This window comes from Megalobrama amblycephala, linkage group LG1 (genome assembly GCF_018812025.1).
Source record: "Megalobrama amblycephala isolate DHTTF-2021 linkage group LG1, ASM1881202v1, whole genome shotgun sequence".
NCBI lineage: Eukaryota > Metazoa > Chordata > Actinopteri > Cypriniformes > Xenocyprididae > Megalobrama > Megalobrama amblycephala.
The window spans coordinates 5,214,344-5,286,432 of NC_063044.1; the positions used below are offsets into that span (position 1 = coordinate 5,214,344).

Sequence of the window (72,089 nt, forward strand, 5' to 3'; positions counted from 1 at the left end):
ATTGGCAACAAGTGATCCCGGTGCAGAGTTCTCACACCTCCTGTTCCTGTCTTTGGCTTCACCCTGTACACAGGCAGATTCTGCAACTTCTCCAGGACAAGGTAAGGTACTGAGTTCCATCGATCTTGTAACTTTTGTTTCCCAGTTGTTGCAAGATTCTTGACCAGCACACAATCTCCTTTTTCAAGCACTCTAAACTTCACTCTCTGATCATAGTCTTTTGTTCCTTTGCTGTGTCTTCTGCGCATTTTGCAAAGACAACTTCTATGCATGTCTTAAATCCTCTTTCATCCTCTCCACATACATTTGATGATTTGTTCCTCTCTTTCCATCTGCAGGATTTCCAAAGTGCACATCTATCGGGAGGCGAGCTTCTCTTCCAAACATGAGATAGTAAGGAGAGTATCCTGTTACCTCACTTTTAGTACAGTTATATACATGTACTAACTGACTCACACTCTGGCTCCACCTTTCTTTCTTAGCAGTATCCAGCGTACCCAACATGGATAGAAGAGTGCGGTTGAAGCGTTCCGGTTGGGGATCTCCTTGAGGATGGTAGGGTGACGTTCTCGTCTTTCGGATCCCCAGGATTCCAAGTAACTCTTTGATTAGTCTGCTCTCAAAATCACGGCCCTGGTCAGAATGAATTCTGGCAGGCAAACCGTAATGTACGAAGAACTTCTCCACTAAGATCTTTGCAACCGTTAACGCCTTCTGATCTCTTGCAGGGTACGCTTGCGCATAACGGGTAAAGTGGTCAGTCACTACAAGAACATTGGCAACCCCCTTTGAATCTGGTTCAATTGACAGAAAGTCAATGCAAACAAGGTCCATTGGCCCACTACTGGTAATATGATTCAGGTAGGCTGATTTTTGTGGCAGAGTTTTCCTCGCAATACATCTTCCACAATTCTTCACATATTTCTCCACTTCCCTAGTCATATGCGGCCAATAGAATCTGTCTTTACACAATTCAGTGGTTCGCTCAATCCCTAGGTGACCTGACTCATCGTGAAGAGAATTCAAGACCTCCTTTCTGTATTTGTCAGGCAAGACTAACTGCTCTTTCTCTTTTCCAATAGAGTTCTTTGTTACTCTGTACAAGAGATGATGACGAATGGCCAACTTCTTACCCTGTTGCCTCAATAATGTTTCCAAAACATTAGAACTCTTTGAAGCATTGAGAAGTTTCCCTTTCTCCACATCTAGGATCACTGGACCAATGACGGGATCTTGCTCTTGCGCTAACCTCAAATCAGAGTTAGACAATGGAGGTTGAGTGTCTGTACCCAAGTGTATCGGGCAAGCATACAAATCAGGAATACTTTCAGAATCGACACCCAGCTGGTCTACCAATCTGACACTCGTCTCATCCGACAGGTAAGTACTAGTAGCACGTGTACAGATAGCTTTTACTCCCGATCTAGGAATATCTATCCATTCTGTGGTCCGACCAGTATCCAAAGGATAACGTGACAGTACATCAGCATCCGTATTCTGACTACCAGGTTTATACTGGAGGCTGAAATCATAAGTGGCTAAGGCAGCCAACCACCTATGTCCAGTAGCATTGAGCTTTGCACTTGATAGAACATATGTAAGGGGGTTGTTGTCCGTCCTTACTGTGAATTTTGTTCCATACAGGTAGTCATGGAATTTATCAACGACAGCCCATTTCAGAGCCAGGAACTCCAACTGATGAATGGGATATCGTTGCTCAGCTGTACTCAACTTCCTGCTGGCGAATGCAATTGGTCTCAACCCCTCAGGGTACTCCTGATTTAACACAGCACCCAGACCTTGTAAGCTGGCGTCCACATGCAATATATACTGCTTAGATGGATCTGCATACGCTAGTACTGGTGCATGGGTAAGACAATGGATAATGGTATGGAAGGCCTCCGTACACTCCTCAGTCCACCGCTCCCCAAAGGGTTCCAGCTCTTGGTAATATTTGCCTTTAGTTGCCACTTTCTGTTTACTCCTCACTGGCGCATACCCTTTGGTCAGTTCAGTTAATGGCCGTACTATCTTTGAGTAATTCTTAATGAATCTGCGATAGAATCCACAGAATCCAAGAAACGATCTCAATGACTTTAGATCATGAGGTATCTTCCATTCATTTACAGCCTTCACCTTTTCCGGGTCTGGGGTTATGCCCTCTGCAGACACAATATGTCCCACATACTTGACAGCTGGCTGGCAAAATTGACACTTGTCAACAGACACTTTGAGCCCGAACTCTTCCAATCGATCCAGCACTTTCATCAACCTTTCTTCATGCTCCTCTAACGTTCTTCCAAAGACAATTAGATCATCTAGATACACTATAACTTGTAGCAAGTGCATATCTCCAACTGCCCTCTCCATCAACCGTTGAAACGTTGCTGGAGCTCCAGATATTCCTTGCGGCATCCGCTCGAATTGGTAGAATCCAAGAGGACAAATGAATGCCGTCTTTTCCTTATCTTCAGCAGCCATTTCAATTTGATAGTAACCACTCCTTAAGTCCAAGACGGAGAACCACTTGCTCCCCGACAAACAATCCAGAGCGTCTTCTATCCTGGGAGTTGTATATTGATCTGGTACGGTTCTGGAATTCAGAGTTCTATAATCAATGCACATTCTAATAGCACCACTCTTCTTACGAGCTATGACTATGGGTGACGCATAGGGACTCCTTGATTCCTTTATTATACCGGCAGCCAGCAAATCCTTCAGATGACGGCGCACATCATCGATGTCTGCTGGGGCAATACGCCTAGACCTCTCCCTAAAAGGCGTGCAATCATTCAGCCTGATAGTATGAGTCACATCTTTTGCTTTTCCCACATCCCATTCTGATATAGAAAACACATTTCCTCGCTCAGACAGCTTCTTTCTTAATCTTTCCTCCCAATTAGGCGGTATTGGAGAATCGCCAAAGTTAAAGATATTCGGATCTAACTTCCTGACGGTCTGATCCCCATGCGTGACTGTAACAGTGTCAGTATGGAAAACATTTGCCATCACAGTCCCTGGAGGAATGCTTATATCTTTTGCAGTCTCATTGCACACAAGCAATTTGAAGCTATCCACGTCTATATCAGATGAATACAGGACAGACGATGGGACAAATACCCCAGCAGGTAATAGGTTCTCATCAGTGGCTTCCACTAGGAGAATATCTTCTCTCGCCTGTTCCTTGAGTTTGACTTTACACTCAGCATACTTTTCACCCTTCTGAGGTATGGTTAAGGATCCAGGTCCCATCCATTTAACATTTCCTTCCACTGAGTCAGTCACTTGGTCCTTCCATTGCATATGCTGGACACAAGGCATAGAAACAGTTGACTGAATCCTTAGGGAATGTGCAGCATCCGAAACTCCTGACTCCTGGCCAAGTGAAATCAGTCTTCGAAAAAAACTTGCATTGGTTCCAATGATTACAGGAACCTGTTGAGGACCTTGTGGTTCTGGACACACCAATGCTAAGACAGGTACCGTTTCTTTCACTCCAGTAAGTGACTCGGGAAATGACACATCCACTAGAATGTATCCCTTATATGGATAGTTACAGGCACTTAGTCCCCAGATAGACAATCCTGTCAAAGGTTGAATGGGAATCTGTGGTAAGTACTTGGCATGCCACTGGTCAAAAACAATGGTAACTTGAGATCCACTGTCCAGTAAAGCACTGCATGGACATCCATTCAATTCTACTGAAATTGTTGAGACCGGTCCCACTAGACCCATAGGCACACATTCCTTCTCAATGACATCAGTTAGTCCCTTCTTGGAGAAACAATCTGGACCACGAGAAGCAGCAGGATCTTCCTTCGCTCTGTTCCCTTCTGTTTTAGCCCTTCGGAGGGATCTCACCAGTTTTTGTATGACTTTGCCAGTATTCTCTGATGCTCTGCACTTAGTGGCTATATGTCCGTCTTCCCCGCAACGGTAACAGAAAAAATCCTCCTTAGGCTTCATTGGTTTCTCATTATGTCGCGAAGGCATTGCTCTGTAGTCCTGCCTATTTTTAATTTGAACAGGCTTAGCAGTTGAACTGATACTCATCACCTCCAACTGTTTATTCAACTTGTGAATTTGTTTCTTTAACTCTTTCACTTCAGACTCTCCATGAGTATCCACTCTTTGCTTTTCCAGCTTTTCTTTAGGACCTATCCTCATGGATGCGACAGGAACTTTAGCTGAATCATCTCTCATCTTGGCTTTTAGCTCCTGAAGTTCAGCTCGGAGTTGCTTAACTACATCCGATTCCAGATTATCATCAGTCTTCAGATTTATTGATTTAACTGACGTTCCGATTCTACGACGTGCAAGTTCATTCTCTTCAGCTGTCTTTAACTCATTCAATAATTCCAAGAAAGTCGGAGGTTGGTCTTTCCGTTCTCTTAGCCTCAGCTGTAATAACATCAGGTCTGAGTCAAAAGCAGCACCCCTGATTAGCTGTTCAATTCTCGCTTTATCCATCATCTGAGACATCAAACCGCCTTTTTGCACCACCTTTGTCAACGACTTCTCTATTCGTCTCAGGAAGTCAGACAGAGATTCTCTAGGGAATTGTCTCAGTAACCTGAAAGCAAAGTAAAGGTCTTCCCCTGATTCAGAGGTTCCAAATGTATTTTCTAGAGCCTCAATATACTGTGAAGCACTAGCCTCAGGACTTGAAAACCTTACCGCCTTCACAATGTCAAGAGCAGGGCCTTTCAAACTCTCCATTATCCGTCGCCGCTTTTCTCTTTCTGAACACTCGCATTCAGCTGTCATTAATCTGGCCTGTTCCATCCAGTTCTCAAGATTCTCTTCTCCCGACGGGGTGGGAATAGTACCAGAAAACATACGCAATCGCCTATACGCATTAGAGTCTCCAGAGGGCTTTGTTTTTTCCAGAAGGTCCCCAACTGCACGTATAATGGACTCGGGTGAACCAGCACTGGAACTAGATAAATGGAATAAAGATTCCAAGTCAATCATGGATTTTCCTTCCTCATGCAGAAATTTTGCCAATTTCTCAGAAAACCCGGATGCAGGAACATCAACAGATGCTACAATGACCCTCCACGTCTCTTCCCCCTCGGCTCTCTGCAGTTCAGCTGGAATGCGGGTAGGATCTATTACTTCACGGCATTCACACAATATCGACACAGTATCTGGGCTTTGTCCCTTTTTAGAGTCTCTAACTCTCACTCTGCCTACAGCTTTTATAGTTTCGACAGCCTCTTCAATACATGCCACATCAGTTGTTGCAGGTACTCCCATTAACATGATAGCATGGCTTTCCTCAATTACAGCTTCCTTGCACCAGTTTGAAAGTTCAACAGACAAAAGTGAATCACTCTTGAACGCCATTTTGAATCTTGGAAAGAGTAGTCAGTAAGTCCCCTTTATATTCTATTGAACACTTAATCTTAATATTCAGGATTTCAGGGAGAGAATAATGATCCCGGACGAGCCCCCAAATTGTGTAGCGCCCCCTATGCCCTGAATGTAACCAGGGCAGCGCACCGGGTTCTTAAAGTGTCTCTCGACTATGCACTAATGCTACCCTCCCCCTACTAAGCTAAGAAATGTCACTGTATAATGACTCCAATCAACACAAATAGGTAAGTATAACAAAATTAACCTTTAGATTTATTTATACACAGTAAAATAAAATAAATAAACGTGTAAATATATGTTTAAATGTCAAATGTTCAATAAACTTCAAATTAAACCATACACTTGTCTTCTGTCTTTCTTTTCCTTTGAGGAAAATATGCAATCACTTCAAATAATCAATTATGTTAGATCAACACTTCCTTAATATCTCAAATAAACAAATAACATCAATACAAAATATTCGTTTCAAAACCAATAGTTGAAACAATTATAACTTCTGAGTGGCCACTCACATAGGCGCGCACACACACACCTCACAAGTCCCAACCCCTCCCCGTTGCAGGCCTGGACGTTGCTAGCGATCGTTGGGGCCGTGAAACAACAAATGGCCACTTCACTCTATTGAGCAAATAAAATGAAATAATAGCACCTGAATTCCTATTGACGCAGCATTCGTCTCAGACTCCTCCGAAACTCGAACACGAGCGCTCTCTCTCGCTCTCTCTTTCACATGACGAAGTTGCGCTGATCATGTCCCACGGCGCCAGAGGTATTCTAAATCACTCGGAGATTTAGAATGCTATCTGGGTCTTTGTTGATCCAGCAAAACTCATACATTTAAGCAAGATAAACGTTAATGGCAGTCCAGTGTACCTGAATGTCCGTTTATCCAACGTATTCTCACACTAACGACTGAACTCAACACTACAAAAGAAAACCTGCTTATACTCATGCAGAGTAACGCGCATACACTTTCCTCAATGTCCTTAAACTCTCAGATATGAAGAAATGTAAGTTTCAACAACTCATCCAGCGTTTACATGTACATTTCTTCTCCGCCATCCGAACAACACTCTCATGCGTCCCTCTCTCCTCTTCTCTTCTCCCTCTAGTCCAATCAGAATCGCACTCTCACATGTGAGGGCGGGAACAAATAAAACAACAACCTATCAGCAACAAATAATACTAACTTGCTAGGCAAAAGCACATTTTCGCAAGTGCATTACATACAAACTTTAAGTATCACCGTAATTCTTAAAGAAACAGTGCTTTAAAATGTAGTTCACAACTGAAACACATAATATCACATGTACATAAGCATAAATGATGCACTCCCATCTAATGTATTCCAAATTAACCCTTCTCATGAATTAAATATTATTTACTCAATAATAACTTGTTTATTTTACCTAGCATTAACCCATTCTGTTATTAACCCAACATAATAATAACCCTACCTGGGTTACATACATGTATAGGTAAAATCGAACTCCGAGCCTCCTGTACCCATTCTGTGACGACAAACAACTTCACTGTGCAAAGGATCATGGGGGTCCGAAGTGTCCATCAGTTATACCCTTCGAAATCCTTCATTCCGAAGGGCCCTTTAAAGTGGCCAGTTTTGAACACTTCGGTTTGGAACGACCCTTCAATATGGCGGCCATGATTGTTTTCACTCCGAAGTGCCCTTCGGAGGGCGATATATCCCATTTGTAACGCACCGAGAGTTTGTTGCCGTTTGTTGGATGCTCAGACGACCAAACAAACGCCGATTAAACATGTTCAGTCTGGTAAAAACAGACTCCAACCAACGCCAACACCTATCCAACAAACTCCAACAGATGAGTTTGTTGGCGTTTGTCTGTGCGGTGTGAACTGAAACAGCTGAAAACTTTGGCGGGTTGGCGGGTGTTAATGTCAAGCCCTGATTGTTACTAAGCCTGCCCTGGGTACACCAAAACTACCCACATTTTTCTTGTCCGCTGCCCTCACAGATTCCTGCAGTTAAGCTTGGATGTACATTTACATTCCAATAAAGGTTATTGATGACATTTTGAGGAGGTGGAGTGCACAATAGACCCCTGTGACGCGGCCTAAGCTTTTGTCCTTAATGGCATTTTTTTTCCTTACATTACTTTTACTTTTATACTTTAAGTAGTTTTGAAACCAGTACTTTTACACTTTTACTTGAGTAAAAAGCTTGAGTTGATACTTTAACTTTTACAGAAGTATTTTTAAACCCTAGTATCTATACTTCTACTTGAGTATTGAATGTGAATACTTTTGACACCAGTGGTTGGGGGGCCTCCAGGAACGTGGTTGGGAACCACTGTCCTACATAAAATTTCATCCATTTAAGCATGTTTTGGAGACATTTAAATTGGTCATGACATTAAAAAATCTAATTTGCCTTGATCTTTTGACATATAAGAAGCAAAGGGAATTATCTATTGAGGAGTATGTTCACCAGTTTTGTGAGTTATCTTTTCAAGTTCCATTTGATGATGTGGCTTTAAAGGACATTTTCCGTTTTGGACTAAATGAGCCCATAAGATCCTGGTTTCCTGAAGGGAAATTTAATTGTAGTCTAAGACACTTTATGGACTTTATGGACTTTATGGACTATCAATCATTGCAAAGTTCTATGCCTTTCACCTTGATTATCACGCCCCCGATACTCTCTGCACTTCCAAACCCAGTAATTCCCTCACCAGAACCTGTTTACGTGATGGCTGCATCGGAGTCTGTTCCTGTATTTGCAGACATTCCTGAGCCTCATCATGTCTCAGCAGATCTTCCAGAGCCTTGTCACGCCTCAGCAGATCTTCCAGAGCCTCGTCACGCCTCAGCAGATCTTCCAGAGCCTTGTCACATCTCAGATCTTCCTGACCCTCAGCCGAGATGGCTGCCACGCCTGAGCCCTCAGAGATTCCAGCGTTGGCCATTATGGCCACTGCCATTTGGTGTGTGTGGGCTGCGCACACATCAACTCCAGTCCCAGAGCCTGCTCTAGTGCATGAATCGACGCCTGAGCCTGTTCCAGTCCATGAATCCACTCCAGAGCCCACTCCAGTCCATGAATCTGCTCCTGAGCTTGCTGGATCTATGAGTCCATTCCTTAGTCCACCTCTGTCCATGAGTCCAGTTCAGAGTTTGTCGCAGTCCTAGAATCCAGCCTTGTGGTGATCCCTGAGTTTCCTGTCTGCCAACCACAGAGGTTGTTCCTGTCAGCTTGCCGCTACATGACCAGAGAGGATGTTCCAGTCAGAGCCCTGGAGGTCTTTTCTGAACTCCCAAGCCCATCTGAGCTGCAGTGGTGGTCATCTGCTCCACCGTGGGGGTCTTCAAGCCCATCTGAGCTGCAGTGGTGGTCATCTGCTCCACTGTGGGGGTCTTCAAGCCAATCTGAGCTGCAATGGTGGTCATCTGCTCCGCTGTGGGAGTCTTCAAGCCCATCTGAACTGCTTTGGTGGTCATCTGCTCCGCCATGGGGGTCTTCAAGCTCGTCTGAGCTGCTTTGGTGGACGTCTGCTCCACCATGGGGGTCTTCAAGTCTGTTGCCCTTGTCGTCTGTCCAGCCTTCTTCACCCTGGTCGTCTGCCCTGCTTCAGTTTCCAGGCCGTATTCCTCTCCACGGACCTGGCCCTTCATCCTGCCCCCTGTTCCGCCTCCGCTCCACCTCCCTCCTGGACTGTTTATGAGTGTATGGAAGCCACTCAAGACCATTCAAGTAAAAATTGGTTTGACAGCCTGACTCCAGATTTGATCAGATGATTTTTCAGAACCTGTGCTACAGCTGTTCCAAATTAATAACATTTTGAATATAATTGCATATGGTTCTGCCTGTCAGTGGCAACAGGATCAGAAAAAGAATAAGAAAACTAAAAGATAAAACAGATGCCTGCAACTTTGGTACTTGGCCTCTAGCAAGTCAGTTCAATGCTATAAAGTAAACACTTATTTTAAAAGAGATTTGCTTAAAGGGTTAGTTCACCCAAAAATGAAAATTCTGTCATTTATTACTTACCCTCATGCCATTCCACACCTGTAAAACCTTATTTACTGATGACCGATTTCAAAACACAGGAATATTCGGAACAAAATGAATGAATCAGTGTATCGAATCATGATTCAGATCGCGTGTCAAACTGCCAACGGCTGAAATCACGTGACTTTGGCGCTCCGAACAGCAGATTCGATACACTGATTCATTTATGCTCCAAAGCTTCCTGAAGCAGTGTTTTGAAATCGGTCATCACTAAATAAGTCATTATTTTGTTTTTTTGGCGCTCCAAAAATATTCTCATCACTTTATAATATTAATATTGAACCACTGTACTCACATGAACTGATTTAAATATGTTTTTAGTACATTAATGGATCTTGAGAGAGGAAATGTCATTGCTCCCTATGAAGGCCTCACGGAGCCATCGGATTTCAACTAAAATATGTTAATTTGTGTTCTGAAGATTAGGGTGAGTAATAAATGACTGAACTTTCATTTTTGGGTGAACTAACCCCTTAAATTCAGCTTTTACTTTTTTTTTTTTTTTTTTAAAAAGGAAAAAAGAGAATAAATTCCTATAAATATTTTATGCTTTGTGGATGAGGAAGGAGTCAATGAATACTTTGTCTACAGTCAAAGGGATTCAAAGTCTCCTGTATTATGTTCATCAGCTCCTGTTGCTTTCCATGTTTTTTAATTATTTTTTTTTTATGCAGAAATCTCCATGTCTTCATCCAGGGCTTAAGATCTATAATTCAGGCCCAGTTTCACAGACAGGACTTAGATTAAGCCAGGATTAGGCCTTAGTTCAATAAGGACATTTAAGTAGCTTTTATAAATGTGCCCTAGGAAAAAAAAAAAAAGAAAGAAAAATTGCTGGTGTGCATCTTAAGAAAAAAAGATGAGCTTTTAGTTAAAACAACTCAAACATGCATTTTAGTCTGCGATTAGCCTTATGTCTTGTCTGTGAAAATGGGGGAAAGATTATTTGGTCGATTACAAGGGGATTTAACATATTCGAGGTTCATTGGTATCTAACATAAAAAAAAAAATATTAAAAATAAAAAAAAACTCTGCCCTAAGAGGTTGAGCTGTGAAACAGACAAATGAAATAGCAGAATGTTATGTCAACAACATCCTTATCGGATCTTAAAGGTGTTACGACACAGCAAATATTAATTCTCTGATATTTAGCTTGCTCTGATCTATATATAGCTGAACTGTGATGCTGATTCATCCAGCTCATGTTTAGTTTGAAACTGTTCAGCTCATCTGATAATGCAATGCCTCTGAAGGCCTTTAGTGTTTGTGGTTTCACAAACACAAGCACAAATTCTTCCTATCTATCATTACACCCTCTCTGAACAAAAATATATTTCCATAAATTTATGATCAGTATATTAATTGGTTTACATTTTTTTCATATATTTTTCAATATATAGCTGCTTTTCATATATTTGAATATATTTAACAATATATTGTCACATATTTTTCAATATATGAAAAGCAGCAATTCCTTGTGTATTATTCAATATATTGCAATATATTAACACATTATATTATTTCATATATTTTTTCAATATATTTAAACTATTTAATATATTGATCATAAATATATGGAAATATATATTTTTAAAAAAATATATATTTTTGTTCTGTAAGGGCAGTCTGTCAGTAAACAATTAAAATTTGTGTAATGAGACTAGAACAAGTACATTCAAAAATATAGCTGCAAGCAGCAATATGGGGCTGTGACGAGCAGGGCGGGCGAGAGCCGTGAGGGAACGGCGCGAGGCCGGTGACGCGAGTGATAATGAGCGTCACCTGCGAGGCGTGCCGGCCTCGAGTCTCTCACGGAGGAGCTCCGGAGGCATAAAAGGAGGAGCACATCAGTGAAGGACGAGAGAGGACCAGGCCTGGACTTTACGTTATGTTTTATTATGTTTGTGTGGCCGGCAGACGTCCGCGAGGGTCTGCCGGCATTACTTTCGTTTTGTTTGTTTATTTTGAGATTAAAGTTTTGCTCAATGTTCGCCGGTTCCCGCCTCCTTCTTCCCATATCTACTAACCTCGTTACATTGGTGCCGAAACCCGGGAGGAAGGAGGGACATGCTGTCGAAGAGCCCTCGCTGCTGAGGGGATCGCGGTGCTGCGGAGTTCGGGCAGCGCGGGAGTGTGTGTAGACCACGAGAGGCTGCCCGAGGCGGTGGTGCTGGAGCCTTGTGAAAGGTGGGACGGAGACCCGGATGCCGTGCTCCTGGGACGAGGTGGGTGGCTGCCGTCCTGGACCTGGAGGGAGCGGAGGAGTCGCCGCCGTCTGCCGTGGGCCGGAGCCTGCTGCCGTCCGCCATGAAGGGGAGGAGCAGGGGACGGGGGACTCGCTGCCGGCTGCCCTCAGTCGGAGGAGCCATCGCCGGCCGCCAGGAGGCGGTCGAGGATCGGGCCGTCCACCGAGCGTCCAGTGCCACCGCATGGCACCGCGAGGAAGAGCCTCCCGGCTGGCTGAGGACCGGGCGGCAGTGTGTCTGGGAACCGGACCAAGAATTTTTTTTTTTTTTTTCACTTGCTTCCGTCTCCTTTCTCTCGTCTCGTCTGTCCTTACCCCCAGGTGCTGCAGCCGCCGAGACAGGCCCCGGGGGGGAGTAAGCGCAGTCGCGGGAGTACCCCCCGGCCTGCGAGGGGCGTTGGGGGTATGTGACGAGCAGGGCGGGCGAGAGCCGTGAGGGAACGGCGCGAGGCCGGTGACGCGAGTGATAATGAGCGTCACCTGCGAGGCGTGCCGGCCTCGAGTCTCTCACGGAGGAGCTCCGGAGGCATAAAGGAGGAGCGACATCAGTGAAGGACGAGAGAGGACCAGGCCTGGACTTTACGTTATCCGGCAGACGTCCGCGAGGGTCTGCCGGCATTACTTTCGTTTTGTTTGTTTATTTTGAGATTAAAGTTTTGCTCAATGTTCGCCGGTTCCCGCCTCCTTCTTCCCATATCTACTAACCTCGTTACAGGGGCCATATTATGTAGCAGAAATAGAACATGCATGAAAAACTGCTGGTTCAGAAGTACAGGTGAGAATTAACTCAAAATGAACAGACGTTCATATAAGAATGAACACAGAATGAACAAAACTAAACTAAATGGCACAACATTACACACAATTTGCCCCAAACGGGACTCAAACCCTTAGTCTCTGGGAGAGGTGCCAGTTGCTCATCTCGTTGCAGCACTGGACAGATGAGTGTTCACACTCATGCCAAAGTGCAGTAGTTAATGTGAGAATGAACTCAAAATGAGCAGAAGTTCAGATGAGAATTAACACAGAATGAACAAAAACACATTTATGTATAATCCATGAGGAATAAAGATTACAATGCTTACCAGGATAATAAAGGAATTGAAATGACAACAATTCACACAATTTTATAAAGTTGTCCCGCACAAGACTCGAACCCACAGCCTCTGGGTTAGGCGCCTGTCACTCATCTTGCATTGCGGCACTGGGAAGATGCCGTACTGTTCACCCAGACGCTGAAGTTCAGTAGTTATTTGAGAATGAACTCAAAATGAAGAAATTTTTATTAAAAAAATGCACCGCATGTTATATTTAATAAGTTCAGCTTAGATCATTCTCAGAAAGATTCAATGTCTGGAACAGAAGCAACTTTTACAAAATGACCATTTAGTATGCTAAGCTAACTAGCATAAGAACACAAACACAGGCAGGGTCAACTTTGGAGAGATATTTCACAGGAACAACAGTGAATATCCAAAATCCGTTCAGTCATTTCTGTGCAGCTCGGCCCAAAGATCTAAACCAATTTTGGATTTTTTTTTTTTATTTGCTTCTATATTGTTTGATGTCCCATTGGTGATCAGTATTTGTTTTAATTGGGCTCTTGACCCTTGACTTTTTAACATTAGTTTTTCTTTTCCTGCTTTAACTGTTTCGGATACACATTTGATATGGCAAAAAATATGAGAGCACATACTTTAAGAGTATGAAATAAATAAAGTTTGTATAAGAAATAAAGGATTGTAATAGGCTAAGTGAAGATGATGTGATCTAGAGAGATCTATTAATGTTTAAAGTCCCTGTAAAGTCATTTTAAAGTATGTGTTCTGAGTTTGTCACACCGCAGAAAAATGTGTTATTAACCACCCAGCCAAATTTGAATGATTCTAAAATCTGCAAGTAAATGAAATAAGTTATCAAAATCTAAAAAAAAATAGGCAGCGCTCTCTGTTCTCAAACACTGGGGGCGTGTCCGCTGTCGGCGCTGAAACCACGCCCACTCGCGAGAGCTGCAGCCTCAACTGACCAAACATACTGATGGATATAAAAAGAATAATTTAGAGGGTTGCAAATTTTAGTAGAGTTACTGTGGACTACCTACTAATTATAACATAAGCAAACTCGGCAACTTACACTCATTGGTGGGCACGTACTGCCGACTGTTGTCAAGTCGACAAATGACGGTGCCGCGAGACGGGAGGATGAAGGCCGGGACGGGAGAGACTCTGTCCGGCTCCATATATCATCGGTTATCGGTGGGACGGTAGGAAGGCCGAGGCGGGAGGGGGGCCGAGGTCTGTTCAGCGGATTATCTGCGAATAGGGTTGCCAACTTCTGGAAAGGAAAATAAGGGACAATCGTGGTTCTGTGGTGTGTGACTGACTTAACAGTGCATGGAGTAAACGGTGAAGTAGGTTAATAAATTAAAATAATATGAAAATCAATACCAGTTTACAAAATCAGTCACCATGAATGAACTGTTTTTGCACAGCTAAAATAACTGGAGATGCCTGACACTGTAATCCTTGAACATTCAAGCTTAAAATGGACATGCCTGCTATGTTAAAAATAAGGTAGAAAGATAATAAAAATGCGATTATTTCCGACCACTTGTTTGTTTTAGGTTTAATTCAGGTTTCAGAAGAATTGGCTAGGTAGTGCTGTCACAAACTTGGGTCCTAGAACTACTGAAACCGCAGTCTCCAGTATTGCAGGAATATAATATTGCAGAAAGCAGCAATAGTGTCCAAAAGTTTAGAGATGCTTAACCCATGAGCAGTGGGTGCAGGAGCATGTTCAGTTTCTGTCCAGTGAATGACTGAATATTTTCAGTCATTACAACCTCTCAAATAAAAATGTAATTTAGGCAAGACGCAATGGTGTAATATGACTTTTCATAGAAGAACATAATCCATGTTGTCATATTACTGTTCATTTATTTGACTTTTTTTAGTTTATTCAAACCATGCAGTTGCTCACATTGTTTGCTGAAGCAATTTAGTATGTCATTCATTATTTATCAGGTTGAAACTATCATACATATATATAATTGGATAGGAAGAACTGAACTGTTCATTTATTCAAAATTTTCAGGTATGAATTAAATGGGCTGGTCTTGGGCTTTAAACTGGCGCTGCATACAGACAATCACTTTTCTTTAAAATGAACGTCTCTTCCAATGTTATAACTCAGTTTTTTGAGAGTGCAAATCTTCTCAGCATCTTCCAGCTGTCTTTGTTCATCTCATCTGATAATGCAACTCTTGTGAAGGCCTGTGGACAACTGGACAAACTGAGCTCTTCTCTGCCTAAAATGAGTAGTACGGGCCTTATGTATATTTCAAAATCATACCCTCAAAATAAAGAAAAAAAGTTAGTTCTGTGAACTTAAAGTGAGAGTAGATTTCCCACACAAATAAAGTTCATTTAAGAACTATGAAGACTAGAATAAGTGCATTTGAACAAATAATATTTTTGTTGAACAAGCCTAATCAATTGAATTTCTCAATTATTTACTGAAATTAATCTTTCATTTTGTGACAAAATGTTAAAGGATGAACACTTAAGAAGACACTCACCATTGCACAGGTTTTAGCAGCTATTGCTCATTTCATAAAGTGTCATGGTGTTAGTAAAGACACTCACAACAAAACCACAAGCTTCTCTACTGCAAAATGAAAACCACAAAAACTCCAACATCACTCTTCTTAACTCTTCTTAATCTCCAGCATGATTAAGATGTAAAATACTAAGTATACAGCAGAGGTGTAAAGTACTTGAGTAATTTTACTTGATTACTGTACTTAAGTATTATTTTTGGGGATTTTTACTTTACTATTTAAAAATCAATACTTTTACTTTTACTTGATTACATTTTTTGAGAAAAAGGAGTACTTTTTACTCCTTACAATTTTATTTACAGTCAAAAAGTACTTATTTTTTGGAGATCACTTCATTCTATTTTCCTTTGCTATTACCAAACCAACTGAATTGTGCTGATGACCAGTTTAATTTAAAGGTTATTTATTCAATGAGATTCATTTTCACATTCCATGAAATTGGTCAGACATGTTCATTGGTCCTTTGGAAGTGACGTCATGTTGCATCAATTACCACAATGCACAGCACCTTGACATCAAAGAATATACACTAACAAGAAGCGACACTCAACAGAATGTTCCATTGCAACACCTGCGCCAGCAGCGGCCTCGCATTTCCGCCATTTTGGGGTGAAGGCGATTTGGCAGTCCACTAGTTTCTATGGCAATATCAGCTGCTTTGTTAAAAAAAAAAAAAAAAAAAAAAAAAAAAAAACTTTTTCACAAAACCTTTTTGCTCTCAGTCAGTTTGGATTAAAATTCTTTAAAAGATCTAGTATTAGTATTAGACTTATAAACACTGAATTAATACCGACATATGAAATTAAATTATGACATGCATCAGAAAAATTGAGAATGTTGGACAATAAATATATGAATATAATAGCTTGATTTTGCAGTGTTGTCTAATGTCCATTGAAGCAAAAGTGTCCAAATGTGGGAATAATGCGATAACGGACACAGCAATGCATCATGTATTATAAGATCATTATGTTTGTAGAGTGATCCATTAAAACGTACAATATAGCTTATTTCAATTCAGACCTAGATATTATTACTAATACTCCACTAGGTCTGAAATATACTGATCGCTGTAAATATGATGATCTTAAATGTATTAATTATTAATTTACTATTAATAAATGTGTAAAGTTTCATAAAATGGAAATACTCAATAAAGTAGGCTAACTACGTTACCTCAGATGGTTGAATGGTTGGATTCCACAGCTGGTAAAATAAAGCATATATAAGACAATACAACATTTACTGTGGGAGCCATACAATTTACTGGTGACTTAATTTAAAAAACTGTTCTACTGCGCTTCTGATTTGGCAGTGAAATTCGCTGATTTTCGGTGCGTAAGATGTGAAGGATTCAATGCTCCAGTTAGTATTTTTTACCCCATAATGGCGGCCGCGCTACCGGAGCGCCTTCTAGTGACTGTTGCCTAAAAAGTATCAGAGTGTCGCCTCTTGGGTTCTATACTCTTTGTTGACCTGGAAATTATAACAGTCAGTGGAAGAAAATGGAGGAAGTCAAAAATCAGCCACAGAATCAAGAGCACCCGTGGCCAACAGTTTCATCTGATGATGGAGACTTTTTCGCTTCTTTGAAACAGACAACACATGAAGCCAGCAAAGAGTTGGATGGATATCTGGCCTGTGTTTCAGACACCAGTGTTTCAGGCACTGCAGGATTGATTTTTAGGCCCAAAAGAGCTAGGCTTGACACTCACAATTTTGAAAATCAGCTTCTGCTTAAGTTAAATCCGAGGTTTTGCAACTTTTTGAGTAGCATGTTGCATACTGGCATTAATCATACAATTAATCAAACAGTTCTAAAGGAGGATAAAACTTTGTATGTGGTTCATTCACTTCATGTTTTTAGAGATTAAAAGCTTAAAGGTGCCCTAGAACCCCTTTTCAAAAGATGTAATATAAGTCTAAGGTCTCCCCTGAACGTGTCTGTGAAGTTTCAGCTCAAAATACCCCATAGATTTTTTTTAATTAATTTTTTTAACTGCCTATTTTGAGCCATTATTACATATGCACCGATTAAGCATGTGTCCCCTTTAAATCTCCCGCTCCCCCGCTCCCGCGAGCTCTCAACTGCCTTAAACAGCAAACACAAAGTTCAAACAGCTAATATAACCCTCAAAATGGATCTTTACAAAGTCTTCATCATGCAGCATGTCTAATCGCGTGAGTACAGTATTTATTTGGATGTTTGCATTTGATTCTGAATGAATTTAAGGCTATGCTCCGTGGCTAATGGCTAATGCTACACTGTTGGAGAGATTTATAAAGAATGGAGTTGTGTTTATGAATTATACAGACTGCAAGTGTTTAAAAATGAAAATAGCGACAGCTCTCTTGTCTCCGTGAATACAGTAATAAACGATGGTGACTTTAACCACATTTAACAGTACATTAGCAACATGCTAACGAAACATTTAGAAAGACAATTTTTTCACTATTGTCCTTGCTTGCTTACCTAGTCTGATTATTCAGCTCTGCACATCCAGACGTTTTGCCCTTGTCTAATGGCTTGAACATGGGCTGGCATATGCAAATATTGGGGCGTACATATTAATGATCCAGACTGTTACGTAACACTCTGTGTTATGTTGAGATTTGCCTGTTTTCCGGAGGTCTTTTAAACAAATGAGATTTATATAAGAAGGAGGAAACAATGGTGTTTGAGACTCACTGTATGTCATTTCCATGTACTGAACTCTTGTTATTTAACTATGCAAAGATAAATTCAATTTTTCATTCGATAGCATCTTTAAACAAGAATCTCTAGTTTTCATTCTTGCTGTTTTACTTTTTTAATACTCAAGTACAATTTTAATGTAGTACTTTTTTACTTTTACTCAAGTATGATTCTGGCCAGATACTTTTACTTTTAATTGAGTAAAATTTTCACTCAGTACTTGTACTTTCACTTGAGTAACATTTTTGAGTACTTTTTACACCTCTGGTATACAGTTATGTTTATATTATATTTAATTGTAATTATTATTAAAATATATATATATTTTTTTCTATATTTAGAAAATACCTTTTCAACAAGAAGCAACGGCTTTTTTCTTTTAGTGTTAATAAAATATCGCCACAAGCACTCAGAAGGTCATTTAGAAGTTAATATGCTATTGCTGGCAGTTAGTTAAATAGAAAGCTCTAAAATTGTTTAGTAATGTGATGCAAAATGATGTAAGTATAAATGAAGAAATGAATTAGACACATAAAAAAATCACTTTGATGCACTAAACAATAACTTTATTTCATTTTGTTGAAATAAAACAAATTGTGTTTTCTGACAAAGAATTATTGATTGAACTAAACCAAGAGGAACAAATGTTTGAGCTGATGTATATGACTATATTATGTAATTTCAAAGCATATTGTTCAGTACATAGTATTTTGTTTTGGTCTTGGATGGTTTCTTGAACAGAGCACAGTTCAGGTCACTTCTTGTTCCAGTGCTTTCCAAAACAAACACAGTTTCACACCAGAGATCTTTCTGCTCTTCTTTTCTTTTGACATCAACAACTTTAAACTTCTCATATGGGGGAATCAGAACCTCTTTCTCACGAGGAAGCTTAGAATATTTTGTCACATCAGCACCTTCACATGTGTGGATTTCAAAACAAGACACTTTTCCAAAACGTCGTGCTACTTTATGATCAAGAGAGGAGGATGCAAATGAGCCGAAACGAACTTCTTTGTTCAGAACATCCTCATTAAATCTAACATTTGTACCACGAAAAGTTGAATAGCATTGATTTTGTGTTTTTTTCAGAATCTGTATTGCATCTGTTAACAGAAAGTGAAGTGAATACCATTTGTATGGCATGTGTTTGTGGTCTTTATCACGACGAGTTTCAGGATTGAAGAGCTTATATACACTAGCATCACTGTACACATAAATGGCGATTGTATGATTCTTTGTCAAATTATTATTTGGGGGCTTGGCTTTATTATTTTCCCAAGCCGTTTTAAAATCAGGTGATTTCTGAGTTCATTCTTTAGAAGTTTTGTCTCCACCAGTTTTTCCATCATTTTTTCTCTACAGCCCATATATTGGTCATCAACAGAATTCAGTGCCATATCCAATGGATATTTCTGTCCTGCAGCAGCTCTGTGATCCTGCAGCAACAGAAATCATAATGATCAATCATCAGTATTCTTCATGTATGTAATATTCATACTAAAACACAATCTTACCTGTCCTAGAGCAGCTAAAATGAGAAGAAGAGCTTCAATGATCAGCAGCATCTTGATTCAGTCAAATCTCTCAGATGATCTAGTGAAACGCAAATGCTAGGAAGACAATTAGAAACACAACAACTTTCACAAATACTAAATCCATCACTCAAAATATAATGAAAGAATATGAACACAGATCGGCACAGGTCCAACATCACCAACTTTAACAGAATATGGTTTTAAATTCTTTTTTTTTCAATAATCACTTGATTATTATTACACTGATGGAAGTGTTATATTGACCTTGTAAGTTGTACTTTAACCCTAATCTTACCTGGAAATACTGTTGTATCTTTTTGTCAGATTCTGTGTTTTCTTTGTTGTTTTTCAGGAGCTCAATGATGAGAGAGAAGATCAGAAAAGTCAGTCGCTTACAGACAGTGGACAATGACTCTTCAGACTAACAGATGAGGAAGGTGCCTTTTTATATCAGTGATCTCTCTGTTAATAGCGTGATTGTGATGCATCTAGGTCACGTAATGGTTTAGATCATCCGATTATCAGTTGTGAAGATCTGGTGTATGTGTTTGTCACTCTTGAGTTCCTATCTGTCGAAGATTTTTTTTTCAACCTGATCTCTTAAGAATGTGTAATAATGGTAATAATCATGAATTTGCCTGATATTGTTAATGAAAATGTATGGTATATCCCTAATCAAACCCTAAATCTAATCCTGAGTTTAAAAAAGAAGAAAATAAGAAAAAAGGAAGTTGTACATTGATGCATTAATCAACTCATAGAAGGTTTTTTCTGTCCTCTGTAACCGGTCTGACTCCTCATGAACTCAATCTCAGATAACATAAAATTGTTTAATATCAGTAAGATGTCTCATTACAACACTTCACAAACAAAAGTGTTCACATAAACATATTTTCTCTCTCTGCAGTTTGAACATCTGACTTAAAACTTGTAAAGACTGATTATCATTCAGAATCAATCAAGCTATCAAATATTATACAATGGAAGAAGCTCACCATTTGAAATGCATTGATTGATTATTCACAGTTTGGTCCTGTCTTAATTCTCTGATTTATTTTAATATTAAACATCTCATATGGGGAAATCAGCAGTTTTCAGTTATAGACTTCAAGAAATATTTTATTAGTCACAATAAACATTTCCAAAAGATACAAGATACACAAAAGCCAAAATTAAAACAGATTCAAACATTCAGATTTGTGGTGCCACAAAGAGCATTTTCACATTCAGAAACATATTTGAGCCACTTTGAGATCAATATGAAGCTGAATTAATTTTGATACATCTGACTTATCTGATAATGCAACACCTGTGAGGCCTGTGGTATAATGCAGGAAAAACCAAAATGGTTCGGTAATATGATGCAAAAAGACACAAGCATAAATGAAGAAATGAATTAGAGACATAAAATCACTTTGAGGCCACTGCATGGGTCACTTAAAAATAACTCTTCCCCTCACCGGTCACAATAGTGCCCGCAAAGAAAGTTTTCATTTATGAAGCTCTAAAAATGTTATTGACTGGTGTTTTAGTGCATTTATATAGGAAAAAAATAAAAGGTCTCTATTAAATATGTGCAGTTTCACATGGTTAGTGCAAATTGTCACATGACCAGAGCAGATTAATTCTTTTTTTTTTTTTTTTTTTTACTATCAGGCTACATCAAAGCTCCAAAACAAAAGTTAGTAAAGTATGTTAACATAAAGATATGACAACGATTTCTGGTACACATTATCTTTAAGATGTCTAGTATTAATATATGAATTCACAATTAATCATTTTTGTTGAGTGTGTGTGTGTGTTGCGCACACAGAAGTGGCACATACTTATTTTTATTTACACTCTGCGAAATGAATAAACACAACAAGAAATTTGAGTTCATTTCACAGTCGTGTGTTTTTAAATGACTGGCAGTGTGACTTCTTCATATATGAGTGAAACTGCCTGCGGCTCACCACCGCCCCCTGCCTAGCGTCACCCGCCAGTGTATAGGGTTGTAAGTGATGTTAAAGTAGGCATCATTATACAGTGTACAGCAATTTAATTTATGTTAAAGTAAGCACCAGTATATTTAATAAATGGTATATTTATTTGTTAATATATAATATATTTGTTTAATTCAGTTTTTTTTTTTTTTTTTCAGGAGGCAACAACAAGCGAAAAAATCAGGAAGTTCAGTTGCTTACAGCCAGATGACAACGACTCTTCAAACTAAGATAAGGATGTTGAAGTTGACCTTTTATATCACTAGTAATATGTGTGTTTTCTGAGATATAACAGCTGAAGTGTGACCGTGATGCCTTTTGCTCAACTAAACTGTTTAGCTCATTATAATGCAGAACTTGTGAAAGTCTGTGTGGTTTATCACTGGACAAACTGAGTTCCTGGCTAAAAAAAAAAAAAAAAAAGGTCATAACTTTAGTCTATATCAAGGGGTGTCCAAACTCGGTCCTGGAGGGCTGCTTTCCTGCAGAGTTTAGCTTTGACTCACCTCAACACAACTGTCTGGTAGTTTCTAGTACGCCTAGAAAGACCTTGATTTGGAGCTAAACTTTGCAGGACAGTGGCCCTCCTGGAGCATGATCGGTCACCCCTGCTCTATATGGTAAGTTAAATATGATGCATACACCTTGGCCAGTGCTGTAACCAAAGGACTTGAAAGTTGTTCAAATTATAAACATCAGGCTCATCTGATAATGCAACACCTGTGAAAGCCTGTGGTTTCATGCAGGACAAACTCTGAGTTTCTACTGCTTAGGATGAGTAATACGTATTGACGTCATGTATAAAACCTTACGTATTTTAAAAGCATACACTGAAAAGGAAAAAAAAAAAAAATAGTTCAATGAACTTAAAGTGAGAGCAGATTTCCCACACAAATAAAGTTCATTTAAGACTAGAATACGTGCATTTGAACAAATAATATTTTTGTTGAACAAGCCTAATCAATTAAAGTTTTCAATTATTTACTGAAATGAATCTTTCATTTTCTTCTAGCTAGAAACAACATTTCTGACTGAATGTAAAGGGATGAACATTTAAAAAGACACTCATCATTGCACATGTTTTCGCAGCTATTGCTCATTTCATAAAGTGTCGTGGTGTTAGTAAAGACCACTCACAACAAAACCACAAGCTTCTCTTCTGCACAATGAAAACCACAAAAACTCCAACATCGCCAACATGATTAAGAAGATAAAGTAGAATTTATATTTAAAAAATCTTTTTCAAACAATTTAAATTAAATTCAACAAGAAGCAAAAGCTTTTTATAGTGTGTTAAAAAAATATGATCTCTGCAAGCTGCATTGCACTCAGAAGGTCATTTAGTAGATCATGTATGATACTGCTGATGGTTAGACAGAAAGCAAGCACTAAACATGTTCAGTAATATGATAGAGACACAAAATCACTTTGAGGCCACTGAATTGGGTCACTTAAAAATAACTTTATTTAATTTTGTTGAAATTAAACAAATTGCATTTTCTGACAAATAGTCAATGAACTAAACCAAGAAGAACAAATGTTGGAGCTGATGAACATGACTATATCATGTAAATTCAAAGCACGTTGTTCAGCACATAGTACTTTGTTTTGGTCTTGGATGGTTTCTTGAACAGAGCACAGTTCAGGTCACTTCTTATTCCAGAGCTTTTCAAAGTGAACACAGTGTCACACCAGAGACCTTTCTGCTCTTCTTTTCTTTTGACATCAACAACTTTAAACTTCTCATATGGAGGAATCAGCACCTCTTTCTCATCAAGCTTAGAATATTTTGCCACATCAGCACCTTCACAGGTGTAGATTTCAAAACAAGACACTTTTCCAAAAAATCTTGTACTTTTACGATTTAAAGAGGAGGATGTAAATGAGCCGAAACGAACCTCTTTGTTCAGAACATCCTCATTAAATCTAACATCTGTACCGCGAAAAGTTGAATAGCATTGATTTTGTGTTTGTTTTTTCAGGATATGTATTGCATTTGTTAACAGAAAGTGAAGTGAATACCATTTGTATGTCTTCTGTTTGTACTGTTTTTTATCACGACGAGTGTCAGGGTTGAAGTACTTATATACAGTAGCATCACTGTACACATAAATGGCGATAAAATAATTCATTTTTGTCAAATCAACCTTTAGGGTCTTCTTGACATAATTTTCCCCATTTTGCCAAGCTCTTTTAAAATCATGTGATTTTTTGAGTTCATTCTTTAGATATTTTGTCTCCACCAGTTTTGCCATTTTCTCTCTACAGCCCATATATTGATCATCAACAGAATCCAGTGCCATATCCAATGGAAATATCTGTCCTTCAGCAGCTCTGTGATCCTGCAGCAACAGGAATCATAATGATAAATCATCAGTATTCTTCATGTATGTAATATTCATATTAAAACACAAGCTTACCTGTCCTAGAGCAGCTAAAATGAGAAGAAGAGCTTCAATGATCAGCAGCATCTTGATTCAGTCAAATCCCTCAGAGGATCTAGTAGATAGTGAAGTGCAGATGCTGAAAGACAACCAGAAACACAGCAGTGTTTCACTAAATCAATTACTCCAATAGTAATATGTCCCCCAAAATTACCAGAGAATATTGCGGTCTATATTACTCTTTTTTTTTTTAGGTACTCAATGACGAAAGTAAAAGATCAGAAAAGTTAGTCGCTCACAGCCAGACGACAATGACTCTCCAAACTAAGTGATGAGGAAGGTGGCTTTTTTTATATCGCTGAAAAATGTCTGTGCTTGAGTACTGAAACATAGCAGCTGTGCATCAGCTCTCTATAATGCAACACCTGGTGTATGTGTGGTTTCACAAAAGACAAACTTGTCCCTATCATGTCAGTACTGGCAGAAAACAGGGTTGACACTAGATTATGATCACAGAAATGTGCATTATTTTCTCTAGATTTCTGCAGGACTCACAAACACATCATTCAGTTCATTCTCATTTAGGGCAAATCAAAATAATTGATTTGCCAATGTAGTAGTTAATGTTGTAAGGTTAAATATATATATTATATTAATGGGAGATAGTGGGTTAAAGTCTGGAATCTGTGTTCTTGTTCAAAAAGCTTGATTTACTTCAGTGTTCATCTTTGTGTTTCCTGATTGGCTGAATTACAAGTTGGTGTTTTTTTTCTCAGCGCTGAGCATGTGAGTAAGTAAACATGAGCTGCTTCTCTCCGGTGATCTATTTTATTCTTTTGAGTGTGTGTCACGCAAAGTTTATGAACCCAACTTTACAATGTTAATAATAGTGCTGATGAATACTATCAGAAACAGGGTAAACTGCATTGATATTATGCTGTTCAGCTTTAAAATACATTTCTCATAATGCTTTGGAAAGAGTAAGAGCTGTGAGGAACAGGGCAGAGAACTTAGTGAGTGATTCAATATGTGCACTGCAGAAATAATTAAATCCCTGTTTAATACCGCTCAAAACTTCAGCAAACAGTTAGTTTTATTTTAATTCAAGTTGTTAGTTGTCATAATTGCATGCAGTAGATTTTGATAGTGTGATAACCAAACTTGTGGTTTTGTTTCTCTGTGCACTGTGGCAATGACACTTACAATGGGGTTTTGTCAGAGTTCAAGTGAAAAAGGACGTGTGAATCAGTTTTAAGATGCAGAAAGGTGCGCTTCTTAATGTGTTATCTGTAAGGAATTAATATTTTGTGCAAAAAAAACTTTATTGATTTTATAAGATAACCTTAAGGAACATTAAAATTATAATAAAAAAAATCCATGGAATGACCCCTTTAAGCTAAACATCATATAGCTGTAAATTTTGTGAACTGGAAAAAGAAACAATTTTTAATTTATTTAATTTCTGACATCACAAGATATCTGAATTCTTTCGAACATGAAAGAATGTTCGCTTTGATGTGTCCAGATTAAACAGCTTGTTTGCGTCTCTGTGAAGACTTCAGAAGGATGCTGGAAACTGGAAACAAGTGGCTGATTATTACTCACATCAGAGTATTATTTGTTTGTCTGAGCATTTTGTTTTGTCAGCGAGGCACGGTGTAATGGAGAGTTTGTAAAGAAACCTTTTTGACAGATGAAGCAGTCAGCTGTATTGAATCTGACAGCAGCTGCATTACAAACCAAAGTAAATGATTTCAAAATGCTTTGTCTTTAAATGACGGTTTTATGTGTATAATGTTTTCAAAACACTTACTAATGTGCAATAACAAATGAGTGTTGATGCTGTTTCCTATTCAATGACATTAGCATTAACTGATGCATGTATTCATGACAGACCAGGGAGGTGCTGGCAGGGGGTCCCCAAGGTGGAGCTGACAGGACCAAAGACCATTTCAGCAAAGCTGAAGACCACCACAGTGGAGCAGATAGAGCTTGTAGCATATGCACACGTATCAAGATAATCAATAAACTTTGGAATGTTCAGAATGCTTTTAGCATGCTGGACCGGGTTGTAAAATCTCATCTCGGCTCCGACCGGTCTGCAAAGATGAGCCCACTTGACAACTTTGCGACCTGGCCGAAGCTAAACAGAGATGTCCACTTCTAGCTCTTGGGACATCAAAGGGTCACTCATGTGGACTACGGACCAGATCACATTCCAACACACACACACACAGACACATACAGAAACACACAAACATACATTTTTGACTGTATATGTAAAATGCCAAAATATACCCATCCTGTATTTCGAGCGTATGCATGTTTCCTAGTGTTTAAATGAGTGTATTTGTGCTAGTGTGCATTTTAATGATGGAATTTTGTCTGTAAACCATAACTTCTTTTATATGCCTTTCTGATCTGATCTCTCCGTAAAGCTCCGGACTCGAGCTATTCACTGAGATATGTCACATAGCTGACAAATGCATTTTTCTATGTGTTTAATGATATTGTGAAGAAAGTACTCCATCTCGAAATCCGATCTGAGAGTCATAAAGTATGCAAATTCAGCTAGGAGACCAAACAAAGAAAGAGCTTGCCTGCCAACTTTGCACCAATGTCATTGGCTCTTCCACCTCAAGGAGGTGTGTCAGCTTATCTGTCATAAAAAGGGAACACCGGGATTCTCCTGTGTGTTCTCACGCACGTCTCTCCCTGACGTCACGGCGACGCGCTTCCATCGCGCTCCTCCATCGGGACCACCATCTCCTTGGACTCTCTCTCTCTTCTTTCTTCTCTGTCATCTTACACGTCAGTAAACCTCGTTTGAAAACCCTCTCGGAAAGGACCAACCAAGCCAGGCGCATTGAAACTCTGCTGCACACCGACTTGAATCATATGCAAGTATTATAATTTCTCTGAAATTTGTTTAAACTGATTTCTGTACTGGCTCTCAAAGGGTTAACTGTCGCAATTTGCCATTCTTTGACCATCCCTCGTGTCCTGTCTCTACGTTCCCTTTGTATATATTTGTATATTCTGTATTTTAGACGTATAACCTCTGTAGTCGTAGTTTGCATATATTAAATACATTATATCCATGCTTTTTGTCTTCTTGCTCATTCAACAAAGACCAGGTCACTTTAAAGTTTCGATCCTATATCTTTGCTTTACGTTTGGATGCTAGAATAGGAAGTCTTTCTCGTGGTCAGAGAACAGACCTTCCTTTTAATAACATTCTGAGGAGCTATAGTTTGCCGGACAAATGAACAGTTTCTCTAATTAATTATTAAACCAGAACTAATCATATATATAATTGATTACAATTTGTTGTAATTAATTCACCATATATGGTTAATTCCCCCCTTGGGTCGGTATGTGCATAATAATTCATAAAGCTTTATGAATTATTGTATTCATATTCCACCCATAAATTGATTAATAACTGTACAAATCGTTACAAGCTGGTGACCACCATGGTGGAGCTGACGGGATTGAGGGTCACCAAGGTATAGCTGAGGACCATCATGGTGGAGCAGGCAGGACTGAAGTCTAGCAAAGTGTAGCTGTGGACCACCACTGTGGAGCAGGCGGGACTGGAGTGGGCTCTGGACCTGACTCGTGGACAGGAGCAGGCTCTGGACCGGACTCATGGCAGGAGGGAGCTCTGGACCGGACTCGTGGGCTGGAGCAGGCTCCGGATCAAACTCGTGGGCAGGAGCGGGGTCTGGACCAGACTTGTGGGCTGGAGCAGGCTCTGGATTGAACTTGTGGCAGGAGCAGGCTCTGGACCAGACTCGTGGGCTGGAACAGGCTCTGGATCAAACTCATTGGGAGGAGAGGACTCTGGACTGGACTCATGATAGGAACGGGCTCTGGACTGGACTTGTGGGCTGGAACAGGCTCTGGACAGGGCTTGGGGGCTGGAGTGGACTTATCCACTTCTGGAAGAGCTGATAGCTTGTATGCGACCCAAACATACCAAATGGCAACTGCCATTACAGGAAGTGCAGCTGTTGGTAGTGAGACCTCTAGGTCCACCAGACCCAGGACAACCAAAATCTGAAGCATTGAGACCACCAGGATGCAAGCTGCTCTCTTACTGAGAAACCAGGAGAAAGATTATTAGGTCGATCACAAGGGAATTTAGCATATTGGAGGGTCATTGGTACCAAATGTTTAAAAAACTCTAAGTGAACAAACTCTAAGCAGACAAAATGTATATGTTCAGAAAATCCTTATTGAAATTCAAATGTGTTACGATGCAGCAAATATTCATTCTCAGATATTTAGCTTGCTGTGAGGCATGTGAAGTGTAATGTTGATGCATCCAGCACATTTTTAGCAGTAAGAAAGTGTTCAGTTTAATGCAACACCTCTGAAGGCCTAGTGTGTTTGTGGTTTCACAAATGCAAGCAATTCAATTAAAATTTGTATAACTAGACTAGAAAAAAGTACATTCAAACAAATAATCTTTTTAGTGAACTGCTAGCTTGCATTGGTGTATGTTAGCACGCTAAGAAATGAAACAATGTTAATGTATGAGATGAAAGTATAAACCATTATGCTCATATCATGATGGTAGTTAAACAAACTCAGGATTGTGGGATAAGTTTTGAGTTGACAAAACCAAACCAATCCAGTCAGGCTTTGATGTTAGCCATGGAGTGTTAGTTACTTTGACGATGAACACCGCTAAAATCCAAAACACTTTTTTACCTAAAACCCAGGGTTGGAATAAGCTAAACTGAAACATGCCTGGCTAGCCACCTAAACTGGTATAGGTGTAGGCTTCATGGTATAGGCCCTGGGTGTGATTGCTTGGTCTGAATTAGCATGCTGCTGCAACTTAGTACAGCCTTATCAGTCATGTGACGCAACAAGACTATGTCTAACTGAAGAAATAAATTAGGGACACATAAAATCACCGTGAAGCAACTTTATTTGGTCAATTACAAATTTTATTCCATTATTGAAATTAACAATACTTAACAAATGATGTTTTCTGACATACTACCGATTATACTCTACTAAAAGGAAAGAAAGAAAAAAAATCACATTGGTCATTGTAAATCATGTAACCGTGTTAATTCCAAGCATCTTTTTGTTCATGGTACAACAAATTTTGAAATTTTTTACAGACTTGGTTGGTTTCTTGAAAGCCACTGCACAGTTCAGGCCTTTTTTACTTTTTACTTTTATTAATTATTACGCTTATTTGAATATATTCTCACAGTGAGACTTGGTAACCACAGGTAAAACCATACATGGCTACTCACTACCACTGTCAAATAATATTATATTATGATATGTAGGCCACGGATCTAACCAAATTTAGCCGCACTGCCAGGAAAGGAGGAGGAGGGAGACTGAGGAGCCGCAGGCCAGATGAAAATGATTGGCGGGCCGCCAGTTGACGAGCCCTGTGGTAGATGGTTCATGTAGATGGTAAAACCGGAGATTTTGATTGGAACCAGAAACGGTAATAAAATGTATTCCAGACATCTGATTGGCCAACATGGCTTTACGGTTAGGGTTATATCGCCATCTGTTGGTTTGGCATGCTCTTGACAGCGCTTCATAGCATGTTTTTGCGGTTTCATGCGGACACTTTTTTTTTTAACCGACAAACATAAAAATGCAGGGAACAAAGGAGAACTGAACTAATTAACAAAAACCAACCAAGAAACTCAGGCATGAACAGAACAGAAAAAAAACATTATAAAGGAAGCAACTTTTGACTTGACAAGACAAAATGATTGAAAATTTAAAGTTTGGCCCTGTCTTGTACCAGTTTTACATCAGCACCACAGTTAAGGTAACTTATTTTCCCAGAGCTTTTTAACTTAAACACAGTGTCACACCAGGCACCTTCCTGACCTTTTGTCTTGACATCAACAACTGTAAATTTCTCATATGGAGGAATCAGTACCTCTTTCTGGTCAGGATACTTGGAGTATTTGATCACATCAGCACCTTCACAAGTTTCAATTTCAAAACAAGCTTTAGGTCCAAAATCATTTGCTACTTTACGATCAAGAGAGGAGGACGTAAATGAACCAAAACGAACCTCTGTGTTCAGAACATCCTTATCAAACTCAACAGTCGTACCACGATAAGTCGAATAGCATTTGTTTCGTGTTTTCTTCAGAATCTGTACCGCTTCTGTTAACAGAAAGTGAAGTGAATACCAATTGAATTTCTGGTCTTTGTATTTTTGTTTCTCACCACGAACATCATTGTTGAAATTACGATATACATGCGAATTGTTGTTAGTGTACACATAAATGGCGACTGAATGAATCTGTTTCAAATTATCCTGTGGTTTCTTGGCTTTATTTTCACCATCGTGCCAAGTATCCCTAAATTCAGAAGAGTCATTGATTTCCTTCTTCAGATATTTTGTATTCACCAGGTCTGACATGTTCTCTTTACAGCCCTCATATTGGTCATCAACAGAATTCAGTGCCATATTTAATGGATATTTCTGTCCTGCAGCAGCTCTGTGATCCTGCAGCAACAGGAATCATAATGATCAATCATCAGTATTCATGTCTGTAATATTCATACTAAAACACAAGCTTACCTGTCCTAGAGCAGCTAAAATGAGAAGAAGAGCTTCAATGATCAGCAGCATCTTGATTCAGTCAAATCCCTCAGATGATCTGTTGAAGCACAGATGCTGGAAAAATTGACAAACACAACAGCATCTCACAAATACTAAATCTATCACTGCAATAGTAATACACAGTTATGTGTTCACCAACATCTTACAAAACACGGTTTTAAATTTTTGTGTATTTTCTGTTGGATTGAGAAAAAAAAAGTAAAATATGCAATTAAACCTGTGTTCTATATCAATATTGATATTTTACTTTACTCCCAATTTTACCTTGTCTATTTATCTTTATTTTTTCCGGAGCTCAATGATGAGAGGAGAAGATAAGTAAAGTCACTTGCTCACAGATAGACGACAATGACGTTTGAAACTATGAGATGAGGAAGGTGGCTTTTTATATCGCTGATAATGTGCGTGATGTAGGATATAACAGCTGAAGTGTGATTATGATCTGTAAAATGTAAACTGTTGAGCTCATCATTATACAGCACTTGTGAAGGTCTATGTGTGGCTTCACACTGGACAAACAGTTCCTGGTGAGACATGCAAATAAAGCTTGAGCAGTTCTGACTCTGTGAAAGTTACAGATGCAGTAACCTTAATTAAAAGAAACATAAATTAAATTATTGTGATTCAAAAGTTGTATAAGAAGTGCTCTAAACAAAGAGGTTCATTTGCATCATAATTTCTTGATCTAGAGTAGCCAAGAGTTTACAATTGTTTTTGGTTTTTGTTATCTAACACTTGTGAAGGTGCCGATGTGGCAAATATTCTACGTTTTCTCATGAGAAAGAAGTGTTGATTCCTCCATATGAGACATTTATGGTCACTGATGTCAAGGCAAGAGGAGATCAGAAAGGTCTCTGGTGTGACACTGTGTTCAGAAAAAGTGACCTGAACTGTGCAGTTTATAAAAATGCAGTTCTGATCTTATATGAGGATATTGGCCATGAGCATCAGTGTCACACTGGTTGTGTCACTGCCAGCGGCAAACAAATTTGACACCATGATGGGCAAATTCTGATCATGGAAATGTGAGTCTTTTTCTCTAAATTCCTGGAAGAGACACAAACACATCTATAATGGGTTCAGTTCACATCACAAAACTAAATGAGATGTACATCAGTAAATTAACAGTATCATAGCTCTTTTTGTTTTAAATAGTAACTATATTTGCAAGTATAGCAATGCTATACAGCTATATGCTGTACAAGGGCAGTTGAGGCTGTTTTGTAATTGCCCTTTTCATTTTCATTCTTATTTAATGTATATGACTAGAAGAAGAAGAAGAAGAAGAAGAAGAAGAAGAAAGGGGTTCTAAACTGTTCTAAATCCTTGGATGTTCCAAAACCTTATATAAAATTCCTAGAAAACAGCTCATAGTATTAAGTTTGACCAATTTCAACTTGGAAACACTCCATTTCACTGACATTCGTTAAAAAAGAGACATTTTTATGAGAGTCCTTTGTTTTGTCATGTCAGTTAAGAAAGGATTTCTTTGTGCTTCAGTGTTGCACACACCCATATCAAAAAAGTGAATTTCAAAAAATGTAGGTTTCTGATCAGTAACTAGAACCTGCACAAGAGACTATGATGGCGAAATGAAGCTTTGTGAAGCACCATGGCTTTCCCTCAACTGTGTCGTAAAAAGGTTCATTACTCGAAGCTTTTCAAAACGGTGCACACTATAACGACATCTCGTGGTCAAAAGGTGGAAAAAACTGCCTATGCGTCCCAGAAGACCCAGTCATTTTTGACTGTAATGTAATAAATCAGTTTGTGTTGTGAAATGCGTATAACAATGAAAAATAATTAGTCTATATAAAAAAATAGTCTTTCACGTGTCATTTTACCTACACAATTTGAATAAATGAGGCTGTGAATAAATTTTGGAGGAAAAATAGCTTGGGCATTACCAAAATAAGCAAACATGATCATAGAATGGTCAGTTGAAGTAGTCTACTGAAGAACTGGGAATAAATAACTGAACATGCACAAAACTACACATGTAAAGTGGCGTAGCCAGAATTTTATTTTTGGGGGGGCCCATTTAAAAATGAGGGGGCCGCTATATTTTATATATATATGACACTAATAATGACTACAATGACACTAATAATTCTTAATTTCTAAAAGAAATGCAAAATCAATCGGTAGTTATTAATAGTATAACGAGACAAACTTTTACATTCAATCGCGTTTGGTCCCATTTATTTTTGATCACAGTGCATACTACACATACAAACTTTTACTCTCAAAGTGCGCACATTTGTAGAAATACACGTTTACCTCAGATTTCATTAGATATAATTTATAGAACATGTACGCAGAGTTTCATAATTACAGAGGTCATAAAATGTAGTTTGCTAGGGGGGTACGGGGGCATGCTCCCGCGAGAAAATTTTGATTTCCCTGGTGTACATATGTGCATTTTTAAGACATTAAGACCAACAAATTGGATAACAATAGCTTTAAAACCATGTCAACAAATACATGCATGCATGCACAGTTTTGAGGCAGCTTTAATCGCATGTTTGGCAATTTCATTTTCAAACGACGGTCATTGCTCGTAGTATCTATTGCGCTTTATTTTAGCTATAATAAAGTAATTATGCAGCGCGCGCCGGCGCATTTGCGCATGCAATTCTTGAGTGCGCGCCACGAGCACAGTATAACGGCTGATTGGACAGTCGTGTTATTTTTTTCTGAGTTTTACCGACATAGCCTGACATCATCTCATCTGACCGCAGTTCACTGTTGTTCAACTGAAGCTCCCTCGTCATCACCTGCACCTTTTCCGCGCTCGTTTGACTTGCGCCTGGCGCTGAGGCGAAGTCGGAATGCACGTCTGAAAAGTGTCCCGTTTGTTGTGGTCGTAAAGAGACAGTTCTATATAAATGCAGCGTTTTACTTGGCAATGTTTTAAGAAAAACGATTTTTATTTTTGGTATTTTAGATGCTCTGTTGGTGGTTTGTGGAGTAGCATCACCCGGGAGGGATTTTTTTTTTTTTTATCCCCACCAGGGATAAAAATAATTCAGCAGAGGCAGGGATACATAGACCAGACCATAAACCATTTATAAATTAATTTTAAACAATAAAACATTTTGTCAGAACCTAAAGTAAATTATCCCTACATATTGTTTTGTTTGATTGTGTAATTTGCTTTTTGAATCGTGGAAAAACTGTTATTTCTATTCTAAAAAAATACAGATTATCCAGACTCATAACCATTTTGATTACACTCATGCTGATATTGTACTATTTGATGATCAGTAGTGGTTCGCTAAATATAATAATTCAATAAGCATTTAGGCTACAATAAGCACTTAACTTTAAATAAAAATATATATTAAATAGATAATAAAAATATCTAGATAGCTGGCTGACTAAAGTAGGCTAAGTTTGAAAATGATATCATTTGTACATGGAGTTATTATATAAAAAGATACTTAATTTCTTTACAATTTATAGGTGTTGTTTTAACAGTCAGTTATGTAAGTTTGATGGTTAATAGCTTCTAGGAACATTAAATCCAGGAGAGAAGACAATTCTAGAGAAAAAGCATGTTTGATTTACATAACAAAGTTTGAGCGCGCGCAGTCGCGCACGCAATATCTGAGCGAGAGCAAATAACGGAAACTGCCTCAAATTAACTAATAACGAGAAGAAAGCTGTGTGCGCTGCAGTCAGAGGTTCTTGATTCTCTATCGACTTTTTATTGGTTAAAATTAATGGAGAGTTAGGAGCCCGAGCACCCACCGCATTTCACTGCATTGAGATGCGCGTCCTGGAAACGGGAAGCCTCGGGTGCCGCTTCACATTGTCACTCACCGCATAATTACGAACTCTCACGCGCAAAGATAATAACAGCAGAAGCTACGCGCAACACGTGAAATAATCAAACCAATAAGTCTAAAAACAGCTGTTGCATTTTACCGCGCAGCATATGCATCAATGTAACAAATCAACATAAAAAATAAAAAATCGCTCAGAAATCTGGAGAAATCCCCCCCGTGGCTACGCCACTGATGTAAATATTTATTCGTATTGATTTATTCTTATCAAAAAAGCGAATGACACTTGATACCGCAAGGGTTCATGTTATTTGAATCAGAATACGAAGCAGTTACGTGGTTGTGTGCGAAAACGAAGCCAGACGAAGCTTCGGACGTCATAGATCACGTGATTATGGCAAAACGACTCACTCCGGTGCTTCACTGTGAGATGTTTTGTGTTTTTTTTTTTTTTTAAATAGCCTACGCGCTTCGTGTCAAATGTCACATAACTACAGGAGACACTATTGTTACCTCTCCGCTAAGTCGTCATCTGTTTACCTTGAACTGCATTGCTCACCTCTGCTGCCTCATATTCCTGATTATCCACCCAGACTGTAGCCTAATAAACTCTGTTTATGTTCCATTTATCTGTTGCGTGACAATGTTGGCATGATTAAACATGAATTAAATGCTAAACCTAAATTCACATTTCACAATAAAAAATGGGCCAATCAGTTGTTTATAATTTGTGTATAGGCTATTATTTGCAAATCATAAAATTAACATTTTAGAAGTCATAAAGACAAATAAAGTATTAACATTAGTATTAGTAAAGTAAAAACATTAATTAAAAAAAAAAAGAGACAACCATTTTTTTAAATAAAAAGACATAAAGGCGCATGAAGTTGCCAGTTTCCAGTGCCTGTTTTCCGTGATTATCCAACACGATCACATGAGAATGCGTATCAATAGAGTGTGTAATCTCGTAGAATATATAGGCTACGCCAAAATGAGTTTTGGCGTGCTTATGGTACACAGTTTTTCGGGTGCATATGATACGCACTTTATGGTGTGTATATGACACGCTCTTGGTTAGGATGGGGGTGTTTCGTGCGTATAATACTCCATAAAGTGCGTATCATATGCACGTGAAAAACTGCGTACCATAAGCATGCCAAAACTCATTTTGGCGTATATATTCTACGAGATTACACACTCGTACTGATGCGCATTTTCGTGTGATCGGGCTCCGACATCGCAGTGTATGAACATTTTTAAATGGCAGTGATTCCCTGAAGTCAGTTGAGCAACTAAATAAAGTTTTTTTTTTGTTTTTTTTTACAATGTCAACAACATATGGATATATATTCTAGACAAGACTAAATGTAACTGTGACCTTTTTAAATAGTTAATGCTGCAAATATTCAAAATGTAACCATACCCAAGTAAAAAAATATATATATTCAAATAATCTTTTGCTAATGTTCTCATTTAAGGGTTAGTTCACCCCAAAATGAAAATTGTCATTATTTACACTCATGTCGTTCCAAGCCCGTAAGACTTTCGTTCATCTTTGGAACACAAATGAAGAGCTCTCTTTTTTATGAAATCTGAGATATTTCTGTCCCTCCATAGACTGCATTTGCAACTTTATCTTTGGCACTTCAGAAAGTTCATTAATAGATCGGAAAACTAATCCATATGAATCAAGCAGTTTAGCCCAAATTTTTGAAAGAGACTATTCCTTCAAGTTATGAAAACATTATTTCACAATGTCTTTTTTTCTTGGTTATACAAATGTTAACAGAATTTTTTGCAAACATTATAACATTATATAACATTATGTTCGTCATGCATGCTGCATGCATGCTTCGGATCATGTGAGTATAGTATTTATTTGGATGTTTACATTTGATTCTGAATGAGTTTGAGGTTTTGCTCCGTGGCTAAAGCTAACATTACACACTGTTGGAGAGATTTATAAAGAATGACGTTGTGTTTATGAATTATACAGACTGCAAGTGTTTAAAAATGAAAACAGCGACGGCTCTCTTGTCTCCGTGATTACAGTTAGAAACGATGGTAACTTTAACCACATTTAACAGTACATTAGCAACATGCTAATGAAACATTTAGAAAGACAATTTACAAATATCACTAAAAATATCATGATATCATGGATCATGTCAGTTATTATTGTTTAATAACTTATTTTATAATTTATTATTATCTGCCATTTTTCACTATTGTTTTTGCTTGCTTACCTAGTCTGATGATTCAGCTGTGCACAGATCCAGACGTTAATACTGGCTGCCCTTGTCTAATGCCTTGAACATGGGCTGGCATATGCAAATATTGGGGGCGTACATATTAATGATCCCGACTGTTACGTAACAGTTTGAGATTGTTGAGATTCGCCTGTTCTTCAGAGGTCTTTTAAACAAATGAGATTTACATAAGAAGGAGGAAACAATGGAGTTTGAAACTCAATGTATGTCTTTTCCATATACTGAACTCTTGTTATTTAACTATGCCGAGATAAATCAAATTTTTAATTTTAGGGCACCTTTAAGCCATGTTAAGCCTTTAACGGTTTTCTACGAGCTCCTGCTGCATCCTTGCAAGAGAGTTATAGCAATTTATTAATGAATAGGCTATAAGAATATTTAAGTAAAATTGATTTTTTTTTTTTTTTATGTTTTTGAAATGTATTTGATCAAAATAGATTAATAGGCAAGGCAAGGCAATTTTATTTGTATAGCACATTTCATACACAATGGTAATTCAAAGTGTTTTACATAAAGAAGAAGAATAAAAATAAAACATAAGGAACAGTAAAAACAGAGAATTTTGCTATCTGGATCTGTTGTCCGTCACAGTGGATCTAAACCTCACAGGACAAGACCGCTGTCTAGCAACCTGCAAGGCACTTCAAACCGATAAACAAAGTTTCAATCTCCCCTTTTGCCAAGACACCTAATAGCTGTAATTTGAAATATTATAACTATTTAAAATTACCGCTTCCTATTTTAATATATTTTAAAATGTAATTTATTCCTGTGATGGCAAATTTTCAGCATATTCCAATGATTTCTGAAGGATCATGTGACACTGCTATTTTAATATATATTTTTATCGAAACCACCATCAAGTCTTTTGGTATCTTCAGTGTCACATGATCCTTCAGAAATCATTTTAATACTATGATTTTAAAAACATTTCTTCTTATCATCAATGTTTTGCTGCTTAATATTTTTTGAGAAAACCCTGACACATTTTTTCAGGATTTATTTGAGAAACAGAAATAAAAGTACACTTTATTTGAAATAGAAATATTTTGTACAAATGTCCCATTTGATGTGTCCTTGCTGAGTAAAAAGTATTAATTTCTTTAAAAAAAAGAAAAGAAAAAATCTTACTGACCCAAAACTATTGAATGGCAGTGTATATAAAACCGAGAGCAAATTTATAATACACTCAAAACTTTATAAACAAACAAACAAACAAACAAACAAACAAACAAGCTGAAATATGTTGAGCATAGCTAGAAAAAATATAGTTTCACTACACACATTTACATTCAAAGACAACTTTTCCAGAATCAGTTTTAACATTCTGTTATATTTTCATGTCCATGGGAACCTATGCAAATACATTTAAAACCAAGAAGACAGAAATGAAAAAATAAAAAATGAAACTTGGTCACTTAATCATCAGTCAGAAAAGAAATATCCTTTCACTGAATATTCTGTTCACTCAGTTGTCAAATGATAAACTGCTGCTGTTATTAACCAACATAAATACACACTGTGCAGAAACAATAATGGCTTTTTCTAATGAATAACAAAAGCTGATCATTTCTAATAAAAGCTCATTGCTTTTATTAGAAATGATGCAAACATTAACATTAATGCAAACATTAACCAGCACTGTCTCTGAAGCACATTTAGGATTGCTAATATTACAGTAAGTTCTGGTAAATCTATTGCCTTGATGATCCTGGTCATTCACTTCTCAACCTGCTGTAAACTCATCAGTATCCTGGGATTGAAGTTTCTACTCTGGGTATGTTTTTTTAACCTCAGCATACGTCACACCACTAGATCCAGCACCTGAAAATATATGAATGAATTCAAAATGCACATTTATAATTCTTATGCAGCATTTCATGTAATTCTTAGATTCTCAATAATGCATGAAGATGAAGTTTTCAGTGGTTTCTTGTGAATTGTGAATGATGTTTTTAGTTTGACGCTCACCTTGATCTGTTTCCAGCTTCAGTTCAGAGTACAGGCCGTCACAACTCTCAGTGTTTTTGACTAGAAGATGAAAACAGTTCATATCTTTAGTGCTTACTGTACGTCCAACAGTGTTGTGAAATATAACATTATAATATAATAAACATGCTAAAAGAGAGCAGAGACTTTTGTAGCGGTTTACCTTTCTTTTCTTTCTTTTTCTTCTGTTTGTTTGTAGATTTCATTTCAATCTCAGCATATGTGATCTCAGTCGGTCCACTTACAGCGTCTACAATGAACAACAGAAAGAAATAAGACACTTGATTTAACTTGATTTCCTTTGCAAAAATCACAGTGATACAAAAAACAATGGATTTGATTTCCAGTTTCTTTAGAGAAGAACTACTGAACTCATTATAATGACATAAAATACTTTAAATGACATAATTCGTTACCTGTGCTTCTGTCTTTATTATTAGTTACATCAACTGTGTCATAAACATGTGCAGTTCCTGTAATAAATTAATACATTAATTAATTTCCAATAATATATACATTTTTCAAAGATTTGTCATGCATCTTATTAATTCAATTCCACTGAAAAATATTGATGTTATGTTGACATAAACATAAAAATAAAGCCCTAAATATAATATTTAATGTGCTATTAATATTCTAAAGTAAATAAAATATATTTTGCTATGCAGTTTTTGATAAAACCAAATAACAAGCTGAAGGTGCATCTCAATAAATTAGAATATCATGATCATTTTTTTTTTTTTTTCTGTAATTTAATTCAAAAAGTATATATAAGTATTTATATACATTCTAAATTTATTAGACATAAAGAAAAATATTTCCAGACTTTTTTGTTTTCATGTTGATGTTTACAGCTTGCTGCTCATCAAAATAAATACAAAATCAGTATCTCAAATGATTAAAATATTTAATTTCACGTTCTATTAAATTACCATTCTCAGGGTATATACTGGGTTTAGGTCAGTAATCCCAACAGCAGTCATGGAGAAGTCTGCTGACTTGACGGTTTTCCAGAAGACTATCAAGACCCTCTACAATGAGGGTAAGCCACACAGGGTCATTGCTGAAAGAGCTGGCTGTTTGCAGAGTGCTGTGCCAAAGCATATTCATGGAAAGTTGACGGAAAGTTGAAGGAAAAAGTGTGGTAGGAAAAGGTGTACAAGTGAAAGGAATGACCGCAGGCTTGAGAAGATTGTCATGCAAAGCCGATTGAAGAACTTAGGAGAGCTTCAAAAGGAGTGGACTGAAGCTGGAGTCAGTGCATCAAGAGCCACCACACACAGACGTCTTCAGGAAATGAGCTACAACTGTCACATTCCACGTACCAAGCCACTTCTGAACCAAAGACAACGTCAGAAGCTCGTCTCTAAGGAGAAAAAGAACTGGACTGTTGCTCAGTGGTCCAAAGTCCTCTTTTCAGATGAAAGTAAATTTTGCGTTTCATTTGGAAATCAAAGTCCCAGAGTGTGGAGGAAGAGTGGAGAGGCACAGAAAGTCCAGTGTGAAGTTTCCACAGTCAGTGATGGTTTGGGCTGCCATGTCATCTGCTGGTGTTGGTCCACTGTGTTTTCTGAAGTGCAAAGTCAACGCAGCCATCTACCAGGAAATTTTAGAGCACTTCATGCTTCCTTCTGCTGACAAGCTTTATGGAGATGCTGATTTCATTTTCCAGCAGGATTTGGCACCTGCCCACACTGCCAAAAGTACCTAAAGCTGGTTCAATGACCACGGTGTTACTGTGCTTGACTGGCTATCAAACTCGCCTAGAGAACTAGAGAATATGTGGGATATTGTCAAGAGGAAGATGAGAGACACCAGAGCCAACAATGCAGATGAGCTGAAGGCCGCTATCAAAGCATCCTGGTCTTCATCACACCTGAGCGGTGCCACAGACTGATCGCCTCCATGCCACGCCGCATTGATGCAGTAATTCATGCAAAAGGAGGCCCAACCAAGTACTGAGTGCATAGAAATGAACATACTTTTCAGAAGCCTGACATTTCTGTTTAAAATATCCTTTTTTTAATTGATCTTATGAAGTATTCTAATTGATTGAAATAGTGAATTGGCGGGGTTTTGTTAAATGTGAGCCAAAATCATCATATTAAAAGAACCAAAGACTTAAAGTACTTCAGTCTGTGTGCATTTAATTTATTTAATATACGAGTTCCACAATTTGAGTTGATTTACTGAAATGAATGAAGTTTTCCACGACATTCTAATTTGAGATGCACCTGTATGAATGTCAATGACACAAATATCATGTTAAACTTTAGAGTGAAACATTATTTATTTGAGAGATCTGTCCTGTCAGTTAAAAGTTATTCCTAAATGTATTTTATCTCAGCTTGTAAAGATTTATGGGTCTTTATTAATGGGTAATGAATAAAGTCTGACCAGACAGCAGTGTCTTGTATCCGGCTTCACTCTGGTTCTGCTCTGATTTCTGATTGATGTTCTGCTGTTGACCGACAGCAGAGGGAGACTCAGATCTTCCACCTAGTCAAACACAAAATGTTTATGTACAACGTAAATGTTTTGAGGAAAATCTCTGTCATGTATACATGTTTGAGAATGACAAAGTGTTTAGTGATGTTTTTTATTTATTTATTTATTATGGTTTAGTTCCAAAACATTACTCTGCCTCACTGCCTGCTGTCTTCAAAGACAGAAAAAGAAACTGATAAATGAATAATTTGGAGAGATTTACATATGCAATAACTTTGTATATCAAATAACTACTGGACAAGATGGAGGACTCACTTCGATGAGTTTCAATGTTTTCAATATAGATGACAAAGATTTTCATTAATAATTTTCAGAATTGAAATAAGAAGCCCAATTTAAGATGGTCTTCCATCCTGAAGGCTGAAAACTGCCCAAAAACCCTTTACAACCAGCAAACATCAGCTTTACCAGGTTGGGAGACCAGAAAACCAGCTTAGACTGATGTAAAATTGAAGCTCACAAGGTTTAGAAACATGAATATCAGATGATGAACCTTTGTTGTTTCTGTAGCGCCACAGCAGGACAAAGAAGACAATGATCAAAAATACAACAGTCAGTCCTGCAGTCACTCCAATTATCACAGCTTGTTTGAGACCATCAGATCTTGAGGCTGGGGATACAGAGATACATGTATTTTTACATTTAGATTAGTGCTGTAAATTGTGCAGGAACATTTCAATAGTGTTTATATACTCTCACCTCTGACTGAGATCCAGCTCTTGGGTGACTCTCTCTTCTTCTCTGGGTGTTTGCAGTAGTAGAAACCCTCATGTGACTTTGAGACAGTAGAGATGATCATCTCTGTAGTTTGACTCTGGATGAGTGATTCATCTTTATAGAAATCAGCTCTGAGGATTGATGGGGTTGAAAACTGATCTAAACAGTGTAGAGTCAGAGTATCTCTTTCAGTCACAGGATGAACAGGACTCTCCAGAATCACACCAACTACAGAAACACAGGAAACATGCAACATGAACAAAACAGTAACATAATAAAAACAAGACAAAATAAAAATAGATGTTTATATTCTCCACTGCCCACTGGTTTCTGAGTGTTTTAGTGTATTTAGTCTATGATGGTCTGGCTGGTTTTATGGCCAAAGTCACGACTGTATCTAATGCTTCCTGCTCTTGTTAACTTTCTTCATGCATTGACTGTAAACTGTCAGTGAAATGAACAAATACAGAAACACAGACTCACAGTGTACAGTGATATTAACAGGAGGAGATTTCTCTCCAGATTCAGACTGACACCAGTACACTCCAGTGTGTGATGGCATGGTGGATCTGATTTTACATGTAGATCCTGTTTGTGATCCCCATAATGATGGACAATCTTCCAGCCGCCCCCAAAAGTCTGTGTATCTTCTGACTGTCCATCCATCAGAGTTACTCTGGTCCTCACAGCTCAGAGAGAGAGAGTCATATGTGAAGTGTTGTGATCTGCTGGGACTGATGATCAGAGAGACTCGAGGAGAAACACCTGACAACACAATTACAGCTATAATTTATAAATATTACATATTTAACTTCCTTTATTAAAGACAAACCCATCGTTTAAGTTCTGTTTGAACTCACCAGTGACCCACAGTAGTTGTTTGTTGCTGTACCATGTTTTATAGGATGTTTCTTCTCTCTCTGCTTTACACACATAAACTCCAGTGTGATTTACAGCAGCAGAACTGACAGTGTATTTTCCTCCAGATCCTCTGCTGCTGTCTGAGAGCAGCTTATAATGATCTTTGACGACTGTAAAATAAGATAATGTGAAGTTAACAATTTAAGGAACAACTTCTATTGGATCTGGCCCTTATAAATTACATTTGTATCAAAACTTGAACCTGAATAAACTCAATATGTTCAGGTTGTTTTAATCAGGGTTTGATCAATGGCTCTTATGTTGTTACAGAGGAGTGACTGTAATGGAGGATTGGGTATTAAATTATATATTTCACTTCAATAAAGCAGTTAATCCTGATGAAGCACATTATAACTGACCTGATGAGACTTTAGTTACAGTGAACCAGCTGAATGTCCAGCCTGTAGAGGAGCCTTTAACCTCACAGATCAGAGTCACTGGATCTCCTTCAGTCAACCACTTCTGAGGAGAAACACTTAAAACTGCTCTGGGATCTGACATTGAGAAATCACTCATTAATAACATGATAAACTTGTGTGTGTTTATGAAGAGATGATAAAACTCACCTGATACTGTCAGTGTAACTTCATTACTGCTGTGTGATCTGCGTGATCCTCCTTTCTCTGATCCATAACAGGAGTATTTACCAGCATCAGAAACAGACCTGAATGTGAGTTCCTGTAGTTCAGTGGAAACCATGAATAAACCTCCTTTAAACCAGTAGTACCTCCAGCTAGTGACTCCTTCAGCATAAATGTCACATCTGAGAGTAACTGAGTCTCCTCCATGTTGATCAGGTTTAATGGACACTTTGGCTTTTGGTCTTTCTGTACAACAACAAACAATAAATATAATGTGATAAATAATATAATAAATACAAATAATAAAATGTGCTGTTTTTATTGTATGAAGAGTTACTTATAAAACACTAAATGAAGATAAAGTGAAGTGTTGCTCTCTGTAGATGTTCATTCAGTGTCTATGATATGATTTCATTGACAGGCGACACAATGATACGGTCCGTGTCCTGGATAAAACTGCTCATTTGTCTGGATTCAAACATTGTTGGAAACGTTTGGGATAATGTAAGTACACAAGTCAACAAAATATATAACATTGTTTTAGTGGTTTTAGGATATTTTAATCTAAAAATCTTACATATTGTGCCTTTAAAGTTAAAGTTCAAAGTTATAAGCAAATCTTCTGTCAAAATCAACCACTTCTGTGGAGAAACACTTAAAACTGCTCTGAAAAGAAATCACTTATTAATAACATGATAAACTTGTGTGTGTTTATGAAGAGATGATCAAACTCACCTGATACTGTCAGTGTAACTTCATTACTGTAGTGTGATCTGCGTGATCCTCCTTTCTCTGATCCATAACAGAAGTATTTACCAGCGTTAGACTCAGAAACAGGCCTGAATGTGAGTTCCTGTAGTTCAGTGAAAACTCTGGTTGAACCTTTTTTATACCAGTAGTACCTCCAGCTAGTGACTCCATCATTATATATGTCACATCTGAGAGTAACTGAGTCTCCAGTGAACACTGAACTCTGTGGCTCAACAGTCAGAGATGTTTTGGGAGGATCTGTAAATATAAAGTCAGTGAAGCATGAGATGTGAAAGTTTTTCAGCAGATCTCATTCTCTCTCTGGTAAATTATTAGTGCACCCTTGATAGCCACCAGAGGTCACTCCACCCCAGACCATTGCCTATCATGGACTACATTTCCCAAAACAGCCGTTACATTCAGCTGTGTCTCATTAATCTTGTTAACTCTGTGTATATAATCCTGGTTTTCTCAGTCATTCTCTGTGAAGTCTTGTGCGTGTCATCACTGCATTTCTGAGCGCAACATTGTTTATCTGTTTCCCTGGATTTGACCCTTTGCCTGTGTAACAGGATTAGGTTATTGACAGCAGTGTTTGCCTATCAGTGAATAGTACCTCCTATTTAAAGGCCGATTGGCTGTTACCTGGGATGCGTCACGTCCGTTTTCCCCCTTTGGCTGTGTTGACGGTGGCTGTGGGTAAGTGTGCTGTGTTTTAATACGGTGACTTAGAAATTGTTGGCGTGCATAATCTAAAACTGTGTTTATTTAGAGTGCAGTTTTATGGTCCGGTGCTGCTTTCCTTTTTGTGCTGCTTAGTGGGTTTGATGACTGTTTGCCTCTCAGGTATGCAATGTTAATAGCTCGTTGCGTGGTTAGTATAAAGTGAGTATAGTATATTTAACATCTTTTCTTGCTTAATTCAGTATATATGACTTCTTGTACCCCATGATGGTAGCGGTGGGTATGACTGTGACAAGCCCGTGCCTATGAAGCATTTTGTTCGGCGTGATATCCTGATGGATTCTCCCTCTCGTTCTATGCTGTGATTTGTTTGCTGCCGTGAGCTCTTGCTGCTGTCTTCGCGCTGTTAAAAGAGCGGCTGTCCATACAGCCGCGCCGACGAAGTCATCAACGTTTATTAAAGGGGACTGCTGGTTTGATTCTATTACGTGCCTTTCTAGTGCCCTGCTTCATGTTTTGGTTTATTTCATTATTAGTTACCATGGTTAAATCATTTAACCTTTTTCTTTTTTTTTTTTTTTCTTTAAGTTTGTGGATATTTGTTTGATTGTATTGCTTTGATCTTTCTTTTTTTTTTTTTTTTTTTTTTTTTGTGAAACTATAATCTGTCGACATGTGCATGTTTAACCTATGAATGCAATTCAAATCGTGTGGTGATTTTACTGTATAGAAGTTGGTGTTTGTAACAATTTCAGGTGATTAACTATCTGATTTTTTGGTTACATTGTTGCTTCTCCTCACTTTTGTTTGTTGATACCACTTATGTGAGGAGTTGCTGCATTGATGTTCATATTGCCATTTCTGTCCAGTTTATTTTCTGTCCAGTTTATTTTCTGTCCAGTTTATTTTCTGTCCAGTTTATTTTCTGTCCAGTTTATTTTCTGTCCAGTTTATTTTCTGTCCAGTTTATTTTCTGTCCAGTTTATTTTCTGTCCAGTTTATTTTCTGTCCAGTTTATTTCTGTCCAGTTTATTTTCTGTCCAGTTTATTTTCTGTCCAGTTTATTTTCTGTCCAGTTTATTTTCTGTCCAGTTTATTTTCAAAGTTATTTATTTTCTTTTTGATTTATTGCAGGAGGCGGGGTCCCACGGGTGGTTTGATCTTCCTCCTTGTGGTGGTGGTTCTCCTTCATCGTGTGCGGTGTACACCTTGAGTGTTTGATAGTGTGATTAGAGTGCACGGGTGTGTGTGCGTGTGGAAGTGTGCTCTTGTGAAACCAAACTCTACATTGATCCCAGCCGTTGGGAGCCTCAGCCCCTGCTGGTATTACTGTTTTTGTTTTACATATACATACACATATACAAATACATACTACCTCAAGTTGGTTTTGTTTGATATTTTTCTCTTTTTGTAATTTGTGTTTGAAGTGGGGTTTTGTTTTTTTGTTATTTTTTTTTGTGATTCATTGTTTTGTATTTTAATTAACTTTTGTATTAATAAACATTTTGTATGTGTTTTTTTTTTTTTTTTTTTTTTTTTTTTTAAATACTCATGTCTCTGGCCTCATTTTGAGGGAACCGAACCTGTGTGCTATATTCCCCAATTTGGGTGGTTTGAGTATTTTCCCTGGGGTTAATCCTTAGGGTGGCGTAGTCGGACTTTATTATTAGTGAACAAAACCTTGGGCTTGTGTCTCAAAATTACACCGCCCCGCCACATTCGTTCTCTGGATTTGCCCTGTTTCTCTGTCTCTTGGTCTGCCTGAGTTTCTGTCCTGATATCTGTTTGGACTGTTTATTAACTTTTTTCTGTTTTGTGAATTATGTTTGTGGATTACCCTTCTAATAAATACTGTGTTTGGATCCTCAGCCTTTGTGTCTCAGAGCAGTGCATGACGGGTTCATTCAAACCCTCATCCTTTAGGTTAGAAGCTCTGAGCTCAAAGCAGAGTTTCACACCACCTTCATCTACACCAGCAGTCAAAGCGACACACAGTATCAGATAACAAAGTGTTTCCTGAATCCGGCTCCTGGTTTGTAACACAATCACCCATTTGTGATGAAGTTTATGAATCAAATTCACTCACCTTCAGTGTGTCCAGAGTGGATGTTTGAAATCAGCACTGAAAACACAAAGTAAAAATCTCATGAAAGATTAAATGTCTCAAGGAAAGATCATCCATTGGTTATCCTGATTCTTTATTTCTGTAGGATCTTATTCTCAAAGTTCCAGGAATAAAATGGCCTTTTAAACCAGATTAACAGAAATCTGCTTTCTCTGTCATGGTTTAAAATAGTCCTAGACTTAGTCTAGTCCAGAGTTTAATAAGCTGATTTCCTGTAGGAAGATTAGAGCTACTCCAGGACTAAACTGAGGCTTAAATTAAACCTACCAGGTTTAACTTCAGATTAATGTTGTGTCTCAAAAAAAACACATGTGTGTGTTATTTATTTATATATATATATATATATATATATATATATATATATATACACACACACTCTCTCTCTCACTCTCACACACACACACACTCTCACACACACACACACACACACACTCTCACACACACACACACACACACACACTCTATATATTTGATTTAAAAACATTGTTTCTGGCTCAAATGTGATTGCTTCATGTTAAATTGACTTCAAGTGAGTTCTAGTAACCATTTCAAGTATTCATTTTGAAATAAGGTTTCAGTCAAGTAACCCAATTAAACAGGACTTTCTCTTCCCATCATGCTTTGCACCAGGCTGAAGTGGGAGATTAAATGTTGAAAAAGTGTAATTTTATGCATTTTTTTAGAAAGATGAGAATATGGAGAGACTTCTTACTGTTTAATGCTCTATTATGTAAAAGTTTTTGTTATGTTTGTGTTTTTTGGAGATTATCATTGTGGTGAAGTGTAGCTTTCGCTTGGGTTGAGGACCTGCTAACAAGAACTGTCTATTTTATATAATGAAGCAACCACTTTAGTAGTGCTTTGGATCAAACTAGCCCATTTCTACCAAATCAATTTCTATCAAACCAAACCGTTTAGACTGCCGACACCGATTATCACATGTGTAAATAGTTATGTTTAGTTTGTTATGTAAAGGACAAAACAAAAGCATTAATAATCATAGGATTATTATATATATAATATATATATATATATATATATTTATATATATAATATATATATATATATATATATATATATATATATATATATATATATATATATATATATATATTCCTCTATTTAAATAGAATTCATTACAAACAGATTTCCAGGCATTTCACTTTTTCCCCCTACAGTTGATGTATTTTTCTTTAAAAGAACTGTCTCTTGTTTAGTAAAGTTTTGTTATTATTATTATTATTATTATTATTGCAGTCTTCTTCTGGTGACATTATTTTCCTTGGATTTGCTTCTCAGTTCCATGCAATTTTAAGCTTTTCTTGGTTCATTCCATGTTTTCTAGGCAACCTCTCTCATGCTAATTCAGATTAGCACAGCTGGTTTTAAATTAATCTGGTTTATTTTAATTCAGGACTCCATAGTCCAGGTTTTAGTAATCTGTACTTAATCTGTGTTTCAGAAAGCCATTTTTTAAGACACGATTAACTATTCAGATTAAGGCCTATCCTGGCTTAAATTAAACCCTGTCCGGGAAACCGCCCCAAAGAGTTCATTTCTCTTTCACAAACAGCTCTAACTGCACACTTAAACTCTCAAGCTCGTCTTTCACAACTAGATCTGGATCTGAAACACTGAGAGCAGCATGAAAAGAAATTCCCAAAACACGAAATCACTCGATCCTATTCATAATATAAGAGCAATGGACATGAAACACATGCGGAGGAAATAATACTCACAGAGCACAAGAGGAAGTGGACTGAGCTCCATACTGACTGAATAATGACAGACGGTTAAAGACACAGACTGAGTTAAAGCCTCAAGACTTCCTGATACCTACAGTCTGATCTTTAGGAACATAATGACAGATTAAAGACATACAAATGAACCTCGTGTGTTACAGAAAACCTTCTGATAATGTTGTTGATCATCTTGTAACATGTTTTCAGAAAATGTCACACATGTTTACGCTGAAATGTTGTCAGGACTCATTCAGTATCAAACTGAACAGCATCAGTTTGCCATTATGAGAAGAAATAAGTTTGTGTGTTTAATAAACAAGGAAAAGGAAACAATACCTTAATGGATATTTATTGTAATGATGGTATTAGCTTTATTGATAAGTGAAGAAGCAGAAACTGGTGAAGGACTGCTGTTCCTCCACACTGGTTAATGCCACTGAGCTGAAAGAGAACAAACCAAACCACAACTATGAGCTCAACTCTATTTATATTATCAGGCCTCTGACAATAAGAGTGTGAAGATTGTACTTGTGAACAGTTTAATATTCATACTGTTATGATTTCCTGATTGGTCTAGAGCAGGGATGGGCAACTTCGATTGTGACGAGGACCAACATTTTTTCTCCCACTTTTTCTTCTTTTTCTCCGTACAGTTTTCTATTGACTTAAACATTCCGAGGTTTGATATTTTCTGATAATGACTGTTGTCCAGGGCCGGAGTGGGACTCATTTTCAGTCCTGGAGTTTCATGCTTTAGACCGGCCCACTTTAATTCATGAAAATAATGTAATTAAAATCTCAGTTTATAAGTCTGCAATAGTGCACTGTACCTTGTAATTAATTGTGTTTTTCAAAAATATCTTCAATTTTGAGAACACCGGGAATTCGCCAATCCGGGCCTGCTGTCGTCAACAACAACAAAGCTGTATAACAAAACTAGCTCATTTAGTTTAATTCCGAAGGCTGCATGCTCCAGAGGACCTCCAGAGTGTCCTTAACCAGAATTAAAGGAGACGTCCTTCGTGGGACACACGGACAGGAAAGGAAACAGGAAATATCACATTGCTATGCCAACACATTCACGGCAGCGTCGTTGCGCTCTCACAACAGTTAAATGAATGAAAATTATTTATAAATTTGAAAAGAAAATGTATTCACTTGTTTTATTTTGGTTAATGCTTGAGGAGCTGTGGTGTATGTAGATATCTGTTGCAGAGACAAAGGAGGAGCTAGGATATTAAGAACAAAGTTTAAAACAAAAACAAGCTTGAAACTACTTAAACATCACATCTTAGCTGTACTGTACATCTGCAGACGCCGCCATTTTTAAAAATTTTCAAATAAATGATGGTTGTTAACAGTGACGCAAAGAGTTGTGGGCTATCTGCAGCAGCGAAGGATACACCTCATGCATCCTCCGAATTCCTGGGAAAGGAGGACGCATTCAAAGGTCGCATTCGGAGTGTCCCACATAAGGCTGGAATACACTTGCAGACTTTGTAAATATTTACAGAGAAAAGCTGGGCATCATACACTACATGACTGAGGATACATGACTGGATACATCCTACATGACTGAGGATCACACACTACCAGACTTTAAAACCTTTCCGAACACAAACAGAAACATGCGCCTCATTGCCAGGAGACGCATGACAGACAGACAAAACAAATGCAGGAGATGAGATGACCCGCAGCAGCGGAAGATACGAGCCAAGTGCGTTTGGAGATGGACAGGGGTGGGTAGACACAGTCAGTATAGACAGATTACAACAGGAGTTAGAGGTAAAAGGTGTAGTTTGATCTCAAGTCAAAGTTTATTTATAAAGCACGTTTTTAAAACAACAAGTGTTAATCAAAGTGCTGCAGATACAAAAAAAGAAAACATATTCAATAATACAAACAGCACAATAAAATAAATCATCCACTAAATTACAATTAACACATTAGTAACAATGATAGCCTATATTTCTAAAATTCATCTAGGCCTATGTAATAATGTCTCCCAATATTTTAGTAGGTTTTATTCAAGTAATGATTAATTTAAAAGGTAAAAAAAAAAAAAATAGAATTAAATTAATGTTAAAGCAAGTTGTAAAGTAATCTCTGGATTACACTCGCTCGCATTTCCGCTCTTTCACATGCGCTCTCAGCCCTCTCCGCATTGGATTTTGGGAAATAGTGCTTCAGCAAGTGTACATCGAATATACACTCGAAATCAGAGAGAATTGTGGGTATAAAGTAGTGAACGAATGTAGGGAATGAAGTCGTTCACTCTGAATTCGGACACCACTACAAAATGGCCGACGCCCGATATAGTGGATTATATAGTGGATAGGGAGCGGTTTCGGACACAGCTATAGTCTCCAAGATGAACTGAAAAAGTTCTTTCAGCCAAATAGGATTTAAACCAATCCAATGCAGTACCCTTAATAACAACACATTGCTCTAGCCATGAAATCAAGATATTATGGTCTACTGTATCAAATGCAGCCGAAAGGTCTAGTAAAATTAAGACAGCGCCATCACCAGAGTCAGTGACAAGTAGTAAGTCATTAAAAACCTTCAACAGTGCAGTTTCTGTACTGTGTAGTGCTTTAAAACCAGACTGAAACACCTGATGAATACCATGTAAATCTAAAAATGAATTCAATTGTCCAAATACAACCTTCTCCAATAGTTTGGATAGAAATGGGAGTTTTGAGAGAGGTCTATAACGAGCAAAAACTGAGGGATCCAAATTAGATTTCTTGATTACTGGTTCCACAGCTGCGTGTTTAAAAGACTTAAAGACAACTCCCAAAGCCAGGCTGCTATTAATAATTGTGAGAATTTTAGGACCAATGGTTTCAAATGAATCTTTAAGAAGACGGAGAGGAACAACATCCATACCACATGAGGATGAGTTCATTTTAACAAAGGTCTCTTTCAGTGAGTCAAGAGACACCAACTCAAACTGATCAAAAACAGCAGAGCACTCAGTGGAAATGGATGAAGAAGTCGAAGGGAGCAAAATATTAGCTCTGACAGCCTCAATCTTGTCAATGAAAAAGTCAAAAAAATTCTCACACATCTCGGCTGAAGGCTCTAAACAGGTTGCCTGGGGAGTGTTTAAAACCACGTTAATAGTACTAAATAGCACAGCTGGCGTATGGGAGTTATTACAGATGACGCTAGAAAGATACTTTGATTTCTCAGATCTAACAGTTTTTTGATATTTAAGCAAATTCTCCTTTAAAATATCAAAGGAAATCTGCAATTTATCCTTCTTCCAGCGGCGTTCTGCCCTTCTACACTCAAGCCTTACAGTTTGAGTAGCAGCATTCAGCCATGGTTGAGTTCTAGGCTTTACTCGAACCACAGTATCCAAGATATTAAGACAAGTTGAAGAGAACAATGAAGTCAGATCATCAGTTAAGACAATAAAAATAGTCATCGTCAATAGCATTAAATGCCTCTGAAAATGATTGAATGGTTGAAGAATTAATCGTTCGATGGTGACGGGTTGGAGCAGTCACTTTGGGATCACAGGTAAGTGAAAGTGAAAGTGAAGTGACATGTGGCCAAGTATGGTGACCCATACTCTGAATTTTTAACCCATCCAAGTGCGCACACACACAGCAGTAAACACACACACCGTGAACACACACCCGGAGCAGTGGGCAGCCATTGCTGCAGCGCCCGGGGAGCAGTTGGGGAGAGAAACTTCTGGAGAGAAACTTCCTCACCATGCAGTTTGCAGAAGGAAGCCAGAATTTTTTTCACAGCTTTGAAAGCATATTTCCTTCCACATTGTAAAATTCTCTCCTACAATCTAAAACATGAACTGAATTGTTTTGTTCAAAAGAAATAATGGTAAATTAAATACAGGACATTTTAAATACTAGCTAGTTTTACACAAATTTACAAGCGGATGAGAGATCATGAATGATAAATCGCTTTCTTCACATTGAGCAAGGGTCTCACCTCAGTCGTGGTATTGAGGATGGGGAGAGCGCTGGACATTCACTCCCCTCACCGACAATCCCTGCCGGACCTGAGACTCGAACCCATGACCTTTGGGTTACAAGTCCGACTCTCTATCCATTAGGCCACGACTGCCCAGGTAATACATATCTCAAATAAAACAGGTAAATGATCAGAGAAAACAGCATCACAGACTTATGAAAAAGCCATATGATAAAACCAAGTCTAAAATATGACCACAAACATGTGTGGGACTACCCACAAGCTGAGTTAAATTAAAAGACTATAATAAGAATATAATTTGTTTAGAAAGTTTGTATTTTGTTTCCCTTCAGAAGGTAATCAAATCACAAGCTTCTGAAACAAAATTGAACCCAATTGTGAAATGAATGAATGTTTTTTTTTTTTTTTTTTTTTTTTTTTTTATTTGAAGCACATTTAATTTTTCTTTTTTTCTTTTTCTTGTCAGAGTGCACCAGAATGCGTCGTCCCCAGACCATCCTACAACAATTTAGTTCGTACACATCAGACTCTTTCACCTATGTTAGGTTTGCAGGTGTTTGTAACTTGAAAATACACGCATGCACGTTCATTGCAGAAAGCGATTTATCATTCATGATCTCTCATCCGCTTGTAAATCTGTCTAAATTTGTGTAAAACTAGCTAGTATTTAAAATGTCCTGTATTTAATTTACCATTATTTCTTTTGAACAAAACAATTCAGTTCATGTTTTAGATTGTAGGAGAGAATTTTACATTGTGGAAGGAAATATGCTTTCAAAGCTGCAAAAAAAAATTCTGGCTTCCTTCTGCAAACTGCATGGTGAGGAAGTTTCTCTCCAGACGAGTGACGTAGAAAAAACAGAGCAAAGGCTGTAGAGCAGAAGATGCCACATGACAGAATAATACCAGATCAACCGCCCTTCACTATTTTAGACTGAAGTCAGACAATGTAGAAGTAATGTTAAAAGATATGGTGTATTTACCAAATGAATGTTTTTAACCCTGGAGTTCAGGCTTGGTGGCCCAGAAACTCTTCATGACACATTTTACTCAAACTTCCTTTGGCTTTGAGTTACCAAATGGCTTCATACAGACAAAACAAAAGTTTTCACAGTCTGAGGCCTCAAAAATGTCACCACTAGCTTTCAACATTTTCTTCACATCTGATCTGACTGACCCTCATCAGTTCCTTTTTAAAAGCACTTGCAGACACATTAGCTCTATCTGTCTATCCTTTTCACTGGGCAATCTGTACAATTATTAAAAAGAATCTGTTAATAATAATAATAATAATAATAATAATAATAATAATAATACATTTTATTTTAGGCACCTTTCAGATCACTCAAGGTCACCATACATCAAGAAGAAATAGTAACAAGAACAATATTAAAATAATAACAGTAAATAACAATGCCAATAAACCATAAATAAGAAGAAAGCAACCAATTAGAAACATGACAGCTATAAGAATAACAAAAAACAAAAGTGCTAGACTTGAGTGCACACAATAGTCATGAAGGATAAGCTATTCTGAATAAATGGGACTTAAGTTTAACTTTAAATTGAGATAACAAGTCTGAATCACGGATGTTGACTGGGAGAGAATTCCAAAGGTGAGGAGAAGCACGACTAAAGGCCCTGCGGCCCATGGTGGTTAGACGAGGTCTACAGGTTTGCAATGACATGAGAGTGAGTAATTAATGAATAATAACTAATCTTTAATGGTTGTCTCTTAATGTGTTTATACTGTCCTTGTAATTTATTGTTTTCAAACTCTTTTAGAAATAAATTTAACAAATAATGTTGACTGGAACATGTTTTTTATTCATTATTTTGAACTCGAGACCCTCTCACTTCAAAAACTGACACTGTAAAAACTGAAGAGACATCAAGGCAAGCAAACTGAAACATGATGCAGAAAATATCTGTGTGAGATTATAATCTGCTTTCTTTAATGTATAAAATATAATCTTTGTGAAGCAAGTGATTATCATCGATGGACAAGATGTATTGTAGAGACTCTTTTAACTGAGAGACTGAAAGTGAAAGAGGAAGTGCTATAGAAAGATAAACTGGTGTGAAGAGAAAGTCACATCAGAAGTTTTCAGATCTTGTTTTATTTGCTTCATGCAGAATGACACTTCGGGCTTAAAGTGTGTCCAAACTTTTTTAAAAGGGGGCCAGATTCAATGTTGTGGATACATCTAGGGGGCCAGTTCCTTTTCCATATTATATTGTATTATATTATTATATTATATTGTGTGTGTGTGTAACCCCTCACCCAGGTCCTCCTACTTTAACAAGGAGGCTAAAGGTTGCATCAGTAGCTAGAGCATCTCTTGAGATCAGAGGAGTGAGGTTTACTCACACAGTGACTATTAGCTGGTCTCTGTTATATATAAAAACTAACTCATGCTGCAAATTCAATTAATGTATCTGTGTGACAGGGTGCGTAGCCCACCTCACATGTTTAGCCTTACCATTGTGCTTGATTTAATGTTTAATTTAGTTTAATTTAATATGGTTTGCTACTTTTATTTGAATCCCCTTTTTACAAGAAAAACACAAAGTTTAACAAGTTAACAGTTTATTAAAATCTTGAATGTACAGAAGGGTTCACACTTCTTCTATTCTTTGCTGATTAACTTTACCTGAGTCCTAGATTGCTGGAGTCCATGGAGTGACGGCCGTTTTCCATGTGGAAGCAGACAAAGGGAGAGGCGGTGCTTCAATCTCCTAATTTGTGCTGTGCCAGAGGAAGCTGGACTGTACCATCATGTTTTGAGTTAGAGGGGATCTTTGGTGTTTTGTTATTTTATGTCATTCAATCTTTTTGTTGGGTTGAGTATTTTCTTTTCGAGTACTTTTAGGTAAATGATTGTATTATGTTAGGTATTTTTGTTATTTTGTTTGAGTTTATTTGGTAAAGTTATTATTTGATATTTACCTTTACTTGGGTTGGTATGTGCTAAAGGGGTATTTATACAGTAGCAATGATGAACAGAAGTTAGTTAGGGTTGTCTAGCCACAGTAACATCATGGGCATGTTATATTTTTGTTATTTTGTTAACAGGGGAGAGTTACTTTACTTTACTTGTTTATTTTTTGTTATTTTATTTTATTATTCTTCATATATACGTTGGAAATGATTTTCAACTTCCCTGTTAAGTTTATTCTTTTTGTTGAAACAAATAAACTCTGCTCGTTTTGCCTACTTCCTGTCCAGCTTGTTCTTGGCCACACCACCACAATCTGTATAGCAATTTTCATAATGCATATCGTTTCAAGGCAGCTTTATGGAGAATGCATGTTTCTACATTACAATAAGAGAAATTTGTCATTAGACGTGACTGAGTCTAAGTAGCTAATCTCCATATGTCAAAAATGTACAGATAATACAAACCATGTAGTTAGCTAACATCGTATTCATTTATGCAGAAACAATCATCTTATTAAAGCAGTTATTACAAGTTGTGATCGGCAGTTGTGTATGTCAGTGTTTCTCAACTGGTGGGTCGCATCGTGAAATGAAGGATACGGATGATGCCTACCTCAGAATTTATTGTGAGCCGACAGGAATTTTGTCAAAGGCATGGGAAACAGTATCTGCAGTCAGGTAAGATGTTGTCAGGCTATATGTCAGAGTTTTGGTGTTTAGTTTTAGTAAGTTGTTATGAAATAAAAAGTTTCTCATCTCAGAAAAAAGCAAAAATAATAATAATAATAATAATAAATAAATAAATAAATAAATAAATAAATAAATAATAAAAATGTTTTATTATAATACATTATAATTATAATACATTTATTTCCTTATTTATGTATATTTTAATTTTTTCCCACATTTCTTTCTTTTTTTCTTTTATTTATACATTTAGACTTTTATTTATGTATTCATTTCTTATTTATTCATTCCTACATTTCTTTGTCTGTCGGGTAAATGAGGAGGGCGTGGTTTAGCTCAGACATAACAATCGAGCTCAGAGTAGGCGAGGACGAAGCGTTGAGGCCACAGTGACACCTTGTGGTGTGTGTCCGAAACACAAGAAGTGACAGTCGCAGCTTCACTAATGGGTTCTCTTGGCGTGGTCTTATTATTAATCACACGTATGGCGGCATTTTAATGCCATTAATGACCGAGCGCACAAGTGATGCTTGCGCGCGCAGTAAATCACTTCCGCGAGAGGATAACAGATCTGCACGCGAGGAAACGGGAGCCTGCAAGCTCATTTTAAACCCGCGCGCGCGCATGACATCTCATCTGCGCGCAGATCAAGCCCTCGCGTGCTCGGACAATATTCGCAGCACGCGCGTCATCATTCCCCACACTCGCGCTCAATCTTCTATTTCGCTCGCGCGAACACTTTTGATTTTTGTCAGTCGTGGGGCGGGACTTTACTTATTTCAGTGTAAGCTCAAATGTCATTGGTCAATTCAGTTTTTCCAGAAGTCTGTTTTGATTGGACGTCTGTTGTAAAACGATTAGACATGGCTTCATCAATGGACCAGATGCAAGTGAGTTAAACTTTATTTATTAACTGATTGATTGCATTATTATTATAATATGGCCTACCATATACATTAACTTGATTTATTATTATTTTTATGGAGCTGTAGCTGCTGGGGAAATAAGAGAACACATATTATATTTGCTGTAGTTCACCGCTACATTACCACTATACTTCCACTAAACAGTATCTGTTTACCCAGCCAAAATTATATCAGTTCTGAGAACTACAGAAATGTCAAAAGTGTCAATTAAATAGTTGTAACTATGATTCTAAATCCAGAATTGCTTCATGTGGCTTTGGATGAAAGATACATCACTTGTTCATATCAGCAAGAGTTGTTGTGTAAGCTTTTTGTTATCATTCTTTGTCAGTTTAATATATTATCAGGTTAATATATTTTCCATTAAATACAGTATAAAATGGTTTCAGCATTTCACTCTGTTGAAAGGTTGCAGTTAAAGTTAAGATACAGTACACAGTATGAATGATCATACCCCCCGAAACCCAATTTAGAAATCTTTATATCTAAGACATATTTCGTTTTTTTGTTGTTGTTTTTGTATACTATCATGGGTAAGCAGATACTGTTTAGTGGAAGTATAATGATAATGTAGCGGTGAACTACTATGTGTTCTCATTTTTCCCCAGCAGCTACAGCTCCATAAAAATAATAAATCAAGTTAATATAGTATCTAATAAGGACATATAATAATAATAATAATGCAATCAATCAGTCAATAAATAAAGTTTAACTCACTTGCATAATACTAGTAAATACTATAGTGTTTTGGACCATACTATAGTAAAGTGTAGTATACTGTATACATTATACTATTTACAACACTTTGTTAATGAATGCTTCAGTATACAGTGTATTAACTATGATGAACTGATAAACTGTAATAAATACTGTATAGGCTACTTTAGTTTTTACTACAGTAAACTCTAGTGTATATTGTAGTAATATACCCTATAGTTGTAGAAAACTATAGTATTTGGGTAATTTGTTTATATTACCCTCAACAACTATAGAATTACCACAGCAAATAAAAGTACTATACTATACTATGGTTCAAAAACACTATAGTATTTACTATAAATTACTATAGTATTTTTTTCATCTGGTCCAAGCCATGTCTAATCATTTTACAACAGGCGTCCAATCAAAACAGACTTCTGGAAAAACTGAATTGACCAATGACATTTGAGGTTACACTGAAATAAGTAAAGTCCCGCCCCACGACTGACAAAAATCAAAAGTGTTCGCGCGAGCGAAATAGAAGATTGAGCGCGAGTGTGGGGAATGATGACGCGCGTGCTGCAAATCTTGTCCGAGCACGCGAGGGCTTGATCTGCGCGCAGAGGAAGATGTCATGCGCGCGCGCGGGTTTAAAATGAGCTTGCGGGCTCCCGTTTCCTCGCGTGCAGATCTGTTTTCCTCTCGCGGAAGTGATTTACTGCACGCGCAAGCATCAATTGTGCGCTCGGTCATTAATGGCATTAAAATGCCGCCATACACACGTCTTAGTTTAAGTTATCAACTGGAAATATCCAGAATGAGATCAATCAGAATGTGTCCATGGAAACGGAGCAAGTGAAACTTATTTTCTATTATTAAGCAGTTGTAGCCTTTAGCCGACCCCCGTAAACTGATGTCCTGGGGCAACCTTATTAAATGTATGAATGCCACATTAATTCCAACCCAGGTGAAAAAATACTATAGTAATTAATAGGAAATACTACAGTGTTTTTGAACCATACTATAGTAAAGTACTTGAATTCATTTGTTGTGGTAATTCTATAGTTGCTGTGATAATATAACAACTATAGTAATATAAACAAATTACTTTACCCAATACTGTACTAAGTTTTATTATACTACAATATTATACTACAATACACTACAGTTTACTGTAGTAAAAATTAAAGTATACTACAGTGTTTATCAGTTCAGTATAGTTATACTACAGTATGTTGTAGCATTCATTAACAAAGTGTTGTAAATACTATAAAATATACAGTATACTGCAATTTACCATGGTTCAAAAACACTATAGTATTACTATAGTATTTTTCAGTTAGATGATAAGACTGTAGGGCAGTTACCAATAACCTGCTGTGTTTTAGTTTCATATTAAACATATCATGTCATATTTCTGTCATGTTAAACATTTCTCTCATGACATTTTTATGCACTTGTAGGCTAACTGCTGAGTAAATTCGGTGTCTCTTCTGTATTTTGGCTCTGATGAAGCTCTGATTGGATTTTACTGGTAACTGCCCTACAGCCATATCATCTAATTTATCGACTGGAATTAACATGGCAGTCATACGTTTAATAAGGTTGCCCCAGGACATCAGTTTACGGTAGGCTAAAGGCTAATAGAAAATAAGTTTGTTTCTGTTGTTGTCAGTACTGTTTTTGGATGTTACATTAAAATGCAGTTAGCTCCAAAATATGAGGGCACGTGACAGGTGCTGTTTGAAAGAGCATGATGCCTCTGTGTATGTTTAATGCATGGCGTGTGTGTTTCACCAGATCAGTTTCCATGGGCACATTCTGATTGATCTCATTCTGAATATTTCCAGTTTGATAACTTAACCCAAGACGTGTGATTAATAATAAGACCACACCAAGAGAACCCATTAGTGAAGCTGTGACTGTCACTTCTTGTGTTTCAGACACACACCACAAGGTGTCACTGTGGCCTCAACGCTTCGCCCACACCTACTCTGAGCTCGATTGTTATGTCTGAGCTAAACCACGCCCTCCTCATTACCCTACGGACAAATAAATGTAGAAATACATAAATGTGAAAATAAAGAAATGTAGAAATAAATGTTTAAAATAAAATAAAATAAATCAACTGATTTCAAAACGACAGTCATCACATTCCACTTTATCTACCTATTAACAAATTGATTGTGACTCTTGTTTTCACGGCAGATAAACAGTGCAATACTACAAAACTTCAGAGAAAACATCAAATGATCATGCAATGTGATTAAATAGCTCCTCTTCCCTGCAAACGATACCATGCCAACTGTGAATATATCATTTCAAGTCAAACACAAAACAAAAGGTAAGCAGGTAACGTTATCCATATTATAAAACACACAATTCGTGAAACAATTCACCATTTTCTCACAACCATAAACACAATCTCGTAACTACACACCAACTTGTACAAACCTCAAACTTCCAGGTCAAAATCAAATATTTCAGTCAAAAACGTAATCACTTCTGTCAAAATGAAACTTTGGCCTCAGATGAGGCACAAAAGCTGCAAATACAGGTTACTTTCCTGCCCAGTGAACACTAGTAAGATCCAATTCATAACACTGTAACAAAATCATCTTTTTGGGATTTGGCAGCTTAGTGTCTGTTTCAGTACACAACATAAATGACACTCAAATACCCAAAATGCCTTTTTATATTGCTGATAATGTGTGTGTGTGTGTGTGTGTGTGTGTGTGTGTGTGTGTGTGTGTGTGTGTGTGTGTGTTTTGAGAAATTATAGCTGAAGTGAATATTATTTCGACCTGAATTCCTGAGATTTCATAATAATGCAATGGTGAACTTGCATAACCCTATCCCTGAGTTCAGAATAAAAAGAAATGTTTATGATTGCATATGAATTTACAGGGAGAACAATTAGATACATAACATATTTCTGCTAAAAAACCTTTACACATCTCTGTATTTAAAAGTCTAAATAAATACATTTGATATAGCCTATACTACCTTTTAAAAATTAAAATAGGGTTTTTTTTCTTGTTTTGAAAGAAATTAATACTTTTGATTTCAGCAAGGATGCATTAAATTGATCAAAAGTGAAAGTAAAGACATGTTGTTACAAGAGATTTCTATATTAAATGCTGTTCTTTTGAACTTTCTATTCATCAAAGAATCCTTAAAAATTGAATGACATTTCCCACAAAAATATGAAGCAGCACAACTGTTTTCAGCTTTGATAATAATAATAAATGTTTCTTGAGCATCAAATCATCATATTAGAATGATTTCTGAAGGATCATGTGACATACTGAAGACTAGAGTAATGATGATGAAAATTCAGCAAATTACAAGACAAAGGAAGATAATTTGACATTGATTTGAAGATAACTTTTATGTGAACATGACCTCAGATTGTGAAGTTAAACACGGAAAGGATGCTTGCAAAACATACAACGTTGTAGGTCTGAAAGATGTATTTTTTTGTAATCTTTCATCAGCACTCATCTGTTTTCAGCAGATAATTATGTTGAAATGTGCTTTATTTCCTAAAACTTGATTTTGATGAAGTCTAGGACTATACAAAGACAAACAGCACTTACACTTGTCTTCAGAAAATAAAATCTGGATTATATTTTGATTAGAAAACCCTGTGATTGATTCAGAGCTTGGCTAATAATGTCAATCACACTGTTGTAACCAGTTCATGCCCAACAAGAACCTGCTCAATCTTCTTATGTATTTGATCTATAACTAATAAAGCACATAAAAGTGTTCATTATAAGTGAGATGCCTCTTTATGTTGCTTTGCATAAGAAAAAAGTGATACTGTTGAAATGAACAGTATCACTGATTCATTTACACAAAATATGAATTGTGAAGCATTTACAGAGCCAAGCACACCAATGATCTGAGCCAATAATGGTAAAAAACTGAACAAACTTTGTCCAAACCTTAATGTAAATAAATAAAAATTCTATAAGTTACATGAATCGTGAGTGCTGTGATAACGAGCTCAAATGAATTTCAGACAATGACTTTGACCAGCAGGTGGTGCTGTAACCACACAACACAAGTAAACACAGCAGGGCTTTACTGACATGACAGAGCTTAGTACATTAAAAGCCATGTTCAAAAATAAAGAATACATATGCCTGTGCTGTACTATCACAGCAGAACCTGTCATGTAGTTGTTATTTGCCTTGTTTACCATATATTTGGGGTTTTCATATTTAATCAATTTTTCCATAATATCTATGGTGATGCTGGACACCATAATGTATTGATCGTGTCAATTCAAATGAATTTCCTGCAAAAAAAAATATTAATTTTGGACACATAGCCTACACACTGCAGGTAAATTCTAGACTGGGTAAACCCAGCCTGATCTGCCAGCGATTTGATTTCGCCCGGCAACTCAGTCTGGAAACCCGTACATTAATTTCTACTGCGTCTGTTACACTTTTGCAGGCACCAATCACAGACTGGCTTATCCACCTTGCTCGCTATTGGCGGGTATAACACGATGACGATAGAGAAGCAATGGCAAGCATGACCGTCAATCCAATTCCTTTTAACCTCTCGACGATGCTGAATGACTTCTTTAGTTTAGCAAACAAATCGCTTGAGTGGGTGTAAATACCACTCACTTTCATGTTTTTTTTTTTCTGCAAAAATCGCTCGTACGTCACCCGGATCGTTGATCTGATTGGTTGAAGGACTATCCAATTGCGTGAATAATGCTCGTTGATCACACCTCTTGTGCAGTAGAAAATACATAGCAAACTCCCCAGACCATGTTCAATTTTAAATTGAGCTTGGTCTGGTGATAGCCAGACAAGGTAAATTCGGTTGTCAGTTCACCTTTTAGTGCTTAAGCGCGTTCAGTAAAATATGGGAGTGACAACCGCATTCTACAACTGTAACTCCCGAAAAATACAGGTAGGCCTAGTGACAACCGCATTTACAGAAATTCTATATCAGTGTGTACAGAACCAAACTGAACAACTAGTTGTTAATGTCACTAACGTTCATCGGAGATGTGTCTCTCTTCTGTATGTGCGGTGAATCACGCCGCACTAGACAGCGTGGAGAGAATGCATAAGCTATTTTGCAAAACAAGCACACGAGTCAACCACTGAACAACAAAAAAATGTGTGGCGTGCCAGAGAACTCCCGCTTCCTGCACAGGTGCGCTGTTTAATAATCAACTAGGGCGCCCTCATTGGTGAAGCCGCGTGTTGTCGTCACCACGCGTCACGCACGTCCTGATATTGCTGAGTTAGATGCGTTCCTGGGTCAACATATTTTGTTGATCCTGGAACAACATTCTAGTCTGAAAATTTAGTCTTAACCCTATTCCTACCCCTAAACCTAACCCTACCCATAAGTTATCCCAAAAATCAGAGGGAAATGATAGATGAATAACACTGATGTAGAAGCACCAATTCATGATTGTAAGCCTAAACTTGACATAATCTGTAAACTTGTCCTTCAAATCTGATTGGTTGATTTGAATGTTGTTCCAGGATCAACAAAAATGTTGACCCAGGAACATGTTGAACTCAGCAATATCAGGTTATGCCACACGTCATGGTGAATGGCAAAAGATTTGTCTACTCAGGTACCTACATCACCCTGCTGAAACGATAGTAAAGACAAAGAAAAAGAGAAGAGGGAAGAAAACAAAAACAGAATACCATTCCCAAAACAAATAATAACATGGGACATAACAATGGTGAAACATCAAACTTTGTCAGGCCATCACAAACACACCCTTCAGCAAAAACTCTAGATCTTTACAATTTTGTGTCACAAAGGCCTTTAGATTAGACTGACCAAATATGATGTTGATCTGATTGAAGCTCTAGGAGGAGTTTGTTAAAGTACAATGTCTGGAAATTGCAAAAACTGCAAGAATTTCGCAGAGAAAATTCAAAATATCTCACTTCCTGTTGGGTTATCAGACTTTGTACCCAAGATCTTTTTTGTAGGTATTGGGCTGTTACACGTGTCTGCCGAATTTCATACTTGTACGTGAAATGTAGTGCGAAGGGCACTTAATTGAAATTTTGTATATATATCAAGCCATTTTGCCACACCTAATTCTGAAACCCATTCCAAATTTTCACCACTCAGACACGTGCAAAGTTTCATGAGTTTTAGAGCATGTTTAGGGCATCAAAAATGTGATTCATTTCAGAGAAGAAGAATAATTGACTGAACAATTACAATACGGTCCTCACACCATCGGTGCTCAGGCCCTACTTAGTCCAAATGAACCTTTTTTTCAGATTCAAATTTTTAGATTTGTGAGCAAAGTAAATTTTTTCACATTCAGAAACATATTTGAGCCACTGTGAAATCAATATAGAGCTGAATTAATCGTGAGGCATCAGGTTCATCTGATGCAACACCTGTGAAGGCCTGTGGTTTCCTACAGATCAAACTCTGAGTTTCCTCTACTTAAGAGGAGTAAAACGTATAGACGTCATGTATAAAACCTTATGTATTTTTTTTAAAAAGCGTACACTGAAAAAAAAAAATGAGTTCAATGAACTTAAAGTGAGAGCAGATTTCCCACACAAATAAAGTTCATTAGAAATGGGAGCGTTTAGTGGAAGCTCTACCCGGAAGACTCTAATGTACGTCATTGCTCATTATCTAACCAATCATTACACGTCACCTGAGTATATAAGTTCGGTTCCCACCCACTATTGTTCACTGTTTGCAGATAAGAAGAACCATCGCTGGCATTCACCCCCATCCTCCCCACCACCACCAGGTTGGTCCCTGTCGAGGGAGGAAGGAGCGCAGGCACAGGATACATCGGGGGACTGGAGGTGCAAAGGCAGAGGGCGGAGCCAAGGGCTTCTCACAGCCTTCATCTTAAGGCAGGATCTGCAAACGTCTGCTACCCTCCGGATTGTACTCTGGACGGGGCCTACGGCAAAGAACTTTATACATTTATCTTTGACATGAGGACACAGGGTTCGAAGTGGGGAGATGGACAGTTCAGTATTGGAAAGAAACAAACAGTTTGAAACACGACGACAGACTCAGGGGATAACAAAGGGGAAAACAAAACATCTCCATCAAAAAAAAAAAACTTCTCCAGTGCGGTGGCCGAACACTCACTCTCAGTGGTGGGGGGGTGGGCGGGGCTCCCTTCCATCCCATAGAACTCCACCAAGACTCCCGCAGCGATGGTAGTGGCAGCCGGCTCACACACCTGGTCAGGCATGCGTTGCTCAGGCTTGGTGGCGATGTTCAGCTCGGTCGCACCTTTGTGCGCTGGCGTGTACGTCGCGGCGGAGTGGCTCTCGTTGCCTGTCGTGGGCTCGGGCTGTCAATCGTTGCAGTCGGGGTGTTGTTGGCTGGGCACTGGGTAGCTAGTGGGGCTGGTGTCGTCGTCGATGATGTTAACTGTGAGCAGCAAATCACAGGACACCAGCACCCACTCGACGTAATCCATGAAGCTCCCTCGAGGCCCCTCCCTGGACAGCAGCACTTTGGTGGCTGTGTTTAGGCCGGCATATAGAAAGCTGCAGATGCTACTGTCTGGGAAAGTGGTAGATGGCACAAGACGGATGAAATCCTCTAGATGTGCCTTGAGGGAGCGGTCCTTCTGCTCAAGGCAAATCAGTTGAACTGAACAAAAAGAGTCCATGGTGTAGAAAAAAAAAAACACAGTTTCACACCAGAGACCTTTCTGCTCTTCTTTTGTTTGGACATCAGTGACTTTAAACTTCTCATATGGAGGAATCAGCACCTCTTTCTCACGAGGAAGCTTAGAATATTTTGCCACATCAGCACATTCACAGGTGTGGATTTTAAAACAATCCTGTACCCTTGAGGGTACAGCCCCAGTGACAAGCCACTGTACTCCTAAAGGTACAATTATGTACTTTATTTTCTGAGAGTGTAGTGTGATTGTGATGACCTACGTGTGGTTTCACACTGGACAAACATTTTTTCCTGTCTGCCCAAGATGAATGCCTTTTTTTTCAACCTGATCTCCTCAGAATGTGTAATAGTGGTACATTTTTTTATGAAATAGTTAATGAAATCATCTTTAATCCAAACTCTAACTCTGAAAAAAAGACATAAATGTGTAGATTTATGCATTAATCAACTTATGATATTCCTGTCCTCTGTAACCTGTTGAACTCCTCATGAACTCATTCTCAGATGACATAAAAGTGTTTAATATTAGTATAATGTCTTTACAATGCTTCACAGACAAAAGTGTTGATGTGAGCATCATATTTCTTAAAGCTTGTAAAGACTGATTATCATTCAAAATCAATCAAGCTATCAGATATCATTATTATAATGGAAGAACCTCACCATTTGAAATGCAATGAATGATTATTCACAGTTCGGTCCTGTCTTAATTCTCTGATTTATTTTAATATTAAACATCTCATATGGGGGTGTCAGCAGTTTTCAGTTATAGGCTTCAAGAAATATTTTATTAGTCACAAGAAACATTTCCAAAACCTTGTACTTTATGATCAAGACACAAGATACAAATGAGCCCAAAGTAACCTATTTTTTTCAGATTCAAACTTTCAGATTTGTGGTGCCACAAGGTACATTTACACATTCAGAAACATATTTGAGCCACTGTGAGATCAATATACAGCTAAAGTAATCGTGATCCATCAAGCTCATCTGACAATGCAACACCTGTGAAGGCCTGTGGATTCATGCAAAGTTGCTCTCGGCTTAAGATGAGTCATAATCTTGTGTATATTTCACAAGCGTATTAAATTGTTCAGTGAACTTAATTAAATTGAGGAAAACATTTCTACCCATTTACATCTAAGAAGACTAGAATAAGTAACAAATAATATTGTGTTGAAAGAAATCAAACTCATATATTTGCGATAATGAAACTGAAAGAGAATGAAATTTTTTTTTCATTTTTCTGCTCGCTAGCAACATTATTTCTGACTGAATGTAAAGGGATGAACTTTTAGCAGCTATTGCTCATTTCATAAAGTGTCATGGTGTTAGTAAAGCCACTCACAACAAAACCACAAGCTTCTCTTCTGCACAATGAAAACCACAAAAACTACAACATAACTAAGATGAAAAATATTAACAAATATTTATGTAAAATTTTCATTTCCAAAGTTCATTAAAGCAAATTAAATTCAACAAGACGCAAAAACTTTTTAGCGTATTGATAATATTGAAATATTGCTGCAAGCTGCATTGTACTTAGAAAGTCATTCAGTTCATAAGCTATTGCTGACAGTTATGTGATGCAAAAACAGTTGAGTATAAATGAAAAAAAAGAATTATAGAAACAATTTAATAATATTAATATTCATACTAGAATAATATTAATATTCATATTAGAACACCTGTCCTAGAGCAGCTAAAATGAGAAGAAGAGCTTCAATGATCAGCAGCATCTTGATTCAGTCAAATACCTCAGAGTAGATAGTAGATCTAGTGAAGAACAGATGCTGAAACACCACAAACACAGCAGCGTTTCAATAAATCTATTACTCCAATGGCAATATGTCCCTCAAAACCACCTGATAATATTGTGGTCTATTAATATTTTCTTATTTTCTTCTAGGAGCTCAATGACAAGAGGAAAAGATTAGTTAGTTAGATTAGAAAAGTTGTGCTTGAGTACTGAAACACAGCAGCTGTGCATCAGCTCATCTGAACTTTTTAACTTTCTATAATGCAACACCTGTGAAGGTCTGGTGTATGTGTGGTTTCACAAAGGACAAACTCTATGTTCCTCTCATGTCAGTACCAGCAGAAATAGGGTTGACACCAGATTATGATCACCTAAATGTGCATGTTTATTCTCCAGATTTCTGCAAGACCAACACGATCAAACACATCATTCAATTCATTCTTATTTATCACCGTTTATGCCGTTCAGCTTTAAAAACACATTTCCTATAATGCTTTGGAAAGAGTAAGAGCTGTGAGGAACAGGGCAGAGAACTTCAATATGTGCGCTGCAGAAATAATTTAATCCCTGTTTAATACTGATCAAAACTTCAGAAAACAGTTAGTTTTATTTTAATTTAAGACATCATAATAACATGCTTAGAAGAAAAGAGATGACACCCCCATAGGTTTTGATAATGTGATAACCAAACTTTTGTGGTTTTCTCTGTGCACTTTGGCACTGACACTTACAATGTGGTTTTAAGAAGAACGGTGTTGAAGCTTTGTCAGAGTTAAAGTGAAAAAGGATGTGAATCAGTTTTAAGATGCAGAAGGGTGTGTTTCTTGATGTGTTATATATCTGTAAGGAATGAATAATTACTTTATACTACACAATTATAAAACAATGATTTTAAAAATTTGACTTGTAGATGAAGTGCACTTCAAGCTATATGGCAACAAATTTTGTATTAGTAAAATGAAAGAAGTGTCCTACATCAGTGGTTCCCAACCACATTCCTGGAGGCCCTCCAACAGTGCATGTTTTCCATGTCTCCTTAATCAAACACACCTGATTCAGATCATCAGCTCGTTAATAGAGACTCCAAGACCTGAAATGGGTGTGTCAGACAAAGGAGAGATACAAAATATGCAGTGTTGGGGGGCCTCCAGGAATGTGGTTGGGAACCACTGTCCTACATAAAATTTCATCCATTTAAGCATGTTTTGGAGACATTTAAATTGGTCATGACATTAAAAAATCTAATTTGCCTTGATCTTTTGACATATAAGAAGTATTTGTACCATTAAAACGTCCTGCAAGTTTCATAGCTTAAAACATGCTTGAAAAAATGGTTGGCTCTTTGTAGCTCTTCACCATAGACAAGTTGCCAGCTCAGGGTGCTGACCCACCAAAGAATGTCCGATTAGAGACAAAACGAAAATGCACTCGGTTTTCTGGCAATAACCCATTTATTGTCACCACTCAACAGACTGGTTTGTGTTTTAGGTGTGGTTGTAGTTGTGGTTTTCTATAAATTAAAAACAGTAACATAAACATGAATAAATATGATAATAATAATTAATTACAACAATTAAACATATTGGCAAATATGGCTGATATTTGCTTACACTGGATGTAAGCATCACGTCATATGGAGGATATGGTGGATCTGTGATTTCACATGGGCAAACACATTTGCATATTACTGCCTCCAGAGCAAGACATCGATGAATAGTAATACATCATTCTACCATAAGCTCCGCCCACTGGCATCAGTTGTTTTATGGCTGATAATTGCCTACACTGGATGTAAGCGTCACATCAAATGCAAGTAGAACCTATTATAATCACTGACGCTGTCTACACTGGATCAGTATACAGATGCACGTTCAGTTTCTGGCGCACTCAACAACGAGACAAATTACAAGTAAAGATGTTCACTTTTATTTTGATTTAATTTACCCAAGAATATTTCGAAGGATCTATAATAGTAGAAAATTGGAGTGTTTGCTTTTTTTTATTTTCAGAATGACATTTTGGAAAGGAAAGAGCAATACATTATAGAAACTTTATGAAAAAGTGATCTCTTTGCAAACCAACTTTTCACATTATAAATTAACTTAAATCATACATAAATCATTTGGAACAAGCTAAAACATTTTTTATAGCAGCTAATTTGGTAATTGTTTGCTATATCATCCAGGACAACATAAAAAAAGTGGTCCATAGACCATTCCAGTACAAATTGGTCTGACAGCCTGACCCCTAGATTTGATCAGATGATTTTTCAGAACCTGCTCTAAAACTGTGTCAAATTTCATATCATTTTGCATATAATTGCACATAGTTCTGCCTGTCAGTGTCAACGGGATCAGAAAAAGAATAAGAAAACTAACAGAAATGCCTTCAACTTTGGTACTTGGCCTCTAGGAAGTCAGTTCAATGCTATAAACTAAAGACTTATTTTAAAAGATTTGCTTAAATTCAGCTTTTACTCACAAAAAAAAAAAAGAAGGGAAAAAAAGATAATAAATTATATAAATATTTTATGCTTTGTGGATGAGGAAGGAGTCAATGAACACTTTGTCTGCAGTCAAAGGGGTTCAAAATCTCCTGTATTACATTCATCAGCTCCTGTTGCTTTCCATGTTTTTTTTTTTTTTTTTTTTTTTTTTTAATGCAGGAATCTCCATGTCTTCATCCAGGGCTTAAGATCTATAATTCAGGCCCGGTTTCACAGATAGGGCTTAGATTAAGCCAGGATTAGGCCTTAGTTCAATTGGGACATTTAAGTAGCTTTTATAAATGTGCCCTAGGAAAAAGAAAAAAAAAGATGCTGGTGTGCATCTTAAGACAAAAGATGAGCTTCTAGTTAAAACAGCTCAAACATGCATTTAAGTCTGCAATTAGAGTTAATAATTGTCTGTGAAAATGGGGGACAGGTTATTTGGTTGATTACAAGGGGATGTAACATATTCAAGGTTCATTGGTATCTAACGTTAAAAAAAACTCTGCCCTAAGAGGTTGAGCTGTGAAACAGACAAATGAAATAGCAGAATGTTATTGTCAACAACAACATCCTTATCAGAATTCAAAGGTGTTACAACACAGCAAATATTCATTCTCAGACACTTAGCTTACTCTGAGGCATCTATTTATAGATGAAGTGTGATGTTGATTCATCCAGCTTCAGCTCATCTGATAATGCAACACCTCTGAAGGCCTGGAGTGTTTGTGGTTTCACAAACACAAGCACAAATTCTTCCTATTTATCACTACACCCTCTCGGAACAAAAACATATTTCCATAAACTTTTTTCATACATTTTTCAATATATTGCTGCTTTTCATATATTGAAAAATATGTACCAATATATTGTCACATATTTTTCAATATATGAAAAGCAGCAATTCCTTGTGTATTATTCAATATATTGCAATATATTAATGTAGCAGTTTTACTCTGGTGAACTTCACAAAACTTGTTGAATACAGATAAATAGTTGATCGAAAAGCCACATACAGAATAAACTCAACTGACATTATCACTCAACACAGCAGCATATGCTTCCCAACCTACAGGGAAAGTGACCTAGGCAGGGTGATCAGGCCTACTAAGAAAACACTTATGAATAGGCTGCCCCAAACAGCACAACTTTGATTTCAATGTGACAGCTACTTTTAAATGAAGCTGAAAGTTTTCTGAATGTTGGTCTTCTCAACTTGATGTAACATAAGTAACCTCAAAAGAAATATTGTGTGATCTATGTAACAGCTTAATCATCTTATGACAATAAAGACCTGGTAACCCCATTAACTGAACTCATGGGCGTCGGAACCATTGTATGTGGGTGGGACAAGACCCACCCACTTTTTAAGACAACTGATATTGGACCCACTCACTTTTACCGTTTCTAATTAAGCATTTGTCTGTTCATTTTTTCAGAGCGCGTCATATGTTAATGCCCTCTCAAAGCACAGAGCCCGATGATGAAATAACTTTATTAAACTGACTTGTTTCCAAAATGTTCTAGTGCTTTCCTTGTTCAGTGAATATTTTCCTTGTTTCTATTTTAATGCACTTTTAAAGACAGGATCACCATACTTTGTACAAAACGGACTTGCTTCTTGTGTCTGCTGCAAGTTTTGCGCATGATCCACGCACCTTGCTTATCTATCTATCTATCTATCTATCTATCTATCTATCTATCTATCTATCTATCTATCTATCTATCTATCTATCTATCTATCTATCTATCTATCTATCTATCTATCCCTGCCTCTGCTGAATTATTTTTATCCCCGGTGGGATAAAATATATATATATATATCCCCGGTGATACTACTCGACACACCACCAACAGAGCATAAAAAATACCAAAAATAAAAATATTTTTTTTTAAAACATTGACAAATAAAACGCTGCGTTTAAAAAGAAATGTCTCTTTACGACCATAGCAAAAGGGACACTTTTCAGACACGCATTCCAACTTCACCTTAGACACAGGCGCAAGTCAAACGAGCGCGGTGAGGACGGGGGACTTTCAGTTGAACAACAGTGAACTGCGGTCAGATTAAATGTTGTCAGGCTATGTCAGTAAAACTCCAACCCGCCGTTAGGCTATAGCCTACTGTGCTCGATGCGCGAACTCAAGAATTGCTCGCGCAAATGCGCCGGCGCGCGCTGCATAGATTATTAGGCTATATCTTAAAAGCGCAAAAGAAATTACGGGCATGCACCGTCGTTATTCTGTTGTAAATTAAGTAATGAAATGACCAAACATGCGATTAAACTGCCTCAAAACTGTGCATGAATGTATGTATTTGTTGACATGGTTTTAAAGTTATTGT

At 37.6% G+C, this 72,089-nt stretch overlaps 4 protein-coding genes and 1 long non-coding RNA gene across 7 annotated transcripts; 1 reads left to right on the forward strand and 4 right to left on the reverse strand.

The window, feature by feature from the left end:
• Positions 1–18,347: 18,347 nt before the first annotated feature.
• LOC125259857 (GPI-linked NAD(P)(+)--arginine ADP-ribosyltransferase 1-like) lies at positions 18,348–19,879 on the reverse strand. Its single transcript, XM_048177854.1, is given in 3 exon segments — positions 18,348–19,284; positions 19,287–19,422; positions 19,501–19,879. Coding segments are annotated over 3 exon segments (804 nt in total). The 5' UTR covers positions 19,552–19,879; the 3' UTR covers positions 18,348–18,667.
• A 1,847-nt stretch (positions 19,880–21,726) lies between these two features.
• On the reverse strand, positions 21,727–24,230 carry LOC125259736 (ecto-ADP-ribosyltransferase 4-like). Of its 2 annotated transcripts, XM_048177736.1 has the most exons (3): positions 24,130–24,230; positions 23,927–24,029; positions 21,727–23,848 (listed from the first exon to the last, which is right to left on the reverse strand). In XM_048177736.1, the coding sequence occupies exons 2-3, from the start codon at positions 23,975–23,977 to the stop codon at positions 23,081–23,083; spliced, it is 819 nt and encodes a 272-aa protein (XP_048033693.1). In that variant the 5' UTR covers positions 23,978–24,029; positions 24,130–24,230; the 3' UTR covers positions 21,727–23,080. The 2 variants fall into 2 exon arrangements, with proteins under 2 accessions (XP_048033693.1, XP_048033627.1); XM_048177670.1 differs by lacking the exon at positions 24,130–24,230 and having other exon boundaries at positions 23,927–24,061.
• Positions 24,231–27,497: 3,267 nt separating this feature from the next.
• LOC125259927 (ecto-ADP-ribosyltransferase 5-like) lies at positions 27,498–30,863 on the reverse strand. Of its 2 annotated transcripts, none has more exons than XM_048178054.1 (3): positions 30,783–30,863; positions 30,477–30,555; positions 27,498–30,401 (listed from the first exon to the last, which is right to left on the reverse strand). In XM_048178054.1, exons 2-3 carry the CDS (start codon positions 30,525–30,527, stop codon positions 29,658–29,660), a joined length of 795 nt encoding a protein of 264 aa, XP_048034011.1. In that variant the 5' UTR covers positions 30,528–30,555; positions 30,783–30,863; the 3' UTR covers positions 27,498–29,657. The 2 variants fall into 2 exon arrangements, with proteins under 2 accessions (XP_048034011.1, XP_048033935.1); XM_048177978.1 differs by having other exon boundaries at positions 30,477–30,572.
• Positions 30,864–38,202: 7,339 nt separating this feature from the next.
• Positions 38,203–48,770, reverse strand: LOC125260028 (Fc receptor-like protein 5). Its single transcript, XM_048178183.1, has 14 exons — positions 48,591–48,770; positions 46,813–46,848; positions 44,028–44,300; positions 43,278–43,538; positions 43,071–43,205; positions 42,651–42,821; positions 42,274–42,555; positions 41,773–42,018; positions 41,567–41,683; positions 40,963–41,064; positions 38,982–39,038; positions 38,729–38,815; positions 38,548–38,607; positions 38,203–38,400 (listed from the first exon to the last, which is right to left on the reverse strand). The coding sequence occupies exons 1-14, from the start codon at positions 48,619–48,621 to the stop codon at positions 38,345–38,347; spliced, it is 1,914 nt and encodes a 637-aa protein (XP_048034140.1). The 5' UTR covers positions 48,622–48,770; the 3' UTR covers positions 38,203–38,344.
• LOC125260092 lies at positions 44,716–45,703 on the forward strand. Its single transcript, XR_007182974.1, has 3 exons — positions 44,716–44,741; positions 44,815–44,888; positions 44,969–45,703. It is a non-coding gene; the product is annotated as an uncharacterized LOC125260092 (long non-coding RNA).
• Positions 48,771–72,089: the final 23,319 nt, after the last annotated feature.

What these genes read in the sequence shown, in the direction of transcription:
- LOC125259736 (XM_048177736.1), bottom strand. Translation starts at nt 23,977, where the DNA reads ATGCTGCTGATCATTGAAGCTCTTCTTCTCATTTTAGCTGCTCTAGGA. An exon ending in TTTTAGCTGCTCTAGGACAG is followed by an intron (nt 23,849 to 23,926) that starts GTAAGCTTGTGT and finishes CTGTTGCTGCAG; the next exon opens with GATCACAGAGCTGCTGAAGG.
- LOC125259927 (XM_048178054.1), bottom strand. Translation starts at nt 30,527, where the DNA reads ATGCTGCTGATCATTGAAGCTCTTCTTCTCATTTTAGCTGCTCTAGGA. An exon ending in TTTTAGCTGCTCTAGGACAG is followed by an intron (nt 30,402 to 30,476) that starts GTAAGCTTGTGT and finishes CTGTTGCTGCAG; the next exon opens with GATCACAGAGCTGCTGCAGG.
- LOC125260028 (XM_048178183.1), bottom strand. Translation starts at nt 48,621, where the DNA reads ATGGAGCTCAGTCCACTTCCTCTTGTGCTCT. An exon ending in GCGCTACAGAAACAACAAAG is followed by an intron (nt 41,065 to 41,566) that starts GTTCATCATCTG and finishes GTGTTTGACTAG; the next exon opens with GTGGAAGATCTGAGTCTCCC. An exon ending in GAAAAAGAAAGAAAAGAAAG is followed by an intron (nt 38,608 to 38,728) that starts GTAAACCGCTAC and finishes TTCATCTTCTAG; the next exon opens with TCAAAAACACTGAGAGTTGT.